At 37.4% G+C, this 72089-nt stretch overlaps 3 protein-coding genes across 3 annotated transcripts in view; 1 reads left to right on the top strand and 2 right to left on the bottom strand.

Moving 5' to 3' along the window:
* Window positions 1-3635, top strand: part of tsen34 (TSEN34 tRNA splicing endonuclease subunit) — a 7328-nt gene extending 3693 nt beyond the window's left edge. The window contains exons 3-4 of the mRNA XM_039758021.1: window positions 2928-3209; window positions 3316-3635. Of these exons, the coding sequence (XP_039613955.1) occupies window positions 2928-3209; window positions 3316-3509 (476 nt within the window). The 3' untranslated portion in view covers window positions 3510-3635. The remainder of the gene's footprint in view (window positions 1-2927; window positions 3210-3315) is intronic.
* Window positions 3636-4961: 1326 nt separating this feature from the next.
* On the bottom strand, window positions 4962-33047 carry LOC120532116 (glutamate-rich protein 6-like). Its single transcript, XM_039758012.1, has 15 exons — window positions 32991-33047; window positions 32346-32764; window positions 31272-31341; window positions 25739-25785; window positions 24856-24924; window positions 18616-18677; window positions 17124-17249; window positions 14493-14594; window positions 10288-10448; window positions 9894-9958; window positions 9079-9260; window positions 8149-8234; window positions 7355-7510; window positions 6064-6292; window positions 4962-5424 (listed from the first exon to the last, which is right to left on the bottom strand). The coding sequence occupies exons 2-15, from the start codon at window positions 32452-32454 to the stop codon at window positions 5158-5160; spliced, it is 1731 nt and encodes a 576-aa protein (XP_039613946.1). The 5' UTR covers window positions 32455-32764; window positions 32991-33047; the 3' UTR covers window positions 4962-5157.
* A 15645-nt stretch (window positions 33048-48692) lies between these two features.
* Window positions 48693-70914, bottom strand: LOC120532095 (E3 ubiquitin-protein ligase SIAH2). Its single transcript, XM_039758000.1, has 2 exons — window positions 70292-70914; window positions 48693-49679 (listed from the first exon to the last, which is right to left on the bottom strand). Exons 1-2 carry the CDS (start codon window positions 70655-70657, stop codon window positions 49122-49124), a joined length of 924 nt encoding a protein of 307 aa, XP_039613934.1. The 5' UTR covers window positions 70658-70914; the 3' UTR covers window positions 48693-49121.
* Between the last annotated feature and the right edge of the window lie 1175 nt (window positions 70915-72089).

Raw genomic sequence — 72089 nt, 5'->3', positions numbered from 1 at the left:
TTCGGTGCCTGCTCACTGCCTAATAGGTTTTATTTTTATTATAGCTGCTTCCACATGGCAGTAGGAGAAAAATGTACATATTGCAAAATTCATTAACTAATTCAGTGGGGCTACTTTATTTTACTGACAAAATCTTTTTTTTTTTTTTCTTTCTTCATTTCTCTCTTTGCATAATGATATTGTAGTACTAGGGTGTTGCACCGTGTTAGCCATTATGAATGTAGAGCAAAGCCAAGCAAAATGACACCTTTTATGGACTAACTAAAAAGATTACAATATGCAAGCTTTCAAGGCAACTCAGGCCCCTTTCTTCTTGATTACATCTTGCTGAAGATGGGGCCTGAGTTGCCTTGAAAGCTTGAATATTGTAATCTTTTTAGTTAGTCCATAATGATATTGGAATATGATCTGCATATTTTACAGCTAAAATAAGGAACTAATATGCCGTTACAGGAAGAGCCCTGTTATAAAGACAGTTATACTGCATAAGTCCGTTTGTTTCTATAATGCCATATGCTTGATTCACACATTAGTGATGAATATTATAACCTGCAAATGAATTGTGCTGTTACAGTCAGAATACATTTAAGTAGTAAATATCATTAAAACAAATTAGTTTTTAAGAGTGCAATGCCGATTGTACACTTCCCTGATCTGTGAATACAATGTTCCTTTTCCATCTTGTATACAGTATGTGCAGTGAAAAGGCTGTTAAATTTAAAATCTTGGGCTGTATACTTCAACAGTTGCCCAGTTTTATCAAGAAGATGACTATTTTAATTTCATATTTTATAAAAAGGCAGAATTCCGAGACTGTTGATTTGTTAGGTTTAAGCAATCTTAGCATAGTTCACAGGAGTTTGGTTGAGTGAATTGGAAGAAATTGAAACTGATTTTAGAAAGTTACATTTTGGATGGGTGATTTTGAACAGAAGTTGTCAAGTAGGATACACTTCTAGACGGAAAGCTCATTGTGGTGCAATTGAATAAATACTTCATAATAAGGAAAATGAGTTAACATGAAAAATTGGAGCTGTTCTCCTATGTAATAAATAGGTGATAAGACTTAATGCATAAAGGTAACTCTAGCACTTCTTCTTTCTTCTTTTGCCATATCTCAGTGTTGTAATTACACGTCGACGTGGGCTCTAGCATGAGGAGACATCAAATGCCACAGATCTCTGTCTTGGGCCGTCCGCGTTATATCTTGCAGTCCTATGTCATATCTTGAGAGTGCTGTCGACACCCATGTCATTCTTGGGCGCCCTCTCTTGTTGGTTCCATCCACTCTTCCATGTAGTGTGATGTTAGCAATCCTGCTCTTGTCCATCCGGAGTACATGACCTAGCCACTTATGTTGTCGTTCGTGCACTCGTTGCACTATTGTTTCTGTCTGGTTGAGGGTTTTCCTGATGTCTTCGTTTCTCATCTTGTCTATGATGTGTACTCCAAGTATCTTTTTGAGCGCTGTCATCTCGAACACGAGCAGTTGTCTTTCTTCAGCACTTCTAAGAGTCCACGTTTCGCATCCGTACAGGGCAATCGGTACTATAAGCGAGTTGTATAGTCTCTTTTGGTTATCTTATTGATGTTCTTGTTCTTCCAGATACTGTCCAGGTCACTCATTGAACTTAAGGCTATGGCTACTCTCGTTCTGATGTCTTTCGAGCTGTTGCATGTTGTGGTTAAGGTTTATTCTCTAGCACTCTAGCACTTAACAGTGCAATATAAAAGAAATGACAGTATTAAACATCAGGCTCATGATGACCTGAAAACAATCGTTAAAAGCAAATTATGAAATTAGTTGCTGAAGTCAGCCACTAAAGGCTCAGTGAGTATTTTAGGTGCAAAAAGACTGTTCTTTGAAAATTTTGAGGTATTTTAAGAACAGGAAGTGTAAAACTTAATATGTTGCTAAGAAAATAGTATACACACTTTTTGCAGTTTTCACTGTATTAAAGTCATTAAAATGTCTGAAGTTGCTTTGAATATTAATTTTATTCTGAACAATCTGGAGATAAAGAAAAGTCAAAATATGTTAACATTTAAACTACATTGGATCCAAGGACTGAAATGTACTTCAACAAAAAAGAAAAATACTCTAAACATAATTCTTAACTTGCCGTTAAACTTATGGAAAAAAAATACATAGTTTGTGTCTAGTGAGGTTGAGATGGAGAGAACCTTCCCTGAAAAGATGCCCCTGTAAGATGGCTGTACCTGTTTTTTACGAGAGGATTTTTTAGAAGTAGCTTAATTAACAATATTTTAACAAATTCATGCATACATGCATTATTATGCTGTGAGTATACAACTGTATACATGTTGATTTTGCAATAAGTATAACTTGAGATTTTTATTCATGGTTGTTTTGATACTATTTGCTGTTGATGAACATTGCTTCTTGTTGAAGCCTAGTGTGTCAGAAACTTTGTTATCTACGTTCCCCATAATAACATTAGATTATTAAACTGTTCTCAGCTGTCAATACAGACATAACTGGGTAAGTAATGTGTAATTAATAATTTTTGGGTGGAGTCTTCCTGTAATGCCTGAGATGTGAGGCTAGAGGAGGTCTACAATGTTATACTTTTTTCAAGATGTGGTTAGTTATTTTTGGAAAAAGTTTGTCAGTTTAATATTTCCCTGATTCTGATTAGTAAAACTTTTCCTTATGGGACTCATTTTTTCAGTCTTTTTTTTTTTTTTTTGTAAAGTACGAACGTGCCTAAACAACAGAAGAAGGAATTAATCTCTCTTGAAAATAGAAAAGTAAATATAAACAACAGTCTAGGCACTGATTAAAACTTACATTTACAGCTGTTGAGACCATGAGAGAAAGTAAAATGTAAAACCAAGAAATCGAAGTGGCAAAGTGAGAAAGGCTGATTTGAAAAGTGTCATTTTTTTTTTTCTTTCTTTCTAAGATGGTGCTGCAGCTCCAAGTTCAATCCAGTCTGTGAAGGATAGTCTGGATTCTTTGGAGAGTTCGTTCACGTTTCCTTGCTCTGCTATGATGGTGCAGCTTTGCACAGCTAGAGCTAGATTCAGCTATACACCAGAAGAACGTCTTTGGCTGTCTGCAGAATTGGCAAACCCAGTTGATGAGAGACAGAAAGTGAGATATCGGGTGTTCAGTGATCTTAGGGAAAAGGGCTATTATTTGACTTCTGCTGGTAAATTTGGAGGAGACTACCTTGTCTATCCAGGTATTACACTGAGCATGATTTTATTACATTTGTAACAGTATTGTTTACACAATTGTAAAATTAAGTCTTTAATTTCATTTTTTCTTTTTCCTGAATCCCTTTCCAGGTGACCCCTTGCGTTTTCATGCACACTTCATTGCTGTGTGTGTGCCACTTGATAAAGAGACTCCATTGAGTGATTACCTTTCACTTTCAAGATTGGGTTCCAATGTAAAGAAAACTATTTTATTGTGCTCTCCAAGTCAAACTGATGCAAAATTTGTGCATTATACTTCTATACAGTGGAGTGGGATGGTGTGACATTTTTCCAATATTTATCTATCTGGTTGATGAATTTGTTTATAAAGCAGAATGGATGAAATTGATTTCTGGATATTAAAGAAAAGGAATGTTAAAGTGAATATGAAAATAAACTAATTTTGCTAATTTTTTTGTGTTTGTATATATATATAATTACTTTAACCAACTGAAACCTGTTTAGTCCAGTTTGGAAAAAAATTGGGTGAAGCCTGTCTTGCCAGGATTGGGCACAAGACAGAAAAAAGGCCTGGACAAAGTATCGGTCCATTGCAAGGCCCTCTCACACATACCCATAGTCACACTCCTGCAGGGTCATTGTGGCACCCACAGTTAACCTAACTAGCTTGTTGTGTAGGAGGAAAACGTCCCTGTGAAGTTGGCTTTCCTCTGATATCTTCCATTGGTTATCCAGCTACTCATTGTTGGCTGGAAAAGTACAGGACTTTATTGTTAGTAGCAGCAGTGTCTTGTCCATACGCGGATGACCCCACTTCATCCCCCTTTTCTAGCTCCCGTTTTTAATTGTTCCAGGTTCAGCCATGCCTTCTGTATCGGTTGTATGTAAATATTGATAATAGCTTAAAAGTTTAATAGTCAAAATTTACTGTGATATTTGAAAGGGTTTGATCAGAAGTACTACCTGTAGAAATTGTCTGAAAAACAATGTAAACAACAAGATTATTTTTGAAAACCCATAAGCCTAATGGCCAACATAATGTAGCAAGAAGAACTGACATGGAGTAATTTTAGTTAATTCCATTAATTTAATTCAGGATTCTTGAGGACTGAGGCCTAACCTGACTGCAGCAGACATATGCAGCAGGAACCAATCTAGAATGGGACGCCAGTCTATTGAAGGATTTACTCATTTGGGGTTCGCATTGGAGCTGCCAATAATTTACCTATTAATGTTTTTATAATACACATTTGGTGCGCACAATGACCATTATTTCTTTCACTTCTCTAGGAATTTCTAGATAAGGTGTCTCTGGATTGACAAATATCCTTGTAGGTAATTCCCTGAAATGTATAAAACGATTTCAGAAAAGTTCACAATTCATCAGAATATTGGTGTTAAAACTGGAACCCTTGACAATTAAGCGACCATTATTAAGATTACATTTGATTTACTGTACTTTTCAAATCGTATTTCCTAGCCATGAAACGTTTAATCCAAGTTAATGTGGCAGAGGGATGGAGCCTATCCAAGAAGTGCAGTCAGAAAATAGCTCTGGCCAGAATGCCAGTTCATCACATGGGCCAATTTGGAATCGCCAGTCAACCAAACCTGTTCCATATGTATCCACCAGTATTGTGTGTCTTACATGTTACTGAGCTAAAATATTACTAAAGGACTTTGTTACTTTCTATTACAGTGTTGTACATTGTAAAGTAAATTCATCACTGAATATTATTAATTTACAGCATTCAGTACATACCCAGAAATAGATATCGTTTTTGTGGCTGTACTTACCATTTTAGTATGCCAAATGTAAAAATGTAGAAACACATATATTTCTGTACCGTTTATGGCTGGTTATGCTGTTCATTATAGATGCCCTTTATACAAAATAAAAGTGTTTGTAATGGGTTAACTTTTGTTAAAAATGTCTCTAGCTTCTTTTCCAGTTTTTATTTGTGAACAAAGTCATAGGCAGCCCTCTAGGGAGCCATTAATAAAAGATTGTTCATGTTTTTCCAGTTTGAAAGTCTCACAAAGACTCAAGAGTTTCTTACTCAAAGATGTCAGGTATTGTGGAAGGTGTATCTTTTCTAGCTGATTATTTACAGGAAAGGTCAGCAGCATGTACATCTTGAATAAGGTTTTTTCAACTTTTATTCTGCTTGCAAGCAGTAGGAGGTCATCAGTTGTTATTTGTGATTTAACAGCAGGTTGTGTTCTTTGGTCCTTTAACTATAGAATGAAAACAATTAAAAGAGTTAGTTAGTAAAGTCATTGTCACTACTGCCCAATACAATGTTGTGGCATATAGCATTTTAAAAGAACTCAATTTGGTTTAAGTTACCTCTTTCATTTTATAGAACGGGGCACAGAAAGTAGTCTTTATTCCCATTGCTGTTCTTATTTCAGGCATACTTAAGGAAGTACAAAGTGTTGAAAATGCTTCACAACATTTTTGTTTTGTCAAAAATGACAAAGCTGTCTTTTCATGTCTATGGAATCGTTTTAATGGATTCAGAATAAAGTTAGCTTTGATATTGAAAGGAAGAAATTAAATTGTCCTTCAGACATTTACATACAGTACATTTAGGTACACATTACAGTAGGTAATTTTATTTTGTTCTAACCCACAAACAAATGTGTTTCATGTTGTCAGTCTAGAAGAACACATTTGCCTGTTTCTCATTTGTTTGAGTTTTGCTTTCATAACGCCTGTACTATATTTAGATCAAGGAGGTAGTTCTAAATGTTCATTTTTTTATTATGATAAACGCTGTGTTTAATTTCAATGGCAAAGTGACCCAAACATAAGCGTGAAATGACTGTGACTGATGTTTTCATTTTGTTATGAAAGTATAAGTTGTACTGTACCTGCATTTTCGTTCCTACATTAAATTTGATTTGTTTTCCCATTGCCAAAAAGGAGATGAAAATCCTGTCTTGTCCCAATATTCTCACACCAGTATGATTGTTCAGGGAGAGGAAGATTGGTTTTAGTGGAGCAGAATTACTAAGAGATGCACTTTCATTCCACCACCAGTGTTTGACTTTTTTTCCATTTTCATTTAAGTACATCCCACCATGGATATTAATATTTAACCTGTAGTAAGAGAAAAAAAATGCCATCAAAAATTTGCTGTAATGCATCATCAGAAATAGTTTCTACATTTTTCTCCAGTAAAAGGCGTCTGTAGTCCTGCAGACTACAACTCTTTCAAACAAAGCAAAATATTTTGTTTTAGTTTATGAACATATTAATTGAACCACCTGGTTTGCTGCCAGTCATTTGAATGATGTATTATTTGCTGTCATAAAGAAGAATTTGCATTATTTATTCACACTTTTTCCTTACCTAACATGTACAGTTTAGAGTTACTCTGCCTAGTTCATTAAAATATATTTTAAAAATTTTTCCCCACATACCTTTGCACTACTATCTATACCATCTAATTGGATTGTGTACTATTTTTCCATGGTGAATTGTGATCTTTTGCCAACATTGTATGCACCATTATCCCTAAACTTTGTTATATCATGAAGCTGTAAGTAAAACTGAATTTAGACTTTTCTTCTTAATAATTTTGCTATCAAGTGTAATAATAAAAAAAGAAAATTCTGCTATTGCATTTAAGGTTATACTGTATATCAACAATATATTAAAGAATTTTCCCTCTTTTCCCCCACCCTAGTTTATTTAAAAAGTTACCGCATTATGATATTGTCTAATGGCTTTACTAAAGGCACAACAGTAATGTTACGAAGAAAGTTCATCAAATATTATCACCAGTATTTTTATTTAGCCCTTGCAGGGTCACAGTTGGACACTTTTATGATAGTTAAAAAATATAATCCCTCCATCAAGTCTGATGGACACAGACTTTAAATACATTTAATTACACAGTCAAGTGTAGTATTATCTTTTTTGGAAAGTTAATAGTATACATTTTTTGCTATTCTGAAATGTCATGCCATGTATCATTTGCTACCAGGACAAGTCATTGCTTCTCAAATCCTTGTTCAGAAAATGGATGGAGGAATTTCCCTAAATAATTTAAAAAGCTAACCAGTTTTACTAGTGTATCATTTCTTTAAGTGACAAATACAACATTTCATTGCTGCAGCTGCATTTAAGAAACATAATGCAAGAGTCCATACCACGTACCAGACAACTCCATTGGGATAGTAGCAGGTTCCCTTTCCCTGGGAGTCGAATACTGCTTGGATTGCTGCATCATTGGCTTTATCCTCCAGCACCAGACACACAAATTCCCTTTTACAACTTAGTGTGACAAGAACTGCTAAATTTCCTGAAGGGTAACTAGCATGTATACATTAAGGTGTGAAATAATTTTTAATTTACAGGAAAAGAGGTGCAAAAGGAAATCTTGAATACAATTTTTAACTAAAACAGAAACAATTTGTGTATTTTAAACCTCTTTGAATTTTGAACTTTTACTTTTCTCATACATATATAATTTCTTTCAAAAAATATGTCTACCATACATTGTAGTAAAAGCATGTGAAGTAGTCACAGTATAGACAGTATACAGAATGCATACTTTTTAGTCAGTGTGATTTATCATTTTGATTACCTGGAATACATCTATTAACTAAGGATGCCATTTTTAGAGTGACTTGATGGAATTAAATATTTGATACACAGTAGTTATATACTGCATAAATCACATCTGGTACACAAAGCCAAAGTGATGATAGTGCTGCTGTTTACTGTGGGCAACAAGAGAGAATTTGCAAAGATAGCCATCATGGTATTTGTTCATCAGAAATCTGTCATATTTGCCTAATTAAACATAAAGCTGTTGTTTCTGCCAGTGTTGGTGGTGCCTTGTACGCAGGGCATGGGTAATAATTGACAGTGTACTGTATATATAGAATAGAAAAACAAACAGTTAATTATTGATGGTTTCTCTTTATAGTTTTACTTTTAAAGGATACAAAACTTGAGCTGTTCCATCAGAGAATAGTGTTAGAAATTTATTTCCATTTGTATAATACTTTTCTGTAAATGGAAGCTTTTTATCCTGTAATAGAAAAACAGTATTTCCAAATCAGAAAATGAAAAGTGGCTTGCTACTGAAGGAGAAACACATTTTTACAATAACTACACCATGTGTAACTTGGTGGCAAAATATTTATTTCTTGGAAGTATAATTGACTCTCTTCTACTGCCCTTTAAGTAAACATCATGCTTTTATTTTTAGAAATTGTCTCTACAAAGATGTTATTTATTTTTAGGTATCTGAGGCATAAAAAGAGGTTTTCCTTTTAAAATAACTTTGGCTGACAGGCCTGAGTCATGCAAATCTTTTTTCCAAACCAAAGAACAGGATGCAATTTAGATGGTTTAGAAATGGAAAATGGAAACTTGATAGAATGATGAATTACAGCTCTGGCATAGTGATCCACTAGATTGTATTCTGTTATAACTAAATAGTTTTCTGGTATTTTGATTTGTAAGAAGCACTTAGTAGTGCACTGAACATGCCAGGGAAGTGAATGAACAGCACCTCTGGTGGACATGTTTATTTCAACAGCATTTGTTTAACAGGGTAGAATGAGAGACAGTTCTTAATAAGCAGATCAAAGAGAAAAATTACAGTTACGAAAAGTAAAGATTTGGAGCAGAATTCATAGTGCTTTCTGAAAGTAGAGATTTTTTTTAACAGATTTGAATTCTAACACCCCTAAAAAGGCTCATCAACAGATGGGAGGAGAATAAATCAGTTTTATATAGTGCTTTTCAGTTTTTTTGTTACTCTTTCTCTTTTACTATTTAAATAATAGAGAACTTTATATCAGTAATCATATTGAGCAGTTGGTACTCATACTGGTTCACGAGAGAGGACACAAAACACAGACTCTTACTTTGTATGGTACCACAGTGAAGTCTCCCACATTCATAAAGAACTCATTCTCTTCTTCATTGCTCCCTCCCTCTTCATTTTGTATTATTTCTTCAGTTTCATCTTTTGGAATCAGAGTCCAGTTGCCATCTTTGGGTGCACATCTTGACAGCTGATAAGAGATTGTTCTGAATTGCTTTGAATCTAGATTTTAAAATACATAAGAAAACATTAAAAAGAAACAATTAAAACTCTGTATGATTTCTATCAAATCAAAATTTTAATAAATCATATAAGGTATGCTTAAAATAAAAAAAGCTTTAACTTGAGCTCTGCTGATCATAAAGAAAACAATTCATAATATTTTCAGTTTTAATTATGTTTGTTCTATAATTAGTAATAAGACAAATTTAAAACATTACATAAACTAAAATACTAATATTTAGTAACCTACATTCATCCAGCACTTACATGAGCAAGCAACCCTAAAATGACATTTGTGTCTTCTGTTACTCTAAGGAAATTCATTCATTTCCAAACTGGCGTGTTGCTGCTGTACAGACTTGCAAGGCCTTGAGTGTTGGCATTGTGCAGCACAGAGCAGGAAACAACCATGTCCATCCATTGTAGGGCACAGTAAATCACACTAAATCAGACTATGTAGTTTAACTTAATATATGCATTAGGGATGTGAAAGCCCACAAAGAAAGGGGAGAACATGCACTCTTCCCCAAGACAGTGTCAAATTCAAATCCAGAAAATAATCAATCAGGGATGCTTATCCACTGTGTCACCCGTAAAGACTATAGATTGATAAAAAATAACTATTTAGCTTACTATTAGAATAGTTTCCAGCAGTGTCTTCAATCTGATAGTATTTTTCCATTTCTCGTTCTCGCAGTCTATTAGAACAACAAAAAATATTGAAAGAACTAATTGCTTTTATGGGCATAGTTTTACAAGTTATTTTTTGTTTAATTTCCATTTGCATTTGTCAGAAAAATATATATTTGTTTATATCTGAATGCATTTTACTTAGAATATAGAAACATACAGTATGAATTTATGTTTTTACAGGGCCTTTTGAAGCATAAGTTCATGTTTCATGGAACATGTGTTTCTCCTTTATTTCATATATATATATATACAGTATATTGCATGATACATTAATTTAATCAATAATAAAACAAGTGGAATTCTTTACATTCTGTAAAGGACATCTTGTAGTTACCTTTGTGCTGCTCTCTGCTTGACTTTCTCCCGTTCTTCCTGGTCTCCAAAAGGAGGATGTGGGTCGACAGAGATTTTTTCAGACCTCTTCTTTTCTAGAATATTGGCTCTTTCTCTTGACAGGAACTCCCATAAAATTTGGTACTGATCGCAACAAAAAAGCTTTACAAAAAATAATGTGTAATGCATAAGTATTTTTTATTTATAGACAACGTTGTTGTTTCACTATTAGAAATAAAGAGATACCTGTAAGTGAACGTCTTGCATGATTGGACCGGTTGTGATTTTATTGCTGTGGATTTATTGTGACCATCTAACACACACTCACACAGATTTGACATGCCTGTGAATATACTGTAAACTAAGTGACTGTGTGTACTGTATGTGTGAATTTGCTCTCTAATGGGCTGATGCCTCATGCATAGCTAGTTCCTGCTTTGTGTTCAGTGTTGCTGTTGGGACTGACCTCTGCAACCCAGACCTGGATTAAGTGGGTTTGATAGTAGATATTTTGTACTAGTCTTTTCACTTCTTTCTGAAACATTTACATATGTCTATGAATTTTAGATGAACAGTGACTGAATGGCAGTGAACTGGAGAGATGCAAGAACACATATTGATAATAGTTATCTCTAATGGGGAACTTCGAGACAGAAAAGGAGTAGAAAACATATGAAAGTGCCAAAGAATTAAATAGTATCAAGGTCACTCATGAAATCTGTACTGAAAGGATGGAATACACTAAGGAGACCTCAAATAAGAAAGGAAAATGAGACAGAAACTCAAAAATATGCACATGCACAAACTAGGTCAATGAACAATGGTGTGGGTGTCTAGGAAAGAAAGTCAGTTAAATTTTATTTGAATCCAATAATAAAAAAAAAAATGTAGTGAATCCTTAGAACTAGTAACTGAGCGAGAACTAAGCTTAATTGCAGCAGTCCAGAAGACAGTTTTGTTCTGAATGCCGCCTGGAGGAGTCTAAAAATTACTCATATATGCCAAATTTTTCCTTTTCTATGGAAACAAGATATAGTGTACTTTAATAATACTCCTATGGCTCTGGATTCCTGAAGAATCCATATTTCTATGACTTCCTTGCATTAGGCTAGCATTGATTTACATTTATGTGCCATTTTCTGAATGGTTACCGGTATGATGGATTTTCTCCAGAGAACCTGCTTTTCTCGGTCACAGTTAGTTAGGTAGTTGAATCTAACTCTATACTGTTTTGTGGGAATTGGCTCCACACATTTTGGCATGAGGGACAGAACAGAGTGCTACACTCATTAGTCTGGGAAATATTGTTGGAGCTAATTAGAGGCAGGACCAAGGCAATGGAATATTGGAAGTCAGTTGATGGTGATAAATGAGCTAAGCAAGGTAAGCTTTTGATAAGAACTGTAATTAAAGCTAGACGGCCCCATTGCTGGGTGCTCAATTCACCTGATTCGAGTCTGTATGTGCACAATAAAGCTTGATTCTACTGCTTATCCTGATACTCCGAGTGCCTTCTTTGGGCTAAGGGTGCCCAGCTCCGCTTCGACAATCTCTCCTAATAATAATAATAATTCTTTGCATTTATATAGCACTTTTCTCACTACTCAAAGCCCTCAGCAATTTCAGGTTAAGAGCCTTGCTCAAGAGAGCAGAGTCCCTTTTGGGATTTACGGCTGGGAAATCAGAGCAAATATCAATTGACTCCCAGCAGTCAGTCCAGTCTTCTCTCTGTCTACCTGTTTTAATATTACTAGAGCTACTTGGGTCAAAGGCTGGATTGGCTTAGAGGTACTGCAGCCAAAACTTTGTGAGAGAGATACTGTGGCAGTGTCTGGGGCAGGGGATAATTACCCCCAGCTCATAGTTAGGATCCTGGATAATGTGGTGCACATAAGGTTTCTTTTAGCAATGATAATTTCATTTCTATGTCATCACTGTTATCATGTCCTTCCTTGTGTGTTTTATTAGATAAGCAGTTATCTTTGGGTAAAGGATTTTGGAATTGTTCACTCTTAGTTAGGGTGTAACATCGAGTGTATTTCAATTACACACCAAAATTGAAATCTGAATATCAGAGTAGTAATGATTTAGTTAACAGTATTTCATTTTCCAAACTTGGGTTACGTTCACAACTACTACGTTTTCATTTAAAAATGAACTCCATCCACACTATCATTTTACATCGTTATAAAAGTATCTCATTCTACACTAAAATGACTAAAGTTCGCCTATATAGGGCATGTCTTTGAAGGAACAAAATTGCTGCTGGCCACAGAATATGTCACAAAACTGTAGTGGCTGGTAGGTTATTTGCCTTTTGCACATGTGTATAGCATTCAAACTATACAAAAAGCAGTTTAGATGCATACTGGTAGGCAATACAGTAAGCACCATGGAAGCAACTCTTCTGTGTCCACTATTGGGAATGACACATTGTAATGAGAAGGATCCAATCAGGGAATGATTCATAATAAGCAGAAACATATCAGAGCACAATAAGAGTCTGCATTTTCAAAAACCTATTTTTGCCTGTTCACATTACAATGCTGAGGCTGCATTTTCATAAGTATATGGCTCTGGAGAGTGTTTTCAAATGCCTTCATTTTTGGGAGTTGAAAACACCAGGGTAGTGTGGACAAAAAGTGAAAACGGGATTAATGTTGACATTTTTAAAAGAAAACATAGTAGTGTGGATGAGGCCTTAGTAGCCAGAGCCTGTTCTGGCAAAACTGGGCTCAGGTCTTAAAGAAGTCCTGGACTATTTAACAAATCATTAGAAAAGGATTTTAATTTTTTATACAGCTGGATTTGATTTCAGGAAGAAATGTTTATGTAAGCTGTCAAATATTTTATGAAAGAATTGAGAAACAAAGTACCTTGCATGTAAATGGACAATGAGAGTGAGAAAACAAATGTTCCACTGGTGTATCATAAACTACCACAGTGAAAACCATGTAGGAAGCTGGAAAATAATGATTACAAAACTGGTTAAAACAAAAACCTGAAGCCACAAAAAGTTTGAGAACCACTAACGTAAAGCACAAGAAACTTAAACTGAAAGCAGAAAGTTATAGATTTAAAATCAGCATTTTAAACCTTGAATTTTTTTCCCAAAACACAAATTGTGTTTAAAAATTAAATGATTTGAAAAACGGGAGGCGCGGTGGCACAGTGGGTAACGCTGCTACCTCGCAGTTAGGAGACCCGGGTTCGCTTCCTTTGTCCTCCCTGCGTGGTGTTTGCATGTTCTCCATGTGTCTGCGTGGGTTTCCTCCCACAGTCCAAAGACATGCAGGTTAAGTGCATTGGTGATCCTAAAATATCCCTAGTGTGTGATTGGTGTGTGTGTGTGTGTGTGTGCGCACACTCTGCGGTGGGCTGGCACCCTGCCTGGGGTTTATTTCCTGCCTTGCACCCTGTGTTGGCTGGGATTGGCTCCAGCAGACCCCCGTAACCCTGTAGTTAGGATATAGCGGGTTGGATAATGGATGGATGGAAGTACATTGTGTTATGTAATTAATACAGAAGTGCAGACAGCAAGCATAGTGAGAGACCTAAGAATATATTGAAAATCCAGAAAACACTTTCATCTATCCCATTTCTGTATCCACTTTATCCAAATTAGATTAGGTAGTGCCCAGCCTTACATGGCTATTCCACTGTAAAGCACACTCACTCACATAATCTAGGCCCTTTAACTTAAAAAGATATATTTGGGATGAAGTCCCCTGTGAAAAACCTCTTGGACATGAAGGGAATGTTCAAACTCCACACACGCACTCAGCAGGATGGGAACTGAACCTAGGTCTCGCTGTTGTGAAGTAGCAATGCTAACAATTCTGCCACTAGAAGAAAAGGTGAAAGTCTCAATGAAACTACTGCAAAGGATGTGTAAAATGTGGTGTTAATGTAGGACAGGACCTCTGCTTCTGCTGCAGTTTAAGGTATACTTCATGTTTCATAGTCTAAGAAATCTAATAAGTATTAACAAACAGAAAAGGCAAGTGAGTATCTTTCCATTCAAGGTAAAAGACAGGTGTGTAATGAAGATGTCCAATATCTCTCTCCAAGCAGATATTATCCTGTTTCCTGTGATATATGTTTAGTGTTAATAGGAAGTCTAATGTTTGTCATTGGCCAACAAAGATAAAAAATTTTACTGTAGGAAAATTCTGATAAAAGTGCATTCATCTTACAATAGCTTACCTCATCAATGCTGGTGTTTTGAATCTGATTGTGGGAGGGAAACGGCTTCAATTTCTGGCCACAGAATTCACATAGAACTTGAGGACATTCAGTCTCAGGGACCTAATAATTTAACAGGAAAACTTAGAAAGCTTGACAGTCACAGTGTTTGTTATGGCTGAGACCAAGTGAAAGTGTATGATTTAGGCAGTTTAGTACACACCATTCAATTATTGTTAGAAATTTGAGTGGGTCATCAGTGAAATCCTGGGGCCTCAAGTATAAACAGTGCGTATGCACAAAAATGTTGCATACTCCCGTTTCCATGCTCAAATCATGATGTATAAAACCTAAACTTGCCGTAAAGCCACGCACATTTTCACGCTAGCTCAAACCCAGGCGTACGCAAGTTCTCCACTCGGTTTTGCAAACTGGCGGCACCCAGCGTCAAAGCAGTGCTTTTGTTCCAGTGTGGTTTTCCTTTCTCTTTTAGATCCACATCCCTGACGTGGCTTTATCATATACACTGAAATTAACCACATATTGTTTATTAGTTTAAGGCAATTGTAACAATATAATGGTCCACGGAATGGCCAAACTATTCCAAATACCATAGCTGCTTTAGCGTTGTTACTCTCACTGCACCTTCATTTTCTTCTTTCAGCTGCTCCCGTTAGGGGTTGCCACAGTGGATCATCCTTTTCCATATTACTCTCACTGCACCACTCGGAGTATTTATATCACTGTATCTGAGTGTGGAATCACTGCTCTACAGCAGCTATTCGGAAAGATAATTATTGTTATACGGCATCAAGTACACGCTGCCTCAGCCATGCTGTCTATTTGAACTGCTCTCATACGACAAACAATTCAGAGCCTATCCTGTAGGGACATTGTGGTCCTAAAACAGTTTCATCACAGGAACTATAAATGCATTTGAATCAGTCCATCAAGTGCTCCTTCCAGAACTGTTGTACTTATTTATTTGATTTAGTACAATGCTATATACTGCTGTTCTTTCTTAAACTCTGTGAAGTGCCTTAAGCATGGGAAAGGCGCTATATAAATAAAATGTATTATTTTATTATTATTATTATAAGTACAATTACCTCACTGTAAACTTGCAATACAGTTATAGTATTGCACGACCTGAGCCACTTTATAAAGCGTGTATTTACATATGATGATGATATCATTTTTAAGATGAAATGCAGCAAAATATGTTTATTACATTATACAGATAAAATGTTAACATTATTTAAATAATCTATATTGTTAATAATTAAACATGTGAAGACGGTGTCGCAGCGCTAGCGACGAGCTGGCGCCCATTCAGGGATTGTTCCTGCCTCGCGCTGTATTCTTGCTGGGGCTGGCGCGACACTGGACGGATAGATGCATAGAATAATTAAACATGTACTATGAAGATATTTCAATGTTCCTTAAAAGTTTTGAATAATCTGCGTTCTAAGCCTACAGATGGCTTGACTTCTATTACAGAGCTGATTGTGTGGCAATTGGTTACTTGGAGTAAGAAAAGGAAGGACAGGAATTGGAGGTTAGTACATTTGAAAGAGACAGTACTGCTGCAATAAATTATTTCATCGAAGGTCATGCACAGCAAGCATTTTGCGGGAGGCAAGGACAATATCTGGACGAGGCACCAGCTAGTCACTATCACTGCACCACTGTGTTCCCATGTTTAATAACATGCTTTAATTCCTATCATCATGAAAATGATAACAAGTATACATCTCAGTATTTAAAGTATTCAGAGAGCTCTAATATCACAAATGTAATGGATTCTGTGTCCTGTCAGAGGAAGAGAAAGCTGGTTTAAGAATCACATAGTGATTCACACACAGAGCACATAGAAGAACATATACAATACAAAGCATTTAACGTGATACTTTAGTTACGACAGTACTTGAGAAACTAGTAAATTAAAGATTTTAAGATGAAGTTTATGATGTTCTACTTTAATGACAAAATAAACTACGTGATTAAAGTGGAAATTTCGAGATTAAAGTTCCGTGCCTTTTTTCCAAACTGTGTGCCTATTTTTTTTCTTTTCTCTGTACCCTTATAAGGTTCCATATGACACTCAGACGGTGGGCTACGACTTGCCTTTTCACGGTGACTTTGATATCTGACAACTTTTTTATTTTAGGCACTGTGTGACTTTGTGAACTTGAACTTTCGAGTTTCTCCAACACACTATGTCACTCGATCAACTTCCTTTTGTTGTTTATACCACTGTTTAAACCAACAAATAGTATGTTTTTCCTTGCCTCCTCTTGGTATTCACTGAAATTCTTCAATTTTTCCCGTGCTTTTGCCATTGTCTTTTCACAGAACGCCGAGCTTAAGGGCTATTTATATTGATTTGCATATTCAAAGAGGTGTAATCCTGGGAGGAGTTGGGGAGTGGCAGCAGGCACATGCTTGTGCGTTAATTTTCACGCTGACCGGGATTTATGGAGTGGAAGAACGTGTAAGTTGGCGAACGCACAGATTTATGCATCTGGGTTTTTTTGTGCGTACGAACATTTTTGCTTTTGTCCGTACGCCATCTTTTAGTGTGAATTCTATGCACGGTGTTATGCATGAGGCCCCTGGTGACTGTCTTGTCAAAAAGGTGAAAAAACCTACCTGGAAAGCAAATAGTCTGGGATCCAGAACTTTGTCTCTTGACTCCTGTTTGTAGGCCAGTATGGTGGGCCAGCCGATCGCAGAGAGGAGTGGGTATTCAAAAAGCCTAAGTGCATCTGCTGGAAACTTTTTGATGAAGACAAAAAATAAAATTTACATTAACTGTTAAATGAATATCTTTAAATAGTGCTGGTTCACCAAAGGATTTTTGTTTTTTATGTTTGTTACTATTGGTATATTTTTACATTGATATTTTTAGATTAATTAATGCTTCTTTGTCCCAAGAACTTTGCAGGAATATCAAAAATATACTCTTTCAGAAAAAAATCAATATACTGTATCTTGAGGATGTTAAATGCAACTCATACAAAGTCAGGCAAGCTAAGGGCCAGCTCAATGAGTGTAACAATTGTGAGATTATTAAAAATAATAAAACCTACATTTAACTCTGGATGTAGAAAGTTTAGTAAAAAAGACACTTAAAGTTTGTGTCTGGTCATACTTGCAAAAACGTGTCTCTTTTAGTATTTTACACTTCATATTACAAGCAGTAAGTGTATGGCATTTTCAAAATGTTCAAAAAAAAAATTTCAAAAACAAGGCATGTCATAACATTTTGTTTTGAGAACCAAAACACAAATTCATATTGGTAATGAAAAACATTGATTCATGTCCAAGTGTGGCACAGAATCTCAATGAATGTAAGGTAAAGTGAAGCAGTGTCCCAATAGTGATGTAATCTGAATATAATGTCTGACTGGCTTGATTGCTTATGTGTTATTGTAGTAATGATACATGTATGACAAATGTTAAAACGTATGCTCTGAAAAGTGTATGAGCAGCTGTCTAAGTGAGGTATTCTGGGAAATACAGGAGTGTCCAGTTAGAAGGTAACAGAAGTTAAAGGAAAATGATTCCCCCATGAATGTCCAAGTAATTGTGATAAAACTATACAAGATCAAAACATATTGCAATATAGCAGGAATGTTTGCAGCACTATGTATGCAGAATGAAATATAGCAGAATTGTTAAATCAAGCTGAATTCATTTAATTAGTGTTGTATTTGACTATTATAGAGTGGAATTGAGGGTAGGAACTTTGGATGTTTACAAATTATTCAAATTTGACCTGCATCTATGATTAAAATGGTACTGCACATTCACCTCATGTTTATATCATGATGCTTAGGTTCCCATTTTAATATATGGAAATGCTGTGACAGTGTTTGTGACATAAATGTCTTTGGCCATTCTAAAAAATATAATATTTTTTCTATGAAAATTGTGACCCAAATGTTGTTCTAAAGTAACATGATTGTATTGTACCTGAGACAAGACAGTATACTAAATCTAAAAACTGCAAAATGAAATGGATTTACTAGAAAAAAAACTAGGAATAGCATTACAGCCTCCTGTAGACAATGCTTGTGTTTATTTAAGCAAATAAGCGTGTAAATACAGGTGCATGGCTTACTAACAAAAGCAGACATACCTCAGTGTCAGCAAACTCACTTTCCGCATTTAGTATCCTTTCCAGGTACAAGCTAAAAGAACCTAAGAGAAAAAAAAAAAGAAATTGAAACACAAAGAGCCATATGACTGTTCTATCAGTTAGATGGCTTAAATGGAGATAGAAAAAATAAATTAAATAAATGTAACTTTAATGGCAGTATTGTAAAGCATACTGTTATTTGTCTGTTAATGTAACACATATTTATTACATTCTGTATTCTAGGTGAGCTTATAAACATGTGGTATATAATTAACAAAAAAAGAAACAAACAGGCAAACAGATGCAAGTGTGGAAACAACACTCAAGCTCCACTCTTTTGGTAATCTTTTAAAATCTATATGTATAATTCACTAAGCCAAGACACCCATGGAAAGCACGCCGGAAGTGGAGTGGATTCTCTAAGCTGTCGACAAGTAAGACACCTATGGTGCACGCAGGAAGGAGCCACGCCCACCAACTCCAAGACCATTGGATACGATGATAACTCACAGAGCCACGCCCACCAACTCGGATGCGACGACACAGAAAAAACGGCATTATTTATATTCGTCTGTCGTAGAGGCCACATGCACCTCTGAGCCACGTTGACTGTTCATAGAGGCATGTTTCTTGCGGAGGTGAGTCGCCATATGCAGCGTGTAAAACGGTTTGCAAGGGGTGTCCCATGGGATCCTTAAAACAATCCTTTACAACTGAGGTTAAAACAGAATGAAGTAAGCAGTCTTTAAAAACCGAGTTTTCGGTTACGACGCATGACCGCGTGCACCATAGCAAATTGTTTTACACGCTACATACAGCAATTCGCATCCGCGACAAACATGCGTCTTCTTATATGCTCCTGCAGGAACACGGAAGACATTTCCCTGCCCACTGATTACGTCCCTACCCTTTGTACACACCCCCCTCCCACCTCGCTACTACCGTGGTCGGGTGTCTTGGTGGATTATATATAGAAAAGCAGCCAAAACTGCACAGAGCAATGAAAAGTCTACGTGAGTCACAGGTGCATCTGGACTGTGCAAAGACAACAACGACTCAAGTGACGAGTTGGAGGTGGGCACATGAGCAGGCAGTGCATACTGAACGAGAAATCAGCAGACTAGCTTGACGGAGGGAGCGGAATGGACGTCCTTCTCCTCTCCTCCCGTTCTACCCTCTGCGTCTGAGCGCCGTCTATCCCCATCCTCCCGTCTGGGAGGAGAAGGCGCGATAGCGGTCCGCCAGTTTTCAGTCATGGACGATTGTGTGTTGGTTAATTCCGTGCATTGTTACAATGTTGCTTTTCTTGCTGATTTATTACATTACCAATTTTTCAAATGTTAATTTTCTCCCTGTGCTTAAAAATCATTAAAAAACGGCCTGATTATGCGGCGTATGGTACGCCGCGGGTTGGCTAGTATATTCTCATCTACATTTCAAAGCTGTTACTGTAAATTAAAAATGCAAGGCCAGTGAACAGAGTCACCAAGAAATATAATACAGTATCATAACTGGTAGTTCCATCTCTTGAAGCACAGTAGTTTGAGAAATGACCTCTCTTGAGAAACAGACTAAAAAAACATATCACTTGAACCGTTTGTGGTGATAAGATTTATTGTGAAGGAGAAAATCTCTGCAGCACACTGATGCAAGACTTCAGCGTTCAGATGGAGATGTTTTTGAGAGTTCATATTGTCAGATGATGGGTAAAGCACTTTAAAGATAGAAGTGTCAATCAACTTTGTAGCGGTTGCCTGTGAACTGATTCTACCAGGAGCAGTAAAGAAAAAGATTAATTAGCTTATTAAAGACAAATAATATGTAAAAATCCGAAGAACAGTGAAGAGCAGAATAGGTCACTAAGCAGGCCAGCTGTTCAGGCATGACCAGAACAGAAAAAGGAGATGTTCAGACTTGTAGAAGTTTGCTAAAAACAGCATGAACTTTAATAATGTGTTACCTATATTTTTATTAACTCATAAATGAATAACATACTTATTACTTATTATACTTATAACATTTGAAAATTATTTTTATCAGGCTACTAAATCTTTCTTCTTTTTGGGTTTTACCCATTCAGATAGTAGGGTGATGTACTGTAGTGTGCTGTGTCTGTTTTTAAAAAAAGTAAACATTTAGAGGTAAATTTGCACATCCAATTTTGTAAATGTGATTTTTTTTTATCAGATTTATATCATACATTTTACTGTACTTTTTACCTCTCTATTCTGATAGCAAAGAAGAGTATAATCCCCATTCACCTGTAAGGAATAGTTAAGGAAAAAATTACAACATAATATGAATAAAGTGGAATTTTGGTGGATATATTAAACACAGTATGTGTTGGTCTGCCTAATGCACTTTTCATTTTATCATATTTTGCGTTTTAGTGCTTCTTGTAATGTTGTATAATTTTAGCTTCAGTAGTGTGCAGTTCTGTTGCATGTCAGTAGAGTTGTATGCATGTCAAACATGTATTGTTTGTAAACAAAAAGAGAGGACATTTGTTGTTGTTATGCTCCCTCACAAAATCTACAATAAAAGCTAAATGCATGCTCTGCAATGTTAGAGAAAACTGTCCTTGCCAGCTTGTGACTCCTTGCTGAATTGGCATGGCAATAAAAATACAAGCAAGTACCTGTTAAAAAAGACCATTTTGAAGAGTTTTAACTTTACTACTTTCCCTCTTGCTCATTTTTTGTTTTATATTGTATTATTTTCTCTCAGTTCTTGTATTTACTTGGGCTTACCAGATATATTTTCACATATCATTTTAGTCTTAATGTTTTGTTTGTCACCTATTAGCATGTACTGTATATTATATGGGTGAAATTGTGAATAAATATTTAGTGACATTCACTTTGACACTGGAGCTTGAAATTTTCTACACTGCGACAAGTGGAGCAATGCTCTCTGCATGTCTGGTTGGATAAAGGAGATATAGGCTGATTAGCTGTATTTATTAGTCAACAGAATTCACATAATATTCACTCTCATACATTCTTTTTTACAAGTAGTATAGGCTAATCCCCAAAGTGGTACCCCATATCCACACACTCAAGCAACACTCCCCACCTACCAGCAACACACCCTTCGTTCTCCGATTATCATGATCAAATCCAAAGAGCACATATTTGCGGCCACAGCTTGGTGCCTGTTTCATTGGTGGCATGCCTCCTCCTCTTCTTCCTCCACTCACTTCTGCTACTTTCTGCTAAAGAGAAAGGAGCCCAAGAAGGCAGAATGGTGTCCTTCTTAAACTTTTAAGAACCATTTAATGGGTTGGAAAATGGGTGGATAGAAGGACTTTTATTAGCCGCTAAGTTCATCAGTTTCATTATTTAGTAATTCAAGTTGTTTTTAAACTATTTTCTGTATAATAATGATTTATCTTTTTATCTTTTGATACCTTTGGGCAGTGCAATGGCATAGTGCTGCTGCTGCCTCAGGCAACAAGTGCCAATTGCTCTTTGTGTGAAATTTACACTTTCTGCCCATATCTGTGAGTTTGAGGGCAAATTTGAATTGGCTCTGCCTTGCATCTGAATTTGGCCCCCATATCACTAAAATAGATTAAACAATTCTAAGAATGTTATCTTTGCTTTTTAAGCTTGAAAAAATGATGCATATTTAGATTATAATATTAATGCACTAATTTCAAAGCTAAGAAATCCTGTCTATTAAATTGTTTGCCAAACTTACTTGGGAGTTTGAAACTGTTATAAAAATGAGGAAAAGTATTCTAATACAAATAGTTTGTTTATTATTGTTGTAATTATTTAGCTAGCTTATTTTACAGACTATAGGATATGTCTGATACTTTCCAAGGGGTATGGATTGGTGGCTTAGTGTATAGGTTGGTTGCTTCCTGAATTTGATTCCTCCTCTAGTCATGGTGTCTGTGACTATGTATTGGAAAAAGTGAATTCAGAAAATGCATAGATGGACATATATTTGAAACATGAATCTGATATATTCTGTGCTGTAGTACAGTATATTGTATTTTAATTTTGCATGCATTTTATTTATGTAAAAATATTTTATGAAGTTATACAGTATGTTATTTATTTATTATATTCTCAAAAATACCTACAGCAAGAAATGTATAAATATATTTTAATATTTCTTTAGTGTTACATAAAATAATGTATACTGTTAAATCTTTTCAACAACCAGAAATTAGGTTTTTAAAGCTTTTTTCAGTAATGTGTAAAATGCAGTATAATGCTGTCATTTTCTTTTTATATAATTCATTTCCTAGGTAATTTCTGTATAAATTGTTTTTTACTTAAATTACATTTATATTAATGAAATATTTTAAAGCACATATTTAAATTTATTATGTTGAATACTAAACCTGATGTTTTTGAAAACATTTTTTACTCCTTAAAGCTTTTTTAACTTTATCATTTAAAATAGTATTTTTCTTTTAAAACAATGCACAAACCAGTGTGTTTCTTCATGCCGGTCCCAAGCCCAGATAAATGGGGAATGTTATGTCAGGAAGAGCATCCGATGTAAAATTTTGTTAGATCAATATGCAGACGACAATACAGATTTCCATCCTGGTTCGGTCGAGGCCCAGGTTAACAACGGCCGCCATCAGTACTGTTATCCAACAGGGGGCTGGCGGAAATTGGGCTAATGTTGACCGAAGAAGAAGAGGGGGAAGGTATGTCCAGAGACAGGAGGAGAAGAAGGTAAATAGAGTGGAAATGAGGGTAGGAACTTTGAATGTTGGCAGTATGACCGGTAAGGGGAGAGAGTTACAGTAGCTGATATGATAGAGAGAAGAAAGGTTAATATATTGTGCATGTAGGAGACCAGATGGAAGGGGACTAATACCAGGTGTATTGGAGGTGCGTTCAAATTGTTCTACCATGGTGTGGAAGGGAGGAGAAATGGGGTAGGGGTTATCCTGAAGGAACAGTATGTTAAGAGTGTTTTGGAGGTAAAAAGAGTGCCAGGAAGAGTAATGATTATGAAGCTGGAAATTGAAGGTGTGATGATGAATGTTGTTAGTGCATATGCCCTGCATGTTGGGTGAGAGATGGATAAGAAAGAAGATTTCTGAAGTGAGTTGGATGAAGTAGTGGATGGTGTACCCAAGGGAGAGAGAGTGGTGATTGGAGTGGATTTCAATGGACATGTGAGGGGATGAGGAGGTGAAGGGTAGGTGTTGTGTTAAGGAGAGGAATGAAGAAGGTCAGATGTTAGTGGATTTTGCAGAAAGGATGGACATGACTGTAGTGAATATGCATTTTAAAGAGAGGGAGGAATCCAGTGGCATACAAGAGTGGAGGAAGATGCACATGGTTAGATTATATCCTATTAAGGAGGGTCAGTCTGAAGGAGACGGGAGCCTGCAAAGTGGTGGCAGGTGAAAGCGTTTTTAGGTAGCATAGTATGGTCGTCTGTAGGATGACATTGTTTATCAAGAAGAGGAGGAAAGTAAGGACAGAGCCAAGGATGAAATGGTGGAAGTTGAATTGAATTTTTTTAATTTTATTGATTTTATTGTAATCATTCCATACAAATAGATACATTCTTACAAAAAATAGGATTGAAAACAAATCAAGACTACAAAGTTAAGTTCAGGGAGGATGTAAGACAGGCACTGGGTGGCAGTGAAGAGTTAGCAGATAGCTGGGCAACTGCAGCAGTGAGGAGAGTGTGATGAGCAGATGCAAAGAGTACTTTGAGAAGCTGATGAATGAAGAGAATGAAAGAGAGAGAAGGTTGGATGATGTGGAGAGAGTGAATCAGGAAGTGCAATGGATTATCAAGGAGGAAGTAAGGACAGCTGTGAAGAGGATGAAGAATGGGAAGGCTGTTGGTCCAGATGACATACCGGTTGAAGTATGGATGTGTTTAGGAGAGACAGCAGTGGATATTTTTATTAAGATTGTTTAATACAATATAGGAAAGTTAGAGAATGCCTCAGGAGTGGAGAAGAAGTGTACTGGTACCGCTGTGCAGAGCTGTAGTAACTACCGAGGGAAAAAATGATGAACCACAACATGAAGTTATGGGAAAGAGTAGTGGAAGCTAGGCTAAGAAGGAAGGTGATGATTGAAGGATTGAACCAGTCTTACTACCATGAGGAATAGTGTAAGAGTTAAAGGATAAATATGAACACAGTATTTTTTTCAACACTTTGTGTCGCAAAAAAAGGAACAAGAAAGAGCAGCAAAGAATAGGACTTAAAAAATTGATTATGGACTATGTTTAATGGTTTACCTTCACTGTTTGAGTCTTCTGAGTAAATTTTATCATTATAACTTTGTGTTGTATTTTCTTCTTGGTCATCTAAAACAAGAAAAATACTAAAGGTTTGCATTGCAATTCATAAAATTCACATTTGTTTGTTATTTATTAAATTGAAGCCAATCAAATTCCCTGTCTTTGTACACTTTAGTATGGGTGGAAGAAATATATTTCTATCCCTTTAGTAAGTAATATTCATTATTGTTATATTATGCTGATATGTGAGTCATTATGACTTAAATATTAAAAGTATGGATATTACAGGTAAAGTAGTGCTAGAGAACATAATTGTACTTTCATTAAAGAGCCCTCCCATTATAGGGCATACTTACACACTTACTTAGTCACACTAATTCACATTGGGTTAGTCTAGAGTAGCCAAATAACCTAACCTGCATATTTTGGGGATTTGGGTGAAAAACAGGCCGATAGAGAGAACATGCAGACTCCACGCAGATGGTATTCAGACTACAATTTGAACCTAGCACTCCAGAGCTGCTGTTCTGTGTTTATTTTGGCATTCATTTTTTAATAGGTTGTGATGCTGGAGCTAGTGTCACTATCATCATCATCAAACTCACAACTAAGTTATTCATATGGGCAAGAAAATGTGTAGTTCATGTACTGTATATATATCATTAAACATATCTAAGAATACCAAATTGGAGGTCAGTACCAATTACATTGATTATATATATATTGGCTCTGGGCCTTAGTAAACAAAGTTACATTTTTTAAAAATTAATTGTGTTTTTTTAAGATCAGAGAAGGCAGGAAACATTAGAATGCTGAAAAAGAGAGCAGAAAAAACTTGTCACAAAAAGTAAGACAACCTACAACAGTTAAAAGGCCTTACCTGTGCCATTGTCTGTCTTTTCTGTTGTATCAGATACTGATGAGTTGCTACAGCAATATAAACAGCCAATATTTTATATTAAAAGATAAAAATAGCAAAATATGTTAGGCATTAAATGGCCACAGTTGAAAGCAAGTAAAAATGTACAGTTCCTTACATGTATTAAGTCCCATTGGTCTTTTACACATTTTATTCAGTTACAGTGTTTTGATATTCTACTGCATTTCATTTTTTTGCTATTAATAATCACAAAACAGACTTTATTATTGTCAAGCAAAAACAAAATTCTGCATTTTTCAATTTCTACATTTTCTATTGGGACAGCATTACTATGGTTAGTGAAGCCAGGGATTCCCAAACCCGGTCCTGAGGACCCACTGAGGCTGCAGGTTTTTGTTCCAACCAGCTTCTGTTTTTAATTGGACTCCTTGGCTATTTAAGTGAACTGTTATTTCCCAAGTTCTGTGTTTTGAGAACAATATAGAAATTAGAAAACTAAGTTTAAAAAAAATAAATAAATAAAATATATATATATATATGCTGTATATTTTAAAATGTACTATGCAGTTGTATGGCAAAATGTCTTTTTCTTTCTTTTTAACTTTTTCATTTTGATTTTCATTCTGCTTTTCCAGGTGTTCTAATTATTTCATTATTTACTAATTAATGGGGCTGACGCTAAAGTAGTTGCAGCCTTTCATGATTCAGTGTTGTTTGCCAGGGTGTCACCTCTGCTAGTTTTTAATTGTCATTATTAAGACACAATAAAGGGAGCAAACTGCACAGAGAAAGGGTGAAATATAATGAAATCAACAAAAGAGAGTTAAGCATTTAAATCTATAGCAAAAATAGAAATATTTCTAAATGTCTTATAAATGTAAAAATAATGCTGCTGTACTTTTCTGAATGTAGAATAAGAGAACAAGAAAAAAAAAGCCAGATAATTAATTGAGATCAGTGTTATGAGTTGTTGTCACCGATTATGAACCTGCAGCCACAGTGGGACCCTAGGGCTGAGTTTGGGAATCCCTGGGTAGTCAAATGTGTTTTTAACTTTCCAGTCTGTAACTGTTTAAAGAATGTTAACTTTCTGAGGGAGTGGCAAAACAGTTAGTGCTGCTACCTGACATTCTCAGGCAGTCATTGTCTTTGTCTTTGTGCATTTTACATGTTCTTCCTAGGTTCATCTGGGATTTCACAAGCTAGTCCACTTTTTTTCAAATCCCAAAAATGTTTGTCAGGTTATCAAAATTATCTTAGCGTGAATGAGGGTGTAAGTGTGAATTTGTATCTAGTAACTGACTTCTTAGTATTATACTGTATAAAATTTGTTTAGCTGTTTGATTTTTTCCTTTACAGGATCACAGGAAGCTGGGACCATTATCAGCAGCTTTAGGCATTAGTTAGGAATGACTTCTGAATATGGTCCTCATTAAAATGTCTGTGGTACATCCTTGTGACTCCAATGCTTATTACCCCATCGCTGCACTTTAACCTTTAAAACATTTTGCATGATATCTTTTGCATTATGACTGGTAATAGTTATAGGGTATTACACTCTTCCTGAATCCATTACGCATGATCCTTTCTTTTTAATACTAAAGGGGTAACCAATAACTACTGACCATAGTGATGCTGCATTTTAGTACTCCCTGTCTATATGTAACTGCTGTGCTCCCAAATGGAAAAGTTGTGAAGCTGGCAATTAAAATGTTATAGAGAGCCCCTCTGGCATTAAACCTTGATAGAGGGTAACTATCCCTAATTCAGACTCCAGCTGGACCCACTTCATACTACTTAAGGTGCAATTGTATCCAAAAGTAAGCAGAGTGCACTTCCTGGTATGTTCCCAAACCCAGAGACAAATACCAGGACTGTCTTACATTGTATTTCAAATCATCCATCCATCCATTATCCAACCCGCTATATCCTAACTACAGGATCACGGGGGTCTCCTGGAGCCAATCCCAGCCAACACAGGGCGCAAGGCAGGAAACAAACCCATCAGCAGGGCGACAGCCCACCGCAGGGCACACACACACTCACACACCAAGCACCCACTAGGGACAATTTAGAATCGCCAAAGCACCTAACCTGAATGTCTTTGGACTGTGGGAGGAAACCCACGCAGACACGGGGAGAACATGCAAACTCCACACAGGGAGGACAAAGGAAGCGAACCCGGGTCTCCTAACTGCGAGGTAGCAGCGCAACCCACTGTGCCACCGTGCCGCCCATATTTCAAATCATTTAATTTTTAAACACAATTTGTGTTTTGGGAAAAAAATTCAAGGTTTAAAATACTGATTTTAAATCTGTAACTTTCTGCTTTCAGTTTAAGTTTCTTGTGCTTTACGTTAGTGGTTCTCAAACTTTTTGTGGCTTCAGGTTTTTGTTTTAACCAGTTTTGTAATCAGAGTCGTTTTAACTCTAATTGATCTCATTTAATTAGCTGTCCCTTTTCTCTTCTCTTATTCTGTAGTCACAAATAAACATTAGTGTGATTTATAAATTTATAAAACATTTTAAAATGTTTGTATTTTTGCTATAGATTTAAATGCCTACCTGTCTCGTTGTTTTTCTACTAAGTGGCATTTTTCTGTGTTTTTGCTTCCTTAATTATATCCTAATAATGGTAATTAACAATAAGCAGATCAGACACCCGGGAAATTTCTGCATTTACCTCAAATCATAAAAATTTGGAAATAGCATCTTGCTTAATTAGGCTGAGTTTGATTACAAAGAGAAATTGTTTGGAACAAAAACCTGCAACCATGTGGGGTCTGAAGGACTATAATTGAGAACCGGTGATTTAAACATATCATTACTGTGGTAATGAACCACATTCTGACACTTGAGTGATATAATAATATACTAACGATGAAAATCAAGTTGTTTATTCTTTGTATGAGCACAGCGAGAGGTGTTTTTGAAAATATAGACAAACTGATTGAAAATCCATTTCATTAATGGAACAATTTTCTTGTATATGCTCTCCATCCCCACTGTATGCCATGGAGATTTTTAAACAGAGATAAGGCCAAGAGACTGCTAGCTCTCCTCCATTAGCCTATATGTGACAACATAGCATGTGAAAAATATAAAGGTGCATTCAAAACCACAGGGAGATTATTATTCAGCGATCCAGATCTCTTGTTCCTCTTGTAGCTTTTTGAGACTTTGCTCATTTAGCCCGTCACATGACTCACAAATGTGGATTAAAAACAGTCTAGCCTGTAACATCTTGCCATTTGTTTTAAGGTGAAGCATGTGAAAGTCTTAGTAGGTAAGAATTATTTATCCATTCATTACGCCCTTCACTGTGTGCATGAACTTTGAACATTATAAAGTATATATGGTGTCTCACACATAGGGACAGATAAAGAAAGAGTGTATAATTAATTATACTTTCTGAGAGTTGACATTATTTACCCTGTCAGGGCCTGAACTTATGTTTAAAGATGCAGCCAGTGAAAATTAACTCTGGTGTGGTTTGGTAGCTGAAACTATAATAGAAGACAAGCAACTGCAGAGGGGCTGTAATAAAGTCAGTTACTGAGGGTCTTTACACAACAATGATGAGGAGTAAAAATAATTAGAATTAAGAAAGCAGTCTTGAGTTGAAAAACACAGCATACTTGTGAAAAACAAGGGAAATTCTGAAAGGGTTTAAAATGGAGAACTAAGCAGGTGGTTAGGGGATACTACTGACTAAAAAATGTACATGATCCAGCGTGTGATGAGCTGGCAGTCTGTACAGAATTGTTACCTTGTAAGGGCAGATTGCCAATAGTAGGAAAGCTGTTGGATTGTATCACTGTACTCTGTACTTAAATGGGGTCAGCCACCCTTAGGAGTAGTTGGGCACTCGGCTAACCCCTCAGCAGCTGAAACATGAAGACTGAAAACAAAGCAATGCCCCTTCATATTTGGCAATCTGTGCATGCCAATGTAAATAAGCAGATTAGATGACAAGCAGTTAAAAAGAAGTATTTTATTAAAGTTGGTGATTTCAAAGGTCAACAGGGAAGAAATCCAAAATATTAGGAGCCAGGTAGGAAATATGAAATGCTATAGAAAATCCAAAAACAGTGAGGTAGAAATAAAAACAAAAAACTAGAAAACAAGTCACGGTAACCAGCCTTTGTGATGGCATAATGCTATAATGAAGAAATCTAGTTATGTTCTCTTATTTCCCTATCTCCTCCCATTAAGTATCTGCAACACAATTGGCATTACCCACAGATTGAGAGAAGCTGGGCGCAAATCATCACACAATTTTAGTGTGGAGTCAAGACCTTATCCTGACAAACAGTCTCCTCCAGGATCAACCATTGCATTTGTCACTATTTCGAAGGGTACAGTAGGCTACAGCAAAATTCTAACTTTTAGAAGGACCCCTAACAAGGTATGAGTCATGGTGGTACATCTTAAAAGAGATGTACTCAAAAATCTTGTCACATGCAGATACGTTGAGTGGAAGTGTATTTGTGTAGCTTATCCAGTTGGGTTCACAAATCTAGGAATAAACAAATAAATCTACCAGCTCTGTATGTACATGTTTCATTGCTTTACAGTTTCTTGTGTCTCCAATAGTACCACAGAAAGTAAAGTGATCTTGTGACCTAGAGGGTCATGCTGGCTACTGCAAGTAATGTGTAACTGATCACGTTACTAAGAAAACTCTTTATTTTACTGGATCCGTTTGCCTGTCATACACCTTATCAGAAAATAGATATAGTGTATTTGGCTGAAAAAAGTAACATTTGTATATGGTATAGAGTGTGACTACATTTACGAGTATGTACCTTTAGCTAGTAAGAGGATGTAGTGTGTGTTTATTACAAAAAAAAAAAAGAAACAAACCTCGATATGCTCATTGCAATGCTTAAGGCTTGTATTCACAGAAAGTGGCCCGTTATCCTGAGGTGGCCCATTTCCCTTAGTTTCTTTCTCTTGTTTCCTGTTCACTACCACCTTGTTTTCACATGCTTCTCTGTTTTTCCTTTATGATACTATTTCTCCAAAGATGAGCTTTTGCCATACTCTTCTGCTATCCCCAGTGTCATTGAACTATTGTTGTGCACCTCTTTTCTCTCTCTGTTAAAGGTAGAGCAGGTCATCATATGGTGTGACCTGTTAGTCCCCCAACCATCTCTCTTTCTTTAATAGTAAATCATTGTAATTGGCCAGTCACTCAAAATGTTCTACCACTTTCTTGCTCAACTCAGAAGGTATATGCTAGTTAATGTGATCCTGAAGAAATTGTAACGATGCGCAAGACAATAATTTTCATTTGGCTGCCCACAAATAATTCATACATATAAAGGTACCCTACATACTGTAGGTATGAGCCCTCCCTCCAGCACACCACAATGGTCAGAATCTCCTATAGAAAAATTAGATTATCATTCTATCAGTCTTTATGTTGTAGAGAAAAATGACATATTAAATATACCTTCAGAGCGTTCAGGAATCTATAATGATTACAATAATTCAGAAACTCTTTATTATTATTAAAAATAAAGCTCACCTGCTTTTGGAATTCACTAAACGTGGAAATGGCTCTTCTCTGTTAAAGCCTCTTAATACTCTAGGAAAACCTGAAAACCAAAGACATAAAGCTCAATGTTGGCAGTAAGGATGTGGAATAACAACAACCATGTGATCTGCAACAGAAATTAAGTGCCTAAATACCTGTGTGGTTAGGCACCAGGAGAATAAAGAGTGTGGTCTTTTTGATATACAAGTGGTGATACCCAACCATACAGTCATTACATTTAATAATGTTACAAAGTGACAAAACAGCTGTGTTTAACAGTATATGCAAATTAATTTAAAGGCTCGTTCTTATCATCTTATATTCTGGAGTGACCTTTGCCCATGTATGTACATCAGCACATCTATCAATTTTTTAACCTGCTTATACTGGATGTTTATTGTTGACAAAAGAAGTGTAAGTCAAGAATCATCCCTGTTTGGGTGCCAGTTCATCAGAGGGCACATATGCATACCGGTGCAACCTTACTATAATGTTAAATAAAAAGGTGACTGATTTCCTTTTGGAGACTTTTGTGAAGCTGTCATGTAAGTTTGTGTATCTATCTATCTATGTGCCCACACGTACATGTAGTTGCACATACATAAACAATTTAAAAATGAAAAAAGTAAACAAGCTGCAATCATGTTATTGTTTTCTATATACAACTTTTAATTATTAATTGGTCATCTTTAGAACTTCTCTTTAGAATCTTTAGAACTTCCTAATTCTAAAACACAGTCATATGGCAAAGGCATCACCTCACAGGCAAAAGCGGGATTATTCTTAACACCCTTCAGCGTGAGAGATTACATGATCTAAAACGAGTACACTAGAAAATAATATAGAAAAGGTATGATTCCTTATGTATTTAATTCCTCCCAATTCAAATATCCTGAATAAATAACCCCATAAGCACAAAGGTAATCCTTTGAAGCTTACATGAAGGATGTAATGGCTTAAATGTCTTATACCACTTACTAATATCTGTCTAACCCCAGCAGTGGACATTCCTATTTGCCCACTTTGTTGTTTTTTGCTGCAAAATCTGAAAGTCTGTGGTCGTACCTTGTGAATGTCGAACATTAGTCTCCTTCTCAGCTGCAGGACTGATGGCCACCTCTGAAGTTTCAGAAAGGGATGATGCTGACCTGTCTGGCCTTTTCTCCATTGCCATTTTTTTGTGGGACAGCCGATCTTTATATATTTTCAAAATAAAATCACTAAAAGTTACATCCTCACAGGTTTGCCATTAGAATCCATTGTTTTGTCACATTTGATGGAGTGACTGAATTTCTAATTCTCAAATACACACTCAATAAATAGATTTGTTTTTTCAGGCCTATCACAGAGAACTGAAAGCTACTCCTTAGGGCTGCATTTTATTAGGCACATACAAGTTGTGAAGCCTTTTGTGTACAGTATCCAGGGAGATAGAGATTGTCAGAGGGCATGTAGCTCCTAGCTACACCAGGAATCTGGCCACACTGTTTGGATGCAAAGAGACAAAAAGAGGGTAAGAGAGAGAGAGAGAGAGTGGACATTCTTATGTTAAAATACACTCAAGTACTCAAGTAAGCCAGATCTGTATAATCTATTGCTGATTGCTTTTTTTTTTTGCTGAAGCATGAAAAAGGCAATCTGGGTCTTTTATCTCTTTACTTCTGACAGGCACCTAGAAAACTGCCAACATGTCTGGAAGGCATTACTCACCTCTAATGCTGAAATCATTGTCTCTGAGTTTGTTTTTGAAACAAGCTGGTGGTATCCTGCATCTAGTGCTTAGTCATTCTCAAGAGGAGTTTTTTACAGCTGTTTCCTGACAGTAATTTCACAACTACCATGTGACTTTTCAATTCTCATAATGTACAATTACTTTTAAACACCACAAAATGGAAATGGTTAAATTGTTACATATACTGCCTTTCATTAAAGTCAAGACAGCATTGTTGTACAACTGGCAGAATGGCAAGGGAAACAGGAACAGCTGAAAATATGAAGCAAAAAGAAATCCATAATACCTAGTGTTTAAGCCATAGCATGATCCTAACTCAAAGTTGAGAACAAGAAACTGAATGTTTTGATTAACTTTGAGCACACACACACACGTGATCTGTTGTAATTGTAAGAATCCACAAATTCGGACAATCAAGTTCAAGATTCCGACTTTCATACCCCTTGACCTACAATGTTCAAACACGAGCTTCGTTCCAAAGGAAGCACACAGCAACACAAACCTTTATGAAATGACAATGTCCACAGAAAACAAAAACAGGGCCACAGGAAGGTGCAACCTTAAAGTAAAAGAATTCAAAGATATTAACATCAGGAATGAATTTAGTGGGCCAAAAATGTACATAGAGGAGTAAAATCCATAAAACAATAACTCTTATATTCAGAAAATGCTGATCATGACAATCATGGGTTGTTATTCTGTCCAGATATCAATAAGATAATAAATAAAATTTAAAGAAGAGAGTCCCCAAACTAGTAATTTGCTGGCTAACAACATTTATGCATATACAGTATATAGATGCATTCATATGTACATATATACATGTATATGTCTATACTGAAAAAATAGAGAAAATGTAAAGCTTTTTTTATTATTACTGAGTACAGTGAGTCATGGTTGTGCTAACACGTCACTGCTGATAACTATGGCAGTAGTTGTAGAGGAGATTGTAGCTGACTTTTCCATCCAGTCAGATTCTCAGAGTAAACATACAGGTATTTTGGCAGACAAGAGTGGAAGCTGTTATAGCTGCAAACTGGGGAGCAACGCCATATTAAAGTCTATGCATTTGAATGCAATGTCATTAAAGTCCCTGTTGGTGTAATGGTGAGACGTCCCTAAACTTTTGCCCATATAGTGTATGTTCTTCATCTCCCTTTGTGATTTTGTAAGTACTTAATTCTGTTTCACTGGTTTTCAATTTTAGGGTTTTTAATGATTCAAATTTTTTTTTGGATTAGCCTTGCTAATTTAAGGTTTTTCCCTTTCAGGGATAACTTTTTGATTTATTTTTGGTTCCTCTTTGTTTCTATTATTGGTTTTGATTTTTTTTACGAGGGGAGTCAAGCTAAAGTTAGAAAATGGAACCAACCTTTACAAAACTGTTAATGTCATTTCTCAATGTAATTCTCAATGCACTTGCGCCACCTGCCTTGAAGTACCTGGATTCCAGCAGAATAAAAGGTTCTATCTTGTCCTTGCAACCACTCATGCCTCCAAGTAATTGTAGAACACTACATGCCGAGGGGTACTACAGTCACTAGTGTAAGTTACTGTGCCTTGGTGGAGACCAATGTGAAGCCTGCTATTCAGTCTAAGCTGTGAGGATTTCTGTCTGAAGGAGTCCTTTTGCTGCAAGATAATGTCTGTCCACACACTGCTAAGAACACCAAGGCTTGTCTAGAGAAACTGAAGTCTGAGGTATTGCCACATCCTCCTCATTTGCCAGATTTGGCACCTTGTGATTTCCAGCTTTCTGGACTGCTAATAAAACATCTGGGTGGTCGTCGATTCAAGACAGATGATGACGTGAAGAAAGCAGTGCAAGAGCGGTTATGAGGAATCCAGGCACTTCTAGGCACGTGGCATAAGTGCATTGAGAAGCGTGGGGACTACATTAAGAAATTACATCATCAGTTTTGTTAAGGTTTGTTCCATTTTCTAACTTTAGCTTTTATATTACTCCCCCTTGTAATATACTGTATGTACATATCATAAATATATGTACATATATTTATTTATTTTTTCCCCACTAGGCCTGTGCAGACTGACAAGCCTCCTGCTTGTGTTTAAGGCTAGATTTCTGTTTCACAGGTTTTGTCAGATCCGTAGACACTCACAAACAGAGACAAAATAAAGCTCACTGGGAACTGACAACAATTAAAGAATATAATGAAATTATATAATATAAATAATACCACCCCAGTACCCCTAAGGTGATATTACAATAAACACAAAAACACAACTCCACACAGCAAAGTCCAAGGAATACCACACTGGATGGTAATGAGAGATGACAAGAGTAAGTCCAGAGATCTGTATGTTGTAAGGGAATGAAAAAACAGTCCTACCGGTAGACAATCTAAGGGTGAAGACAGATGGATGGTTCAGGAGTGCTCCTTTTCTAGTGGGAAAGCCGTGAATCCAAAATCAGTCCTCAGCACAGATGATCAGATGATCCAGACCCCAACAACGAATGCAATCCAGGACATAGCGACTAAATATGGCTTAATTGACAGAAGGCAGTCCGACAGGTAAATGAAACACAAAATAAAACAACAAAAAAACACTTTTTTCCCCCTTGGATACCTGCCCTCTTTTTAAAACCCTCTGACCACCTTTGACCCCAACAGCCCCTGCAGGGACTGCTGGGAGATGCAGTTTTAACTCAAAGTAGCACTGCTACAATCTTATCTTTCACTCTTGGCATCTCCATTTCTCTTTCCATTTTTCTTCTGTGTGGTTTTTATGGGTTATTTGATCTGTAAAGCTCCTTTTTGTGGGAGTTGATGTTAGAATTGCTGCCTCCTGTTGTCTGTTGATGCTTCAGTTTTCTTTTTGCTCTTTTGTTTTTTATTGTACTCTTGAGTTTCTATTGTAGGTGCCTTGTGATAGTTCCTACTGTTAATGGGTCAATATAAATCCATTAATTGGTTGATTTACTTTACTTTTCTCATAACTAAGCTGACATAGAGCATTTTTTCATTCCAGCGCAAAATTAGCCAGATCTGGATGAGCAATGAATACTCCTTTAGTGTGAGCGAATAAAAGAATGCATGGAATGCTTTGAACTTATATTTATGTTTTAAATACTCATCTACTTGAGCAGCAGTGATGTATCAGAGTTCCACCATCAAAAGCAATGCCCCTTGCTATATAAAGTATGGATATATATATATATATTTGTTTTTTTAATCATAGCATGAATACAACCTTTAATGACAAGAGCGAGCCAAGTATCTGTCTGACCTTTGCTTCAACAAGCTGGATTCACTTTGAATAAGGAAATGCTGTGTGCAAATTGAAAACAGGCCAGAATTACTGTAGGCAGACAAACTGTGGGGAGATGAAAGGGATTTTTTTCCCCAAATGAGTTTTCTGAGTATGCTAACCTCCATTAACCCAGTGTTCCTGTTAAATCACCTCAAGTGAGTTTAATGTGAATTTCTTTTATTGACAAAGACAAAAGAGCTGGGAGAAACATGGCCAACATGCCCCAATATGAAGAAAACCTACAGACCTCTAACACTGCCCCTGGATTGTGACCCTTAATGTAATATTTAATATCTTGCGCTCCTGTTTTTAATATCTATAATTTAAAAAATGGGTAGTACAAAATCTGAATTAGAGATATATGCAATCCCATTTTTAATAAACAAAACTAAGGGACCTTTTCTTTTTACTTTTACAGTGCATTTTCCCACCTGCTTATCCAGCTCAAGGTAACAGGAGCCCATTCTGGCAGCACTGGGCACCTGCCCATCACAGGCCTAAGGTCAAATGAGACAGTCAGACTTTATTTCTTCATTTTGTGTCAGTTACATTCTTTAGGCATTTTTTTTGTTGTAAAATGTAACACATACAGTCATGTGAAGAAGTGGAAATGTCTTTTTCTTTTTTACCATATGTGGACATATAAAGATTTTATATTTATTTAAACAATACCTTTAGATAAAGTTCATGAAAATGAAAAAAAACAACTGCAAAATGACCAAATATCCTATTGCTACCTGTGGAAAAAGTAAGTATATCATTGACTCAAGTAACTAGTATTGCCACTTTAATTTAGTGTTTCCTTTAACTGTGTGCCATTCTCTGATATCGACAAGGAGGACATTTTTCCCCCTCCTCCATTCAGAATGTTTTCAACTATGTGATGTTTACGGGGTGTCCTGTGTGCACAGCCCATTTCAAATCTCAAGCCCCACAGCATCTTCATGGATTCAAGCTTTGACTTGGCCATTCCTTGCTGAATATACAAGTATATTTAAGATCATTGTCATGTTGAAAGACTGCAGTGGGCTGGCACCCTGTCCAGGGTTTGTTTCCTGCTTTGCGCCCTGTGTTGGCTGGGATTGGCTACAGCAGACCCCCGTGACCCTGTAGTTAGGATATATCGGGTTGGATAATGGATGTTGAAAGATCCACTTTCAACTGAGCTTCCATCTTCTGACGGATGGTCCCACATTATCCTTAAGAAGGCTGAGGTAGAATATGCATTCAAAGTGGATTCTGTGATGGTGATCTGCCTAGGCCCTTAGGCAGCAAAGTAGCCCCAAACCATAACATTTCCACCACCGTGCTTTACAGCTGATACCAGGTTCTTTGGTTTTCATCAAACATAAATTCTGGTACTAATCCCAACAGACTCATTGTTGCCTTGGCTAACCAGAATACATCAATACAGCAGTCCTGTTTTTTCCTAGGTGTTCATGGAAAACTTTAGTCATGCCCTGGTGTTCTTTCTGTACCACAAAAGTTTCCTCCAGAGAAGCCTCCGGTGAGGCTCTAATTTGTGTAGCCTCTTTCTAATGGTAGAACACTTTGACATCAACAGTCGCAAGAGCTACCTGTAGGTCATGTGATGAAATTCTCGGGTTCTTAGAAACTTTTTTCAGCATTGGGCATCGTGTTCTTCAGCTGAACATGTTGAGGTAGTTTGGCCTGGCCAAGTTGGCAGTAGTTGGGCATCTTCTCCACAATCTTGGCATGATGATAATATACACTTCAACAAAGTAGAACAAACTAAACTGAAAGGCTGATGTTTAAATAACATAGTTCCACCGAGATATATTATATTTATGTTTTTTTAATTATATAATTGACTACAAATACATATGTAGTATGTTGTTTGTTATATCACCCCTATAGATGATGTTTAAATGAAGATCAAATATTGATATGTCCACCTACAATATGTTAAAAAAAGAAAAAAAAAAGAAAAACCATCTGATGGGGTGTACTTACTTTTGCACATGACTGTAGCTTAAGAAAAAAACTTTTTGACACTATATTTCAGTCCTTCAGCATATATTATGTTCGGTGGGCTTTGCGCCATGTGCTCAGTTGTTGGGTATCAAAACTGTGGGCCTTACAAGAGTTCAAAGCAATCTTAACACTCTGATATCTGTGTTATTCTAATTTTAACTAGCCAAAATTTAAATGCAAACTATGGCATGTGTGAAGCAAATGCTGAAATACATTTTGAGGGGATGAATAACATGGAACTAAGCATGCAAGATCATTTCTTATACAGTGGTGTGAAAAACTATTTGCCCCCTTCCTGATTTCTTATTCTTTTGCATGTTTGTCACACAGAATGTTTCTGATCATCAAACACATTTAACCATTAGTCACATATAACACAAGTAAACACAAAATGCAGTTTTTAAATGATGGTTTTTATTATTTAGGGAGAAAACAAATCCAAACCTACATGGCTCTGTGTGAAAAAGTAATTGCCCCCTGAACCTAATAACTGGTTGGGCCACCCTTAGCAGCAATAACTGCAATCAAGCATTTGCGATAACTTGCAATGAGTCTTTACAGCTCTGGAGGAATTTTGGCCCACTCATCTTTGCAGAATTGTTGTAATTCAGCTTTATTTGAGGGTTTTCTAGCATGAACCGCCTTTTTAAGGTCATGCCATAGCATCTCAATTGGATTCAGGTCAGGACTTTGACTAGGCCACTCCAAAGTCTTCATTTTGTTTTTCTTCAGCCATTCAGAGGTGGATTTGCTGGTGTGTTTGGGGTTATTGTCCTGTTGCAGCACCCAAGATCGCTTCAGCTTGAGTTGACGAACAGATGGCCGGACATTCTCCTTTAGGATTTTTTGGTAGACAGTAGAATTCATGGTTCCATCTATCACAGCAAGCCTTCCAGGTCCTGAAGCAGCAAAACAACCCCAGACCATCACACTACCAGCACCATATTTTACTGTTGGTATGATGTTCTTTTCTGAAATGCTGTGTTCCTTTTACGCCAGATGTAACGGGACATTTGCTTTCCAAAAAGTTCAACTTTTGTCTCATCAGTCCACAAGGTATTTTCCCAAAAGTCTTGGCAATCATTGAGATGTTTCTTAGCAAAATGGAGACGAGCCCTAATGTTCTTTTTGCTTAACAGTGGTTTGCATCTTGGAAATCTGCCATGCAGGCCGTTTTTGCCCAGTCTCTTTCTTATGGTGGAGTCGTGAACACTGACCTTAATTGAGGTAAGTGAGGCCTGCAGTTCTTTAGACGTTGTCCTGGGGTCTTTTGTGACCTCTCGGATGAGTCGTCTCTGCGCTCTTGGGGTAATTTTGGTCGGCTGGCCACTCCTGGGAAGGTTCACCGCTGTTCCATGTTTTTGCCGTTTGTGGATAATGGCTCTCACTGTGGTTCACTGGAGTCCCAAAGCTTTAGAAATGGCTTTATAACCTTTACCAGACTGATAGCTCTCAATTACTTCTGTTCTCATTTGTTCCTGAATTTCTTTGGATCTTGGCATGATGTCTAGCTTTTGAGGTGCTTTTGGTCTACTTCTCTCTGTCAGGCAGCTCCTATTTAAGTGATTTCTTGATTGAAACAGGTGTGGCAGTAATCAGGCCTGGGGGTGGCTACGGAAATTGAACTCAGGTGTGATACACCAGTTAGGTTATTTTTTAACAAGGGGGCAATTACTTTTTCACACAGGGCCATGTAGGTTTGGATTTTTTTTTCTCCCTAAATGATAAAAACCATCATTTAAAAACTGCATTTTGTGTTTACTTGTGTTATATGTGACTAATGGTTAAATGTGTTTGATGATCAGAAACATTCTGTGTGACAAACATGCAAAAGAATAAGAAATCAGGAAGGGGGCAAATACTTTTTCACACCACTGTACATATGACATAATATGTAGCAAATATGTAAAATTCTGAAATGCAAAATTTAAAAACTGGGAGAGCCATTTTTCTTGTATCTACTGTAGGTGTTACTGTCCAGTAGATAAATTATGCCATCTCTTACATAGAAGATGATTTCATGTACATATGACACAGCTCATCAATACTTAAAGCTCTGAGCCACACATGGTCTAATGAATTATGAGGGAGCATGTACAATATGTTATGTGTACAGGATAATCTCCCAAAATAATGACCAGGTATTTCATTTGTACTTAATACTAAGTCTTGCACATGAAAAGCAATTGGGCATGTATGTCTTGCTGTTTCATACAAGTACATAGATGATAGTTTTATGTACAGTACGCTCAGAACGAATGCGCTGAAGTTCTAAGCTTCTGTGCTAATTCATATTGAACACAGTGTAGATAACTATAATTTTGACTTGTTATAGTTCAGTTATTGCTGGTTAAAAGAAAACAATAAATACTAAAACATCTTGCAACAAACTCTATTTTAGCTTGCTAGTGTAGAGGATGTAAAACTTGAATCAATGTAATCTCGAAATGGAACATATTGTACTAGCTTGCCTTAGGCTGTGAAAGAGTTAAACCATTAATTGCTCATATCTGTATTTTTATTTTTCTTAATGCACGAATTGTCAGAAGGTCAGAAATGTGAAAAGGGATTTAGTGGACATAGAGGGAAGGTCACTCTTACAGGCTGATGGACACTATATGTTGGTTTTAAAAATAATGGTGGCAGAAATGGGAGGAAAAACAATAATTTCTGATAAAGCATGAGAAAATATTGGCGATATGGATAGAATTTGGGCATGAAGGATATGTGTTTTTGGAGTTAGAGAATGATAATGATGAAAAATGTTCATGTGCAAAGGAAAAACATAAGAAATTTAATAAACTGAAGATTGGACTGACAAAGGGAGCTCACTTTGTTGAACTGAGACAGCTTTGTGCATTTTTACAATAAAGTCTATCCTACTTGCCCAGCCCATGACTCCAAGTGTTTACTCTGAAGTAAGATCAAGTCCCTTCTCCACAACACTAGCTTCTACATGCTAATAAACTCTGCTATCGCTGTCTATAGTATACAGAAAAATGCAACCTTGTCAATGCAAAAATGCTGCCATATTGATTAGTACTTTGTTGTAATGCAAGATATACAAACAATAAAAACTGGACTAATTTTACTGCACTATAACATTTTGAAATCATTCAATGCTTTCACATAAACGTTATTAAGAGTTAAGAGAGTTATTTTGCTATGAGGATTAGAAAAACAGAGCTTTGTGCATTTATGCTCTTCATCTAGTTTCACCTCCTCATGGTAGAAGGTATGGATGTCTGTCAATATGCAGATTTCCCTCATAAGGTGGTAGACCCAATAAGATTTATGCTGCTGCAGTTTGATTAAAATACATTTAAAGCATAATCTTTTGTAATTTTCATCTTGTCTCTTTATAAAGTAGTCATAATTTTGTCTTAGTTAATTTAGCCAGTTACACAACCCAACACAAATGCCAAGTCGTTATTATAATACTTGATTTATAATATCACTGTGGTTAAACCTGCTTGCTCCTTGTACCATAGTATTGGACCTGACCCCTGTCCTGAGCACTGTCGTATGTGAACTTTGCATATTTTCGCTATGCCCATGTTAGATATCCATCAGGAAATGTATTGCTGTATATGGTTAATAACACAGTATCCTGTACTGGTGTGATTTTGAGTGCATTTCAGTGCTTTAAATGGGCTGGTACTTGAAGTGCCATGGGGGACCAATCCTCCGACACACACTTTCATTGAATGTCATTGCATCACGGCGCTTGAGGTTTCATGGGTGACATACCTAGAGGATCAGCACCTGTTATTAGAGTACCATTGTATTGCTGCACTCAAAGTTCCACAGGGGAAGCCCCTGAAACCTATGCCCAACTGGAACCCTTGATCGAATTGTAGAGGGTTGCCATAAACAGAGTACCACCAGTAATTTGGTTCCACTTCAGGCACTGGTGCATTTTATGATAAAATGCAAGGAATATGCCCTGGTATTATAAGCAGGCAGCCCTTAGAAATGATCAACTTCCACTTTGACTATTTGAAAACATCTCCTCATTTATCACCCTAAATCCCACACTTGGTTAAAATGTGAGACCAAAAAACCATGGTAACTATTCAAAGGGCATTGCACAATCTAACGGGTTTATCTACAGGTCACTGATCCTTTTCCTCTTATTTCAATAAACACTGAGTAGTAGAACTAGACCATGTCTATTTTAGTATCTTGGTACTTATGATCGCTAGATCTGCACATGGAGACAACACCAACAATGGTACAAATTGAAAAAAATACTTGAGGAGCACACTGTCAGAAGAGCAGAAGTGGAATCTCCTGCCCTGGTCAGACTTCACTGCTGCTTATTAGGAAATGGTATGACTAGGCAACGATATAAGTTGGTTTTGTCATCCATTACATCACCTGTTTTGACTGGTCTATGTCATGCCATTTTTTACAAAGACAATGCCCAATCACACCTGGTTGCCAGGTGAAGTCAGCAACCCACTTGCCAGCTTATTTACAGATTCTGTGCCACTCACAGAGATGTGTGGAACATTCTAGGGTGGTCCTCACCTCCTAAGAGAAAGTATCACCTTGACACTTATGAGTTCTTTCCATCACAGAACTCCTTATGGGAGTTTTAGCCATTACTAACAATATCAACATTTCTACCATTCATGGATCATGTCTGCACACAGCCTTTTCATACAAATTGATAAACATCTTCAGGGCACACATTTTTGTCATATAAAACTATGGGAAGAAAGAAAAAAATAAGGACTGCCAGACCAGATATTTCTTAGTTTTCATTAAAGCCAGAAGACACAAACAGACATGGGCTGGCATAACATGAAAAGCAATGGAGGTAGAGAGACTGAATCCAGAGCAACTCTGCTATGAAAACAGAGTGTTGGGGGCAAGCAGTCTTCATTTCTGAAAGCTCCATCCACCCAAAACCTATATCACTTGTATTCATTATGCATTTCAATGCAACATCTAGTGGGCAGCACAAAAAAAAACAAAACAATTCTACTGTTCTGGGAATGAATTCTGAGTCCAAGTGAGTTTTCCTTTCCTGTTGTAAGGTAAATGGTGCACACTGTCCGGGGGCATCAACCCCAGAATTAGAAGTGTCAAACTGTTATCACGTCCTTGCGGAGCTAGATGGTGTCTCTGATAATTCTGTGGTGGCAGGCACGGATGAGTGCCCCAACGGGCCACCTCAAAACCAGTAACCAGAAAGGGAGAGGTAGTGATAGTTGGGGACTCAATCATTAGGGGGATTGAAGTGCAGATGTGCTTCAGAGAGAGAGAGTCTCACACGGTGTGTTGCCTTCCGGGTGAACAGGTGGGAGACCTCCCTGGATAGGCTCTTGGCCAGAGCGGGGCTGGATCCAGTTGTCATTGTCCATGTTGGAACAAATGACATACCTAAGGGTTGAATGTCATTTCTGTGGTCCAAATTCAAAGAGTTAGGTGCCAAGCTGAGGAGCAGAACTGACAAGGTAGTCTCCTTCGAAGTTCTGCCTGTTCCATGCGCCAGTTCAGGTAAGAATGAAGAAATTAGAAGGTTTAACACATGGCTCAAAACTTGGTGCAGGGTAGAAGGGTATAGGTTTATGGGGCATTGGGACTCCTTTTGGAACAGATGTGACCTGTTCCGCCGTGATGGGTTACATCTGAACTGTTGGGGCACCAATGTATTGGGGAGGCGTATGTGAAGGCTAGTCGAGGATTGTTTAGGGAATCGGGAACAGGGAGTTTAGGACAGGCCAGGTTAAGATCAATACATGGAGGAACAAACAATGGTGTAGAAATCAAGTGACCATAATGTAAAACAATTCTCAGTATTTTGTAAGAGTGCAGATGCAAAGACTAAAATTGTTAAGTTGAACTTTAGTAGGGCAAATTTTGAGCAGATTCAACAACGTCTAAGTAGGATAGACTGGGATAAGCTTTTAAGTGTGGAGACAGTTGAGGAGCTGTGGATCAGGTTTAAATATGTTTTACATGTAATGCAGGACAGATACACACCTAAATTTGGAATTAATAGGAAACTAAAAAAAACTCTATGGTAGATTAATAAAAATTTAAAAAAGAAGTTGCAAAGGAAAACCTGCTTTATAAGGCATATAAGACTAATGACTGCAAAATGAATCGTAGAACGTATGAGAACATGAGGGCAACCATTAAGGAGGATATCAGGGAGGCTAAAAGACAGTTGGAGAGGAACATAGCAGATAAGGCTAAAGAAGACCCCAAGAGATTCTTTCAGTATTTTAGTAGTAAAAGAACAGTTAAGGAGGAGGTCAAGTTCATCAGAAATAGTAAAGGGGAATTAAAAGATACAGTGAAATAGCAGATGCCCTAAACTTACATTTTTCTGAGGTGTTTACAAGTGAGCAAGTGGATAACCTCCCAGAGGTAAACGCAACTACTAAGGAGGTACTGAGGGATTTGGAAATTGTAGAGGGAGAAGTGCTGCTCAGATTAAATAAGATGAAATCAAACAAATCACCAGGCCAGATAATATTTATCCTCGTGTTCTTAAGGAGGCTAGTGAGTACATATATAAACCCTTGACACATATTTTTAGGAAGTCACTGAGCACTGGAGAGATTCAAGGAGTGGAAAATGGCAAATATCATCCCATTATATAAAAAGGGTGACAGGGCAGATCCAAGCAACTATAGGCCAGTAAGCTTAACATGCATCACAGGAAAATTAATGGAAGGAATTATTAAGGATAAGATTGAGCAACACATGGCAAGGACAGGAGTTATTCTGAACAGTCAGCATGGGTTCAGAAGAGGGAGGTCGTGTTTTACTAACATGTTGGAATTCTATGAGGAGGCAACAAAAGGATACGATCAAAGTGGAGCTTATGATATTATTTATCTGGACTTTCAGAAAGCATTTGATAAGGTGCCACATGAGAGGTTGGGCATCAAGTTAAAAGAAGTGGGAGTTCAGGGTGATGTTTTTAGATGGGTGCAGAATTGGCTCAGACACAGGAAGCAGAGGGTGATGGTGCAAGGAACCTCATCAGAACTGGCCGATGTTAAGAGTGGTGTTCCACAGGGGTCAGTGCTAGGGCCACTGCTATTTTTAATATATATAAATGATTTAGATAGGAATATAAGTAACAAGCTGGTTAAGTTTGCAGATGATACCAAGATAGGTGGATTAGCAGATAATTTGGAATCCGTTATATCATTACAGAAGGACTTGGATAGCATACAGGCTTGGGCAGATTTGTGGCAGATGAAATTTAATGTCAGTAAATGTAAAGTATTACACATAGGAAGTAAAAATGTTAGGTTTGAATACACAATGGGTGGTCGGAAAATCGAGAGTACACAGGAGTCATAGTGGACTCTAAGCTATTGACTTCCTGACAGTGTTCAGAAGCCATTAAGGAGGCTAACAGAATGTTAGGTTATATTGCACGATGTGTGGGGTACAAGTCCAAGGAGGTTATGCTCAACCTTTCTAATGCACTGGTGAGGCCTCATCTTGAGTACTTGAGGACTGTGCAGTTTTGGTCTCCAGGCTACAAAAGGACATAGCAGTGCTAGAAAAGGTACAGAGAAGAGCGACTAGGCTGATTCCAGGGCTACAGGGTTGAATTATGAGGAAAGATTACAAGAGCTGAGCCTTTACAGTTTAAGCAAAAGAAGTTAAGAGGTGACATGATTGAAGTGTTTAAAATTATGAAGGGAATTGGTACAGTGGATCGAAACTATCATTTTAAAATGAGTTCATCAAGAATATGGGGACGCAGTTGGAAACTTGTTAAGGGTAAATTTCGCACTAACATTAGGAAGTTTTTCTTTACACAAAGAACGATAGACACTTGGAATAAGCTACCAAGTAGTGTGGTAGACAGTAAGATGTTAGGGACTTTCAAAACTCGACTTGATGTTTTTTTGGAATAAATAAGTCGATAGGACTGGCGAGCTTTGTTGGGCTGAATGTCCTGTTCTCATCTAGAGTGTTTTAATGAAGAATACACATTCCCTCAATGTCTAAATAAGTCTTCTAGGTATTTTCCAACTCACACACATGCATGTTAATTTACCTGACAACTCAGCCCGGAATTAATCACAGTCATTATGTGTGTGAGTGAGATCGGTGATAGCATGGTACTCTGTCCAGGATTGATTCCAGCCTTGTGACTGGTGCTCCTGGGATTCCCTACTGTGAGTGTGACCTAAATAAGCACATTAAAATAAGGTTTACCATTTTCTGAAGTAATGCTTTGAATGAATACAGAAGACTGTACAGTCTTTGCTACTGTGTTTTATATTGTCCCCCATTACAATGATCGCACATTCTTATAATTACCTGCTTACAGTATAACTAGTCTTAGGATGCACCAAACTGGCAGTAAACTTCCAGGGGCAGAAGTACCATTAGGATAGCACAGTCCTAAGCTAGTATGAGATCACTAGAGAGGAAAAAACCATAGAATGGGAGAGCTCATACTACTAATGGAGGACAACATTCCGCATATTTCTCATACATTCAGTACAAGTACATGGCATAAGGCTATTTTGAGCCCTCCTGTCAAACTCCTGGAGACCTGTACTGGTATAGATTACATAGGCAATCTGGTATGAAGAGGCCTGCATATTGCTGGAGCAGCACACTACATACACAATAGTAATGCAGAGTAACAGTAAAAAAAGTAGAGAGATAAACACTTGAGTGATTACAGCGCAAATAAAATATAATAAATGTAAAGTGCAGTTCTAGTAATCCAACCTAAACTTGAGACGTTCTAGAACAATATCATCTTATATACTTACTTAGCAAAATGGATTACTGTAAAAGTGCTTCTAAAAAACAAACTTACCAAGTCTTCCTGTAATAATTCACTAATATTAAAAAATGAAACAAAAATCCGTAACAATTAATTCAAAACAATTTAAATGAAATATGAAAAATTTTAATGAGATAAGAAATGTAATATATATTTCTCTCTCAGACATAGACATTTTTACAAAAAACAAGTAATATCCTCTGTGAACACACTTCATAAATGTTAGAAGTACCGTGAACATACAAAGGGCGAAATACCTGCAGTATTTTGATTTCAACATGATGTCATTCTATGCATAACATACTGTATACTTCCATTAGAAGTTTTTAATTAAACAGTTTAATTCCAAAAAATCTTCATCAGTTATTTCTTTACAAATTCCAGGTATTCTTAGAGATATAAGCTCTACTCACAAGAAGTAAATCCTGCAATAATATTTTATGGTAATAACTTACTAATGACCATCTAGCCCTTAGTTTGATTTAATGAACGTCACAACAAAAAAGATTAGTCTTTTTAGGCAAACATTCTTTAAAATGCATTAGTATATGGGCATTCATGTCTTTGAAAGTACAAATTCCACTTTTATCTCCAAGAGCCTTTTTCTGTAAGAAACTTCTTTTGCGCTTATTTTTATGTCATATACTTATACATGTCATATGAAGTGATGATAAACTAAGCTACACTAATCAATGCACTTGTACATTTTTTATTTTAAATGACTGTAAATAAGGATTTACATTTTCAGAGTTTTCAAGGAAAGTAAGAACCCAGCTGGTGGAGGACATGTTTTTCATGCAGATGTACAAGTGAGGTCCAGAAATATGAGGTGTGGCAGAAAAGTAATGAGACTGGCAACACTGCAAGCGATCTGGCAACGCTGCGCTGTTGTCCTTGATAGAGCACGTGTATCAGTACCCTCCCATAGCTCAGTGCGAGTTTCAACTCCTTCCGTTAACTACGTGATTTTTGTGACTACTATTAGCGAAGTTGTGTTTTTGGTTATGCGTCACGCAAAATGGAACAGTGTAATTTGGAGCAACGTTGTGCCATTAAACGGCAAGTGTGACGTTTGAAAAGTTAAAACAGGCCTATGGGGAACATTCTTTATACCGAGCTCAAGTTTTTCGCTGGCACAAATCATTTTTGGAAGGCAGAAAACACGTTGAAGATGAACACCGTTCAGGAAGGACTTCAACTTCGAAAACCAATGAAAACATCGAACGTGTGAACACTCTCGTGAGATCAGACCGTTGTTTAACATTAAGAATGTTGAGTGAACAATTAAATTTGAACAGATTTACCGTTCATCAAATTTTGACTGAACATTTGCACATGCGAAAGGTCTGTGCCAAAATGGTGCCGAAAAACTGCCCTCTCCATAACAGAATTTCTGACCTCAAAAGGCATTCCTGTGGTTCCCCAGCCCCCTTATTCACACACCTTTTTCCTAAACTGAAAAATGTCCTCAAAGGAAGTCATTTTGGGACTTTAGAAAACATCCAAAAGAGTGTAACGGACATGCTGAAGACCATACCGGTTGAAGACTTCCAGCGCTGCTACCAACAGTGGGAACAACGTCTCCATCGGTGTGTAGCTGCCCAAGGAAACTACTTTGAAGGGGATAACATTGATGTTTGAAAAAAAATAAAAACTTTAGTAAATAAAAAATCAGTCTCATTACTTTTCTGCCACACCTAACTCAATTCCAGAAACAGCTTTCAATTCCCCCCCAATATGCTTTGTAAAGCCTGACCAAAAAAAGAGCTTTAATTTTTGTTTGAAAAATCAAAATGGGGATAGAAAATACAGCCATTAGAGGCTTGTCTTAAATTGTCTGTCTTTGCATAGAAAATTAAATAACTCTTTCATTAAAATGCATATTAAAAAACTAGATTTACTATGGCAACAAATTTAAATAGTAACAATAAGACTGTTTTAAAAAGATATGCAGTCTTTCTGCTTTGCTTACCAACACGATGACAACAGACAACACAGAATAATGAAATGGCGGGAAACAATAAAGCTTAAAAATAAAAACTATCCCCAGGCCCTGTTATGGACAACATGTTGATATGGTCACATTGATTCCCAGGTTTCCATTATCAGCAAAAAGGTGCGCAATAGCTGTGTCAAAGACTAGGCAGTCACTGTTCATGATTGCAGCGGATACTCCATCATGAATGGATCGGGGTGTTGCTTCCCAAGTCAGACGTCGCCTGTTGCCATTTAGCTCCAGGCGGTAGGCAAAGTTTTCTGCTTGTTTCCGAGTCCCAATTAACAGGACAATGGCAAAGAACTGCTGATGACCTTCATACTTCTCTTGTTTTTCCAGCACCAGCATGAAATGATGACCAAAGCAAGACTGCATCATGACCCAGTCGACAGCTCCTGGCAGATTGATATCTGTGGCCAGAAAGACGATGTCTTCTCCCTGCAAGGTGGTGATACTCTTGTGAGCATGCATTAGATGAGGCATCACAGCTTCCAGGGATCCCTGCCACTTGCAGGACGCACCTGGGCATGGGCAAGCATAAGGTCGGAACTCGCAGATGTCCTCGTGCTCTGGTTTTTCTGTGTGATGTAACGTCAGGGAGCATCCTGTAGAGGCATACTGCAGGCAGAAAAAGAACAGACTTTATCAGACTGAGAGACAGTTAACTCATTATTGAACTACAAGCAGCACAAGGCGGCGGCACAAGTGACATGGGCAGAAGGTCTCAATGACACAATGAGGACCATGTTCTTATTGTTGCATGATTCATCATTACCTTACTATTAAACAAGAGAGGGCTCTCTGCTAAAGCTACAAGAAAGCTGAGGAAAATAATTCATTGAAAAGAAAAATTAAATGAAGCTAAATTGGTGCAATATGTCACAAGTCTGCTTTAAAAAAAAAAAAAAGACTATGTTCAGTATTGTATATGCACAATGTACATGTTCCAATTACAGAATGGACACATCTTCACATTGAATGGCCATAATAAATAAAATCATTCACCTGTCAAACTTAAGGAGTGAATAAATGAATGTATTTCTACTTGCAACCCATTCAAATTTCATATGCTTCCCCAGCAACAGGACCAGGTAAGAAAATCTAGAATTTGTTTGTTTGTTTTTAGGAAGTATTTTTCTTCTTTACGTGCCCATTCACGTACATTGTGTGACATTCAGACAAACATGATGTAGGGTGTGGCACACATCCTTATATTTTCATTATCTGCGCAGATTTAGAGAGCCTCCAGCCGCAAGTAGTTTACCATGTGGGTGTGCTATGCACACATAAAGCCAATCACTTGTTCATTTTATGGTTATCTATAGCTGGAATCTCATGCTTTACACCCTTTAGCACTCATGAAGCAATAAACTACCAGTATTCACGAATTAGGAAATAATCAAAAGCAATCTGTCCATAACACACGATCTACTGAAATTTAGTCTCCATTTAGAGGTCAAAAGGCACAGGTCTGACCACGTTTTAGTAGGAGAATGTATACACTTTCTGTTTTGAACATTAATTAACCTTTGTTTCAAATTGAAAATATATTTAGAAATTGCTACTGGGATAGGTATGAACACCATTTAATGTTTATTTTAGTATTCAAATGCGCAATACAACATTATGACTTGGCAAAATTCAAGGCCCAATTTCATTATTCTGGCTTGTTGACTGTAGACTGCATTTGTAGATCTGTGTTTGTATAAAATCACTGTGTGAATAGAAAGTGCCATCTCTAGATCACCTGGCTGCATTAAAGGGGATGGCGAAACAAAAATAAACATTTCAGAAAAAAAAAAAAAAATAAAAATATGCATTATAAAATCTGTAATTCTTTAGATTGATAACTGCACAGATCATTGTCTCTTTCTCATACCACTGAGATAATTTCACATTATATAGTTTAAAAGAACTTAAAACTGCTTGGTACACATAATGCTTCCATTATGTTGCTTTGATTTAACATTTGACCAAGGCTAAAACTGTGCTCTTTATAAGATTTATGCATTGCTCAGAAAGGCTACCAAACATTTTTCACTGGATTCGGGACCATTAAAGGGCTGTGGCTGTTTTGGACACAAAAGCAAGGATGTGCTCGAGCTGAACATTCCACTCATATTCTGACTACAGTTCCTTTACAACCACAACCATAGATTGTTACATATTTGTTTGTTCATTGTTATTTCTGTGCTTCAGAACTTTTGCACAACTGCTAGCTATGAAGCTAAAAGGGATATTCTGTAGAATGTTTAATTCTACTTATGCTTTCAATACAGGACTAAATTGAGAACAGGTAGTTTCATTTTTCAACTTCTGCTGAAAAGTACTGTTAACAGTTTTTGGCACAGCTAATCTTTCTATATCATATGCAGTATACTATCAAGGAATATATTATTATTCTAAGATAAAATCAAATTAGTACAAATAAATAAGGGTAAACTTTTGGCATCAAAGCTGCAAGTAAATAAATAAATAATTTGACATTAAGAATGTTTTTCTCTGTAGCGTTACACCTCCTGAGAACTGGGTTTGATTTACTGCCATGTCACTATCTGTGGATTTTCACATCCTTCCTATGCCTGTGTGAGGTTTTCACTCCAGTTCATGAAAACGCCTATGGTGGGTTAAAAGGCTAGTCTAAACTGACCTGGTATGAGTGAAGCTAAAACCAATGTTGCATTACACATCTTGGTTTATGTCAGATTTGCTAATTGCAGTTGCTGATTGCTTCACCAGAGCATGTCCATTTAAATGACTGAAATCGTTGGTCATGTCACATTTACCTACTGCGTGCACTGGACGTTGCTTACTCTTCGCTGATGTGTTATATCCACTGTGTTTCTGGATGGGCATTTATTGGTTATCAGCTGTCATGCACACAGAGCCCACTCCTATGACTAAAGTCAAATTCACACAGGTTTGACTTTGTCACATTACTGGCTTCATGGGAGTGTGACGCCGACTGCCTACAACTTAGGTTATATAAACGAAGGCTACAACTTAACTGTGCAAGTGAGTGCGATATGCCCGAGACTACTTTAGTGTGGATTCTGGCACTTGGTAATGCTGCATGGAATAAGCAGGTTTAAAAAATGGATGGACAGATTTATCTAATACTGAGCACGTTTTAGAAAGTGGAATGAAATATACTAATAATCATTTTGGCTGATTTAATTTCCTTGGGGCTCTGATATTCCTGAAACATTAAGTTTATCTATCCAGGACAGTACAGCTAATCAATGAGCTTAAAAAAATTTACATAACAAGAGTTTTTCCTCCTAAATACAGGGGATTCTGCATGTGTTTTCATGAATGACAAAGGAAGGTACTTCTGTGTCTTCCTACAGGTGATTTTGCATACTTTTCATGTAGTCCATAATTTATAATGTCAAAGACTGGGGATTAGGGATATTACAAGATTTTTTGGTACCAAGTTGATACTAAAATGCTGAAAACATAAGTCTTTTTTTGTCTGTACAGCCGATGAATTTAACTGTTCCATTTGTTAATATCAAAATAAAATATATTTAGTGTTTCACTGCTTCAAAGCGCATAGCACATGTCTCCATAAATACAATAAGTATTGCGTCTATCATTGGCTTTTGAAGGCAAACTAATGTTCATTGGTATAACTCCTAACATGTCACAAACATAGTGAATGCATGTCATATATCCGAATGATACGCTGGTGAATGTAATGAAATCTCTCAGTTACAGTTAACTGAATACAAGAAATGCCAATAGAGTACATTTTCTAATTCAGGATATGTACACATTCTAGACAATAACATCTAATCACTCATGAAAGATACTCTGAAAACAAAAACAACAAAGGCTTTTTACAACAGTTTTTGAACAAAGGATTATTGTAAAACTGGCAAGTATGATTTCACACAGGAAGCCTTGAAATTGGGGAAAATGTAACAAACGGAACGATTAAAGCACCAGGAGGTTGCGACTCCTGAAATTTGAATCAATTTGACTCAATTATTAAATATTACTCCTTAGTAAATTTTTTTAACAGCTAATAATACAAATATAAATCTTACAATAGCAAATGTTACAAACCTTAAACAGGTATTATCTGACAAACCAGACTAAAAGTATGTTATCAAAAAAAAAAAAATGCTTTAAAGAGTTTGTTTAAATGAAAATCCTGAATTAGTTTTAGAATTCAACAATAAGATGATATAATAACGTTTCATTTTTTATTGATTTTAAGCAGTGTTTAATTATATTTGGGGAAGATGTCAGAGATGAAACCAGAATATGCACTGTGACGGACAGCCGGGTCCCATGCCCGACCGGGACGCCCCTGCTGCATATGTTCCGGGGGAGCCACCATGGACAGCTCAATACCTCCCCTGGGACGCTTGGTGGCAGCCTCCCCGGCCGTTATTCGTTTCCCCGTCTCCCACGTGGCTCTATGGGACATGGAGTCCTCCACAGCCTGGTTAAGAGATGGGGTGACCGCTAGGGGGTGCTGCCGAGAGCCAACAACCCGGTTGGACGAGTTATCAGCCCCACCCGGAGGTGCAATCAGGGCCAGCTGGTCAAACACCTGGAACACTTCTGGGTGGGCTATAAAACGGGCCAGCCTCCCTTCATTCAAGGCCAGAATCGGGAGGAAGAGGACGAGGTTGCCTGGGAGGAGTGGTGGTGCCAGGAAGGGTTGTTTGTGCTGTATTTAATGCTTCTGTAACTGTGTTGGGCCTGTGGGACACGGGGAAGACGTGCCCCACGGCTGAAGAGAAAAATAAAAGCCTGTTTGTTTTACACATGCCTCTGTGTAAGTCTGTGCCGGGTCGGGTGATATATAGCGCCTTTTACAGCGCATATTAAAAAATCCAGTAGTCCATGATGATGTTAATTCTTTATAAATCCTATGTTGTAACCTCCCCACAATATTAACACCACCATCTTGTTGTTACACTGGAAAGATTCTCATGTCTATCACACTTTATATTAAAATCTTGCATTATAATTTGATATTTAAATGTTAACTACTTGATTGCTATACCACTAACTTAAATTTGCTGTTACTATTACTATTTATTTTATATTCTGTTACAAAAAACGCACAAGATTGTCCACTTGAATAATGCAAGTTACGTTTAATTAAAAAGCCAGTGAAAGGGATTTCTGTTTTTGCGATGGTATTAAGTATTATGAGATTTCACTGGTTATTGGCATCGCATGCAAAAACTCTTGATACATTCTTATAAATGCTGAAAGGTCATGTGGACTGTGCTGTGAATCAGGAATATCTGCTGCATGGAAGGAGTCAAAATAATTACATAGTCCTCGAGTGCAAGATCTGCTTATTTAATATGGAAATGAAAAACACACAATCTCTTAAAACGTATTTGGACTCTCTTGAACTGACAGAAGTACAGCTTCTTGCTCTCTCACTCATGCCACTGCTAGCAAGCAAACACAGCACAAGACCAAGTTTTCTTACTCTCCTTTCTTCCTGTTTGCTTCAACTAACCACTCAGGGTGAAGTGCACATCACTTAGGGTAATACTCTTTTAGAGGTAGGCATGTTACACACAGTTCACATTTCTTGTTTTCTTTTGCACACACAAACTTACATGTATTGTTTGTTTTACATTTAAATGGGTACACAACTGTTTGTACTAGATTTTAGCTTACAAAGTTTTTTAACCACAGCAATACAAGGACAACTGAATCTGGCATACTGGGTCCACTGGTTTATCACCCACTCCTACTGCAAAGCATACTCTGAAATGAAGCGACTCTCTTGCACACTGCTAAAAGGCATTTAAAACAGCAGTGATGTCAATACATGGAAAAAACACTGCAGGAGTCCTGACTGTGGTCACATTAAGTCACTAGAATATAAAAGTGTACAATCCAATTAATAAAAAAGACAGCTAAAGTATTGAAACAACTTGAAAAGCACTCAGAAGCTCCTAGATGCTTACAGTTGGAGAGCCATGACCTCTGACATGGCTCTAGTACAAACAGAGAAAAAATTCTAAGAGCTCAAGCATTTGGGTTTAAATGCAATACTTAAAAACCTCACAATTTTTCTTTCCAAAACTAAAGTAGCAAACAAGATACCACTCTACACACCACCAGCCTGACACACTTTTTTCTCATTGTATCCATATTATACACTCCTGTATCTTAATCTTACTAAAGTACGCTTTCTGTCTCCTTTGTTTGCTTGCAGCTTTATAGAGTTGCTTCCATGCCTGTGTTATAAAAAGTGTCAATGTGGGAAAACATATTGTATTAAGAAGTTCTCCTTGTGTGCGTCACTGAAGGACATGAAACGAGGACGACTGGTGAAGAAGGGTTCCACAATCAGTTTTACCTGGGTCTTCAGAGGTCGCTTCATTATAGTACTTGATTCTTCTATATTCTTTGTTAACTTGCACGTCAATGCTAACTGTAACACTATTTTCTCTGTAAAGATTTGGGGAAATAGTTGATCTGTTTTTTCTTCCCTGAAATGTTTGAGTTTTCATTCACATCCCTAAAAGATGTGAATTTTAAAGCTGATCGGTGTAAGTTAACTAGATATATTTATATATATATATATATATATATATATATATATATATATATATATATATATATATATATATACTCACCTAAAGGATTATTAGGAACACCATACTAATACGGTGTTTGACCCCCTTTCGCCTTCAGAACTGCCTTAATTCAACGTGGCATTGATTCAACAAAGTGCTGGAAGCATTCTTTTGAAATGTTGGCCCATATTGATAGGATAGCATCTTGCAGTTGATGGAGATTTGTGGGATGCACATCCAGGGCACGAAGCTCCCATTCCACCACATCCCAAAGATGCTCTATTGGGTTGAGATCTGGTGACTGTGGGGGCCATTTTAGTACAGTGAACTCATTGTCATGTTCAAGAAACCAATTTGAAATGATTCGAGCTTTGTGACATGGTGCATTATCCTGCTGGAAGTAGCCATCAGAGGATGGGTACATGGTGGTCATGAAGGGATGGACATGGTCAGAAACAATGCTCAGGTAGCCCGTGGCATTTAAATGATGCCCAATTGGCACTAAGGGGCCTAAAGTGTGCCAAGAAAACATCCCCCACACCATTACACCACCACCACCAGCCTGCACAGTGGTAACAAGGCATGATGGATCCATGTTTTCATTCTGTTTACGCCAAATTCTGACTCTACCATTTGAATGTCTCAATAGAAATCGAGACTCATCAGACCAGGCAACATTTTTCCAGTCTTCAGCTGTCCAATTTTGGTGAGCTCATGGAAATTGTAGCCTCTTTTTCCTATTTGTAGTAGAGATGAGTGGTACCCGATGGGGTCTTCTGCTGATGTAGCCCATCCGCCTCAAGGTTGTGCGTGTTGTGGCTTCACAAATGCTTTGCTGCATACCTCGGTTGTAACGAGTGGTTATTTCAGTCAAAGTTGCTCTTCTATCAGCTTGAATCAGTCGGCCCATTCTCCTCTGACCTCTAGCATCAACCAGGCATTTTCGCCCACAGGACTGCCGCATACTGGATGTTTTTCCCTTTTCACACCATTCTTTGTAAACCCTAGAAATGGTTGTGCGTGAAAATCCCAGTAACTGAGCAGATTGTGAAATACTCAGACCGGCCCGTCTGGCACCAACAACCATGCCACGCTCAAAATTGCTTAAATCACCTTTCTTTCCCATTCTGACATTCAGTTTGGAGTTCAGGAGATTGTCTTGACCAGGACCACACCCCTAAATGCATTGAAGCAACTGCCATGTGATTGGTTGATTAGATAATTGCATTAATGAGAAATTGAACAGGTGTTCCTAATAATCCTTTAGGTGAGTGTATATATATATATTTATTGTGTGCATTAGCATTTCCAAAAACACTTAGAACACCTTGCGTTTGAATACATGTTTTACTTGTACTGTCTTGGTAATTAAAGTTCTGCCAGAAGCTACTCAAGCTAAAATTAATTTTTGAAGCTATTGCTGGGATTATTCTTGACTTTAAATGAATACATCATTTTGACTTCTTTTGCATGTGTTTATCCTCATGTACTTGAATATTTCATAATGAAAAATGCTAAAGAACTGTTTGTAGTACTAGGGTGTTGTAACATGTTAGCCATTATGGATGTAATGAGAAGTTTAGCAAAATGACACCTTTCATTGGTTAACTAAAAAGATTACAATATACAAGTTTCGCAGAAACTCAGGCCCCTTCTTCAGAACTTGATTATACCTATGTTCCAGAATCTTAGATTGGAATCACCCAATAGGAGGTGCATTTTTTCTGGAACCAGCCTATATTTTTTCGGAAAGTATTAATGTGTCCTGTTTGTCTGTTTTTTTTTTATCGGACTGGGGAACCAAATATGTCGACTTCCTCTTGTTACTCTAAAGTTTGAGCTTAGTGTCTATTTTCTACCAAGTTATGGTTAGGATCGACTGGGGGATTAGTAGGGGGAGTAGGGCCTATTTTTGCAACATTTTTAAGTTTAGGTTCACATTTTTTTTTGTTGTTTCTGATGTTTCCTGGTTAAGTTTAGTCTTTGTGTTGGGGTTGGTGTTAAAAGGAGCAGGACCCCGTTGCTTTCCATAAACAGCTGGCTGTGTAGCCCTTGGTGTGTATACTTCAGCCGGAATTGTCATTTCCCTTTTTGTGATGTGTTTATGAAAGAGGTGTTGTCTCCCCGTTTGGGCTCCAATGGATGACCTGCCTGAATGGGGTTGTAGTTCATCTTTGGTCCCTTTTCTGTTACTGGCTTCACCTCCACATGCAAGTGAGTTATGGTGCATACTAGAGAGATATATCCTTGGACCCGGCTGGGCTTCAATGGGTAATCAGCCTGAATGGGCCTTTTAGTCACCTTTGGTCCACTACCCGGTTCCAATTCCAGCCTCTCCAGGTTAGGACTATTGCATCTGGATGCTGTTCCCGGGGAGGCCTTGCTATGATTACCCTAGGATTCTCCCTTGGACATTTTCCTTCCCCAACCCTGCTATTTTAGTGCATGTGGGGAATCTGGTGGTATCTGGAAGAAGGGGCCTGAGTTAGCATGAAAGCTTGAATATTGTAATCTTTTTAGCTAGCTAATAAAAGGTGTAATTTTGCTTGACTTCTAAAGCACTGTTTGAATATGGCAAATAAAAAATGGCATGGCTGTTACCCTAACATCCTGATAACAATTTAATATGCTGTATTGGCAGACATGGTCTGTGTTTTAATATTACAATTAGTATTGGCACCCCAAAATAAAGTGCTCAATATAAAAATGTTTGTAAACCCTTTGGAATTACCTGGATTACCGCTTTGATTACTCATACAAATGTGGTTTGATCTTGAATTAAGCCACAATTATAAACAAACACAACCTGCTTCAACTAATAACGCAACTGTAAATTTTTCTTGTAAATTCTGAGCACAGCATTGTAAAATTCAAAATCAGGATTGAGAGAGTATACAAAAACTCTTATATTTAGTAACTGATTGAACAAATGTTAGCAGCAACAACTTTCACCAAATATTTCCTGTAGCTGGTGATCAGACTTGGAATGGTCTGAAGTTCCTCCTAACCACTGTGCAGTGAACTAAAACAGCTTTAAAAATCAATTATAGTTAATTTATGTCTCTTGGATTGCTTGCTTGAACAGCCGTCTTTTTATGTTATGCCGCAACATCTCACTTGGGGTGAGGTTTGGACTCTGACAAAGCCATTCCAGACCACACTTTTTAATTTATTTTTGGAATGAGGATTTCTTGTTGGTGTGTACTGCTGCAGAGCATTCAGGTGGTTTTTTTTTTTTTGCAAACCTGGGATGTGCAGCAATGTTTTATTTGGAGAGAAGTGGTTTCTTCATGATGCCCTTTTACAAAGAACATATCTTCAGTGTTTTACTTATACCAAAGATAAGAATGGAGACTTTGGTGAATTTAACAGATTTCTGCAGACCTATAAATGTTGCCCTAGGATTCTTCTTCAGTAGCACTGCGCTCTTGCTGTGATCTCTGCAGTATGCCCACAACTAGGGAAAGCAGCAACAGTACTGAATTACCTACATTTGCTAACAACTTAGCTTACTATTGATTGAGTAACATTCAGGTCTTCTGAAAGGACTTAGTAGCCTGTTCAAACGATATGCATTACTGTAATTCATCTTATAAGTCCAACACAGTGGTGTGAAAAAGTATTTGCCCCTTCCTGATTACCTCAATTTTTGCTTAATCTTAAAAGTTTACTAATATCCAAACAAATTTAGTATAATACAAAAGACAACCAGAGTTAACACAATACATAGTCTTTAAATTATCATTTGATTTATTGACGGAAAATAGTTCACCAACCATCAGTCCACAGAACGTTACTGCAAAAGTAGCTGGAGTAATCAAGGTGTTTTTTGGCAAATGTTTGCCTTTACTGTATGTTCCTCTTGTTTACCAGTAGCGCTGGCCTTGCAACTTTCACATAGATACCATTTTTGCCTATTGTCACTCTCTGTAATGGTACAATCAAGAAATGCTGACATTAACTAAGATGAGAATATCCTACAGTTCCTTAGATGTTCACCTGGGTTCTTCTATGACTTACCCTGATGCATTTTTCTATGCATCTTTTTAAGTAATTTTGCAAGGGTGGCTGCATCTGGACAGATTTACCACCGTTCCAAGTTTTCTACATTTAGAGATGTTAGCTTACGTGGTTGTTCACTGGAGTCTGACAGTTTGAGAGACTGCTTTATAACCCTTTACTGATTTATATTTTTAGGAACTTTCTCAGTTGTTCTGTAATTTGCTTTGATTGAGGGATGGTGTGTTGCTTGTTGTGACCATTTAGCTAACTTTACAATGCTATTCAAGTGAAGTATAGATTTACTAAGGCTATCAGTAATCAGGCTTGACTGACCTGAGCTGTAAGAAGCAGTGCTAACACATGCATTGCCATGCATCCCTGACATAAAATTCTACTCACAGTCCTTTATCTCTCTCTGCCTATTCCTATCTCCTATCAATATGTCTAATACCCACACAGCCTGTAATGTAAGGGATCAGCATTCTGTACTCGGGGGACTGTTCGTCACTCCCCAATCTGCGCTACACAGCAAGGAGCATCACATACTTTGTAGCAGTGCTTGCAGGGGCTGTTGGGGGCAAAGGTGGCCAGAGGGGTTTAAAAGGAAGGCAGGGGTCGAAGAGAAGGGGAGTTTTCTTCTTGTTTGTTTGGTGCTTGTACTATCTGTTGAACTGCCTGTCGTTTTCCTGCTTTACATCTTCGTGTCCTGGATTGTATTGTTTGTTGGGGTCTGGAATCATTTGTCTACCTGTTTACTGTTACTGAGGACGTTGTCTGGATTCATTGGCTTTCACGGAAGAAGGAGCGCTCCTGAACCATTCATCGGTCATCATACTTCAGCAATTACCGGTAGGACTGTGTTTTTCCATTTCCCTCGCTTCATACAAATCACTGGACATAACTTCACCGCTGATCATTTCATACATGGACTTTACTGCGTGTTTGTCGTGTTTATCTGTTAATTGTAATATCGCTGAAGGGATCAGAGGTGGTATTATTGTTTTCATTTAGTTAATTTAATTTCATTATACTTTTTTATCATTTAAGTTCCCAGTGCGTTTTCTTTGTCTCTGTAGTGTGTGTGTGTGTGTTGTGCCAAGGCTAGGGTTGTCCCTGGTAATCCTCATATAAAATAAATAAATCACTGTCTCTCACGACGGTGTGAATCTTAGCGGCTTCTGACCGCTACAACTTCATCCAGCTTTGAAAATGCAATGTTCAATGAATTAAAACAGAACAACAAAGTATTTTCATAATATTCTCATTACGGTCAGCTAATGTACCCCCCCAAATTAAAATACTGTGAGTTTTTTTTCCTTTTAATTAAATAAATGCATGCAAAATGTAAATCCAGCTGGAACACCAACTGGGCAATGACATTACATATGCATGTACCATATACTCTGTAAATTATTTTTTCATTCACAAAGAAGATTGAGCAGTACTGCAAAGCATGGAGTACACTTACAGTAGGCATGTGTGAATGTTCTGTGCATTTGTGATACAAAATATGGCAGGTAGCAAATTATGTGGTAGTAAAATCACAATCCAACATGATTTCTACAGCTCTGGTCTCTCAAAGCTCCCATAAAGATTAAATATTTTCACAGACAACATTTATTTTAAAAAAAAAATTTGTAATACACAATGTAATGTAATGTGAAAATAATTTTGAGTTTCAATGTTTTGAAATGACTATTATGGAGAACAAAATATCCCTGTAGAATATTTTATTCTTTAGGAGTATTGGTGCCTGAAGACCTTTTTAAAGCACTATACATTAAAAGAGAAAATGTCATATCTGATGAACTAGAATAATCTTTTGCATACTTAAATAGGAAAACTTGATATGTGCTTCACATGCATTTGCAGGATTTCCAGGCATAGTGATGTTGTTAATTTAAAAAAAATGCATTTGCATAATAGAATCACTGACGTTCCTTCTCAGAATTCATAATCCATCTCAATAAAAGGTCAAGTTTCTGTGCAGCAGTCTGTGTGTTCATCCATTCCCTACATTTTTGTGATGTGCCATCTTTTTGAATAACTAACAATTTTAGCAATAAAATGCATTGCCTTTGTTGTTCCAATAGATTCCCATTAAAAATATTAACGCTGCTTTTACTGAATCCATTTTGAATGGCATATAACAGAGATTTATATGCATTGCATGATGCACTGCAATTGTTAACATGGAGGTCGACACTGATAAGTTTCAGCCTGTCTTAGATGGTAGCACAACTAGTATATTTTATAATCCCATTTAATGTGAGTGAAAGAAAAAGGGAATCTGGTAGGAAATGGAGGAAGAGGAGGAGACATCTGTTTCCTCATAAATGGTCACAACTCTGAATTTCCATACTTTCTTTTATTCTTCTACATTTATGTGTCATTTTTCAAGTCAGTATAGCTCACTCCACAATCACAAAATTTAAAGTGTACACAAACATGACCCCATTCAGGCAACACCTTCAAACAAAGCAGCTACCATGAGAAAGCCAGAGAGATGGCACTATGGTTAATAAGCTGTCTCATGGGAGCAAATGCTTCACTTCTGAAACTTCTGAACCTTGCCAGATACTACCACTTAAGCCAGTATTAAAGTACAGCTATATAACATTTATGTTTTATTTATTATTATACTAAAACATTATTTTTTGGAATGCACAGGAGAATGTATGTTGTGGAATGTACTTTACTAGGCACAACAGCAAAAAGGAATTTTGTTGTCTTTATGAATTATCTTTATGTAAAAACAGAATTTGTTTGCTCTTCATGCACAGCTTTGTTTTTTTTTTTTCCCCAAGATAAAGACTTGAAATCTAGCACACAGGTATCTCTTGCCATAAATCAGTTTTCTGAGATATAACTTTTTTGAGCCTTGCCCACCTCAGCTGATGTCAATGACTCAAATCTCCTAACAACCTGGGGTCACCTACTATATTTAGTTTAAATATAATAACTTACCCCCACTTTTAATTTACAGTAACATCTGAAATGATACCAAGACAAGTCCATGAAAAAGTGGATTGTGAATGGTAGAAACACTACAACAGAAAAACAGTGCCACACAGATAGCATTAAGTAATGCATGTGAAAATGTTTTGTGGTTAAATAAAATACAACAGGAATTTTCTGGTCTAAATGTGAAACCTCATGCTTGGAGCAAACCATATACAGTACTGTACAACTTACAAAATGCAAGGAGTAACAACATAAAGAAGACTCAAGAATACAGTACAGGTCTTGCATAAAATTAAACAAAATTGAAAGTTTCAACTGGATTACAATTAGGGCTGGGAAAATATATCAAAATTTTGATTTGATATTTAAGAAAAATCAGTATGCAAAAACCAATTTCATAATAGTTAACACTTCTAAAACTCAAAATTTCCAGTGTCTTTTCTAAGCACATCTATGGAAACCTCAAACAACTGATTGTCTGAAACTCTGTGTGGCTCAGCAGCAAGTGGCACATCTCCCTGCCTACAGAACTGGTGTGGCACCTGTGCACATATCTACACGACAGATCAGGTTGTTATACCACATTGCCAGAAGGAGCATAAAACAAAGGGTCTGTTCACATGCAAATCTGCTAATGTGGCCTACCTAATCATGTGTATAAGGTGCCCCAACACTGGACTGTATGTAGGAGAAACTGGTCAGACACTGCTCCAGCAAATGAACTCACATACTAGATTTCATATCAATCAGAACACTACTGATCTTCTGGTAGCAGCACACTTTAACAGTAATGGCCACAGCATAAAGGATCTGAGGGTCACTGTGCTTCTGGGTAATTTCAAGACCCAACAGCAGTGGAGAGAATGGGAATACAAATTTATGCTTAAATTCAACACTCTACAAAATGGTCTGAATAGAGACAAAGAGTTTTATGAGCAGATATGTGGACTAACAGATTGACTGATCAGCTGACTATATCAGTGGCCTATCTTACAGACAATGCACTTCAAAAAAAAAAACCTTACAGTACTTTCTCTAGTGATGGTTATCTTATCTCTACATTTTAGTTCATTGTTCTCTTCTTTCAGGGTTAGTTCATCTAAGGTTTATTAATTTTGCTAAAATATGTACAAAAAGGTTGTTAAGATGAAAGAAAAAAATCACTTTTCTGTCCCAATATAAGCAAGAGTATTTTTCAGTTTCTTTGTTACACCTTGAAGGGACCTTAGCCGCCTTGAAAGCTTGCATTTGTGATCTATTTAGTTAGCCAATAAAAGGTGTCATTTCACCCTACTTTCTCCTGTATGTTGTCAGAAGAAGCAGCGCTGAAAACTGGTAGGATTAGTTCTGCTGTTGGTACATGGTTTGGTTTCACTTGAGAAGACAGTTCAAGCAGTATTAACATCTAGAGATAAAACAGGTCAATACTTATGAAGAGGCCATCCAGCCAGGTTTCAGAGAACGGTCACAGTGCTGTTGCATTCCATATAAGTAGAAAAGTTGCTGGTTGAAGGAGACAACAGCTGCAGCGAATTACCATATTGCAAAACAAACTTAACTTGTGCACTAAAAATACTCATACTTTGTAAGTGATCAGATAACTACACTAACGAATAATTCACTCCGTCTCCACTCAGTACTAAAATGCTACAAGTGGGGATAAAGGCTGTAGCCTTTTTTTTAATACAAAGATGCACATTGGCTCAGTTGCCAATATACTATAATATTTAGAGTATCACACATTAATTTTGCATTAACATTTATGAACACCACATCATGGTGATCTTTACATCGGTTAAAATTATTGGAAGTCAGATATACAAAAATATCACCTTTTTGGGCAATGATTAGTAATAAGATAATAGAATATCAATGAAATGAAAATCTGTGTGATTTTTATAAAGCCAAACTTTAATAGAAAGGTATTACTTCACTATTAATTGTGATTTAATGTGAAAGTAAAATTTTGCTTGAAATGGCTTGGTATTCACTGAAATATTACTGCTTTCTTCAAAATTTCAAGCACCCCTTTCAGATTATTCTCTGGTGCCAACCCTGTAAAGTATCTGTATATTCCATAGAGAATGAGGATTCAAGAAACTGTTAAGAACAGCAGTTGCAAAACACGAGTTGCCCGACTACAAATGCAGTGCTTATTGTGCTGCAGAATGTTATAATTACCTGCACACATCATATTGACTGTTACAGATAAGAAAGGCAAGTATATGGAATTCCATAATTTGGAAACAATAGACTTTTTCAAAAATCATATGTAAATAATAGCCCATTCAAAAACAGAGAGAGGAAGCGAAAGAACAATGTATACAGTAATCCCTCGCTATATCGCGCTTCGACTTTCGCGGCTTCACTCTATCGCGGATTTTATATGTAAGCATATCTAAATATATAACGTGGATTTTTCGCTGCTTTGCGGGTTCTGCGGACAATGGGTCTTTTTACTTCTGGTACATGCTTCCTCAGTTGGTTTGCCCAGTTGATTTCATACAAGGGACACTATTGGCGGATGGCTGAGAAGCTAACCAATCAGAGCACGCAGTTAAGTTTCTGTGTGCTGAATGGCTCAGCGACGGAGCGCCGAATTCGATTCCGCGGCGTTAACCAGGAAGTCTCATCTCGCTCATTCAGCATCAACGTGTTTTGCTGTGCAAAGAGTTAACTTTTGTGCTCTTTTGTGTTTATCTTTGTGCATAGTCAAGCCCTTCATTATGGCTCCAAAACGATCTGCTCCTGCTTCAGGGGCCGTGCCCAAGCGCCAACGGAAGTTGTTAATTATTGCCGAAAAGGTAAACGTTTTGGATATGCTGAAGGAATGGAAAAGCTACACCACTGTAGGACGCCATTACGGCATCAATGAGGCTATGATTCTTTTTATTTAAAAAGTAGGAAAGGAATATAAGATCTACGGCCGCAGTGTCCTTTTAACCAGGGTGCAAAACGAGTTGTAAGTGGATGTAATAAGGCAGTAGTCCGGATGGAATCTGCTTTAGGGATTTGGATTGAAGACTGAAGGAAGAAGAACAACGGCAGTGCTACACAGTCGCCTGAAGAGGCTCCTTTAGAAGGGCTGTAACGCTCTCCTTTGTTGTGCAGTAAAACTAAACTTATCGTTATTGGACAAGTCATTATGTCATTGTTGGTTATTAGCCATATTTAATTTTCTGCTTACAGTATTTAGTACATGTACGTACGTTTAGTGTCACTGTACACACACATTTACTGTATACAATTTTTCTTGCATTGTACGTATTTATTGCTGGTGGCCTGTCTATCATAATGGCTGTAACTTATGTAATATCGGAGACACTCGATATCTTTAAAATAATATTTAGGTTTTACTGTAAATAAATAGTGTGTTTACATACATAATTTCAATGAATCTTACCTAATATCTAAGAGAATACAAAGGGTTTATGCTGTATATCTGTGCGGGGAATATTTATAAACATTGTGGGAGAGTTTATAAGGGCTTAAAATATATAAAAATAACCATACAAACATATGGTTTCTACTTCGCGGATTTTCAACTTTCGCAAGGGGTTCTGGAACGCAAACCCCGCGATCGAGGAGGGATTACTGTACTTTGTAACCACAAGTGGGTACCATTTAGCCCCAAACCACAGACACAATAATGCCCAAACACAATTCAGGTTCAAATAAAAGGTTTTTATTCACCTCCAACACCTCCTTTACAAGAACATCAGCCACAACACACAAATACAAATTCTCTCCTTCCAATTCCAAGAGTGTTGCCCTCTGCTTCTCAAAACTGATTAAGTGAGGTGGCGGGCTTTCTTTAAAATTCGAGCAGGGAATTGTTTCCGGTGTCATGCCCAAGTTGTCTGGAGCACTCCCAGGTCATGCAAAAACCTGAGCAGTCCTCACCTAGCAGCGCCCTCTGGGGTAACCAAAGACCTTGACAAGGCTGTGTTTTCAACTCCTATGCCAATCTGCAGGTGTCTTAATCGGATTGAACCCTGGGGAACACTGGCAACTGTTAAACTGTCGAATGAACTACTCCAGATAAAGTGAATTCATCCAGTCCATGCATTATGGCCTTCTGGGCAGGTATGAATACATCCTTTACTCTGGCCAGGATGCCTGTCCTTCCTCCCTGGCACCTACAACAGACTGGCAGACACAGATTCCAGTAAAGCAAGCAAAGTGTTGAACACAATGCGTAAAATTGAAACTTAAATAAGTGGAGGAGATAAATAACAAACACAGCTGGAAAAAACACGGTATTTGAGCAATTTCTTTCAGGCAAAGCTATTCATGAAATTGTCAAATTAAAAAAAAAAAAAAGTTTCCTTTTGCAATATTTCATAGCATTTCACATACGAAGTGGTGGCTCTGAGGCTAAGGATCTGTGCTGGTATCCCGAAGATTATCGGTCTGAATCCCTTTCACTGCCAAAAGAGATCCTACTCTGCTAGGCCCATGAGCAACGCCCTTAACCTTCAATTGCTCCAGGGGCGCTGTATAATGGCTGACCCTGTGCTCTGACCCCAAGGGGTTTGCGAAAACTAACAAATTCCTAATACGAGAAATTGTAGAAGGTGAAATAAAGAACCAAAAAAAAAAAATATATATATATATCATCCAGTCAATCTTTAAGATCTGTTTAGAACATATCAAGATATACTGAATAACTTACTTTGGGTCAAACAATCTCAATAATATTAATTATTAGAGGAAAACTGAAAAATACTGGGGCGGCACGGTGGCGCAGTGGTAGCGCTGCTGCCTCGCAGTTAGGAGACCTGGGTTTACTTCCCGGGTCCTCCCTGCGTGGAGTTTGCATGTTCTCCCCGTGTCTGCGTGGGTTTCCTCCGGGCGCTCCGGTTTCCTCCCACAGTCCAAAGACATGCTGGTTAGGTGGATTGGCGATTCTAAATTGGCCCTAGTGTGTGCTTGGTGTGTGGGTGTGTTTGTCCTGCGGTGGGTTCCTACCCAGGATTGGTTCCTGCCTTGTGCCCTGTGTTGGCTGGGATTGGCTCCAGCAGACCCCCGTGACCCTGTGTTCGGATTCAGCGGGTTAGACAATGGATGGATGAAAAATACTGTCTGCAACAATAAAAAACTGCTGCCACAAATACATTTACCAAATACTGATATACGGGCCTAAACAATCATTTAACTGCAATTTAATTTTTGTTCAACACATTTTGCTGACATATACTGCGACTTGTCTTTTACTCCATTAACTTGAACATTATCAAACTTGCGAATCGGGTGTGTGAATTATGGGGTCTTGTTTAGGGAGACACATGGGGAAGCTTAAGTGTGATGCGCAGTCTCTAACCTATCTTCCCCTGTGGAGGAGAATCCTGACTTCACTTCTGCTCCCACAACATGAAAAAACAACTTAACACTACAAGATGTTGTTTATTTGGAACTAGCAGCCAAAGAGTATAAAAATTGCCCTAATAGAGACAACTCATTTACTGTTCTGTTCTTTCTGCAATTATTCACTCACGTTTTGAAAATCTTATCCTGTTGCCTCTTCTGGCTGGGATCCCAACCATCATCTCACTCGTTTTGTACTTACAACTTGAAAAGACTGGATTAAAACTATTTCCCATTTCTGAAACTGTGACACCACAGGAAAAGTCTAAATTTACATCTCTGTTCAACATGTTTAAAATGCACACTTACCTACATAAACCCTAAATATATCTGCAGGGTTTCCTTTTAAAAGTGAATGTAGACGTCATCAGTGCCCATGGCTATTGTCAATTGTAAAGGATGAAAATGAAATAATGATTTTTTTTTTTAATAATCTGTCTTTTTCAGCCAAATTTCAACACAAATGTTCATTAATAAGTTTTTTTTCAATTGGGGCATGACCATGACAACGAGAATGAAAGTACTGGAAAAAAGTTTTACTAGTCATCATTTTTAAAAGTATTGCTAGCTTTTTTTTTTTTTTTTTAACAAAGTGATTGAACTGTTGATACTGCACTCATCATGTAATAGTATGTAGCCTGCCCTAAAAGTTTAGGCGTCTCATACTTCACATGGAGATAATGGTTAACTACCCTAGCTGAACAAAAATGAGATGACAGCCTTTATTTTGTAAATCATCTTAACACTGCTGCTGACAAAACCAACAAATGTTCCTTCTGTGCCCACACAGGTCCTAAGCATACTTTAATTCCCTTTAAAAGTTATGCAACCAGGAAACTCCTTCTTATTCTGTAGATCCTATCTGAATGTAATTGTGGGACCCATAGCTGAAGTTAGACAACAAGATAACTATTCACCCAGCTTTATTCTTAAACCTTAAAAGTTCTACACCCAAATATAGCATCTAAGATTGCTTTCAGGCTAACTTGGATCATCTATGGGTAAACTTTGCTTCTCTCATCTTCAAGGAAAGCAAATACTGCTAAGAGTCCAAAACACAGGATGTTTATGTGACAGAACACTCATTTTAGACATACTGGTTTTAGGCACCTGCACATAGGTTCATTATTGTGTCTAAAATAAAAAGACACATTGCAACATAGCGCATTACATCCAACCTCAGTGATTAATTTGCAAATCAAAGTTACATTTTTAGAATACATTTTTCTAAAGGTAATGACCAATTCTGTGGAGCAAGTCTAACATTTCATGTACTCAGCAATCTGCATCTCCTGTAAAGATGCAAATAATCAGATGCTCTCACCCTTTTCAAAGAGTGGACGTTTGAAGCAGGTAATACCATTTGCAGTGGCCTTTCTGGTTTTCTGTTTAAAGCAGGTAGATTATAACTACTCGCATTAACTGATTTCCCCAATGCAAAACTTGTCAATGAAGAAAGCTATAGGCTCTGGGCTGTCAATATTTGTGACCTGACAAGATTCAAAAAAAAAAAAAAAATTAAATACTGCTATGGTCTACAAAAATTAGAAATGTGTTATAAAAGTGGTGTTTCTCATTAAGTAAATCGGGGTTAACCTTAACTAAAGTTAACAAAGAAGCATATCTGAAACGGGTGACTTATCTTCCTAAAATGGGCTTTGCGTTGGACTGAAAATGATTTGAAATTTTCACATTTTTATACAGATTGAAACTGCACCATTGTTTAATATATTTTTGATATCCAAAATAATGTTGATCTTGGAAGGCCATGTAATAAACTCCACTATCATTGCCGGATATCACTATCTCAGTGAAGGGGTTTGGACCAATTAAAGGGTGGTCAATTCTTCCAGCTTTACAGACACAACTGTCCCAGTCGATCAGCCAACAGCCTTCATGGTATAAGACATGCACACAGAACATTATTAACTAACTAACGTAGTTTGAACTTTATTTGTCCCCAGGAGAAAATTTGGATTTTTACAAAACAATGTCTCATTTTAAAGTTCTTGAGGGTATTTACGGTGGTACAAACTATGGGAGAATCGACCGCTTTTTTGTCTCAATACTAATGTGTATAACGTTTCACTGGTTTTACTGTATAATGTCTCCATTATATATTATGCAACTCTTGGTGTGATCAAAGTATACTGTACATGGAACTGTTTTAAATATATGATTTGTACGAGGATAGAGGATATCAAATCAATTTACAAATCTTAAATCATCTTGAAATAAGACCGATCCTTCTCCCTCAAACTTCAAAGGCAGATGACATACTGTACAACAAAGCAAACGTGATTCATTTGGTAATTTCTCGTTTGAACCCACCTTGCACGGAAAAAGCACGGTAGACGCCACCTTCTCCATGGCCAGGTTCCGTATGCTGGGGGTCAGAGCACCCCTGCAAGTTGGGCAGCACGTTAGCTTCTGGCGACATTGATTGCACACAAGATGTCCCGCGTGGCACTGCAGGATCGGCGGCAGCACATAGTCGAAACAGACTGGGCATTCAAAAAGGGAGGTGAGTTCGTGTTGCGGGGATCCCGGCCCCGAAATAATAGCAGCCGCAGTCGGAATGCTAGAAGATCCCGGGCCAACCGATATCGTTGCCGGAGCTGCAGGTGAAGGAGCATGCGGCTGCTGCTTACTGCACGTTTTGCTCGCACTGGGTCCGGTGGAGGACGGGCGGCTCATCGCTGGCAGGATAAACCATCGAACCGCGCTAGCTTGTGATTTGGTGTCGTTAGCGACGTTAACAGAAGACAAAGCCGAAAATATCCCACTTGCCAGTCGCAGAAAGACGGTATTACTTAATTAGCCCCTTCAGCGAATAAATCAAAGCAGCACACTGACGTTTGCCAAACTGAATACAAGGCGACGTCCCCAAATGCCTGTTTCCAATGCGACCTCTGTACTCGTGAGTATTGTTCCCCTCCCCTCTCCTGTTCTCGAACAGTGCAACAATGACGTCAAAAACGCGCTAAACGTGCTTACGCCACGCACCCACAACGTGTCTCTCCAAGAGCCCACTTGCCACTCAGACGGAAGAACAACATCGGTGACTCCCGGAAACGTAAAAAATCCGTTTTCCGCCGGCAAGACAATTTTAAAGTAAAAATGTAATAAATGAAAAAAATCAACAGAGAACGTTAAACACAGATAATAGCGAAATTGGAAGGCTTTAAAGGGCAATATATTTGCGTATTTTTTTGTGATAGGTACTGTACAGTAGACTTAACTTTTGTAGAAATGACATTGAAAATCGCATGTATGTAAACGTTAGCAATTATTACAGTTTAATTATGAAGTGTTAATTTAGGCTAGAGCATAATAGAATGTTATGTAATAACTTTGAAGAGCGATTTTTTTAAGTTACTTTTTAAGTCACAATGAGAAGTAAGTGTTCAATGCATTCTGTATCCCCTTCATTTACATCAAGGGAACCTACCTTGTTTAATTAACTGATTAATCTCAATCATATTTTAAATCTTTCTCATTATGCTGTTAAGAAAATAATTGTCTCAAAAATCGAGGCGTGCGTGGTTGTGCATGAGGGTCAGTGTATCTTCTCGCAACCGTGGAGTTCAAATGAGTGAATCTGTGTAGTTGTAATTGTTTTGGCAGACAGAAAACTGTCAATTTACTACATACAATGTTCTTATGACACCACAACGACAAAACACTACAGAAGGAAAGGTAAGGTGAAATGTTGAAAATAAACTGCTCAAATAAATTAAAGGAACAATTTTTAATTAGAGTATAGCATCAAACATCTGGGATATTGTCCTGGTCAGTTAAGTAGCAGAGGGGGTTGTTAATCAGTTTCAGCTGCTTTGGTGTTCATGAAATTAACAACAGGTGCACTAGAGGGGCAACAATGAGACGACCCCCAAAACAGGAATGGTTTAACAGGTGGAGGCCACTGGCATTTTTCCTTTCTCATCTTTTCTGACTGTTTGTTCACTAGTTTTGCATTTGGCTATGGTCAGTGTCACTACTGGTAGCACGAGGTGATACCTGGACCCTACAGAGGTTGCACAGGTAGTCCAACTTCTCCAGGATGGCACATCAATACGTGCCATTGCCAGAAGGTTTGCTGTGTCTCACAGCACAGTCTCAAGTGCAT

Source organism: Polypterus senegalus, chromosome 1 (assembly GCF_016835505.1).
Source record: "Polypterus senegalus isolate Bchr_013 chromosome 1, ASM1683550v1, whole genome shotgun sequence".
NCBI lineage: Eukaryota > Metazoa > Chordata > Cladistia > Polypteriformes > Polypteridae > Polypterus > Polypterus senegalus.
Note: the sequence above shows the minus strand (reverse complement) of the source record. Positions and strands in the feature narration are given on the sequence as shown.

Excerpts from the sequence above, each read along its gene's own strand:
- LOC120532116 (XM_039758012.1), bottom strand. The coding sequence starts at position 32,454 with ATGGCAATGGAGAAAAGGCCAGACAGGTCAGCATCATCCCTTTCTGAA. Across the intron at positions 31,342-32,345 it reads TAATGTTCGACATTCACAAG|GTTTTCCTAGAGTATTAAGA; the intron begins GTACGACCACAG and ends TTTGGTTTTCAG. Across the intron at positions 24,925-25,738 it reads AAAGACAGACAATGGCACAG|ATGACCAAGAAGAAAATACA; the intron begins GTAAGGCCTTTT and ends TTCTTGTTTTAG.
- LOC120532095 (XM_039758000.1), bottom strand. The coding sequence starts at position 70,657 with ATGAGCCGCCCGTCCTCCACCGGACCCAGTGCGAGCAAAACGTGCAGT. Across the intron at positions 49,680-70,291 it reads CCGTGCTTTTTCCGTGCAAG|TATGCCTCTACAGGATGCTC; the intron begins GTGGGTTCAAAC and ends TTCTGCCTGCAG.